The sequence below is a fragment of the Hypanus sabinus genome, unplaced genomic scaffold, assembly GCF_030144855.1.
Source record: "Hypanus sabinus isolate sHypSab1 unplaced genomic scaffold, sHypSab1.hap1 scaffold_93, whole genome shotgun sequence".
Taxonomy (NCBI): domain Eukaryota; kingdom Metazoa; phylum Chordata; class Chondrichthyes; order Myliobatiformes; family Dasyatidae; genus Hypanus; species Hypanus sabinus.
This window is the reverse complement of record NW_026781783.1, coordinates 953,824-1,025,912: the sequence shown is the minus strand read 5'-3', so window position 1 is coordinate 1,025,912 and position 72,089 is coordinate 953,824. Positions and strand designations below refer to the sequence as shown.

At 42.4% G+C, this 72,089-nt stretch overlaps 1 protein-coding gene and 1 long non-coding RNA gene across 2 annotated transcripts; both read right to left on the bottom strand.

Annotated features, from left to right (window-relative positions):
* Positions 1-27,194: 27,194 nt before the first annotated feature.
* Positions 27,195-64,657, bottom strand: LOC132390501 (deleted in malignant brain tumors 1 protein-like). Its single transcript, XM_059963115.1, has 13 exons — positions 64,447-64,657; positions 62,541-62,855; positions 47,657-47,971; positions 46,724-47,038; positions 37,553-37,867; positions 35,424-35,747; positions 35,270-35,344; positions 33,536-33,847; positions 33,371-33,406; positions 31,564-31,680; positions 30,632-30,739; positions 28,682-28,771; positions 27,195-27,409 (listed from the first exon to the last, which is right to left on the bottom strand). Exons 1-13 carry the CDS (start codon positions 64,655-64,657, stop codon positions 27,396-27,398), a joined length of 2,547 nt encoding a protein of 848 aa, XP_059819098.1. The 3' UTR covers positions 27,195-27,395.
* LOC132390499 (uncharacterized) lies at positions 64,655-68,103 on the bottom strand. Its single transcript, XR_009510925.1, has 3 exons — positions 67,929-68,103; positions 66,482-66,514; positions 64,655-64,761 (listed from the first exon to the last, which is right to left on the bottom strand). It is a non-coding gene; the product is annotated as an uncharacterized LOC132390499 (long non-coding RNA).
* Positions 68,104-72,089: the final 3,986 nt, after the last annotated feature.

Genomic DNA, 72,089 nt, shown 5'->3' with positions numbered 1-72,089 from the left:
TCACCCACCTTTCTTACAATGCTTCTGGCATTAAAATAAATGCATTTAAGAAATTCTCCAACTCTTCGTCTCTGTTTATCTCTACCAGTACAAAGAACATTACTGTCTTTTTTTTCCTTCTCCCATACAGCTGTTCCTACACTCTGGTTCCTCTCCCCCTCGTGTCTAGTTTAAATCCACTGCAGCCTCTCTATCAAATCTACCTGCAAGAATATTTGTCCCCCTCCAGTTTAGCTGTGTGAAATGAGCTTCCAGTAGAAGTGGCAGTGGCAGGTTCGGTATTGTCATTTAAAGTAAAATTGGTCAGGTATATGGACAGGAAAGGAATGGAGGGTGATGGGCTGAGTGCGGGCCACTGGGACTAGGTGAGTGTAAGCTTAGGCACGGACTAGAAGGGCGGAGATGGCCTGTTTCTGTGCTGTAATTGTTGTATGGTTTTCTGGTTATATATTTGTATGGTTATATGATTCAAATGTAAACTGCCCAGCCGGAACAGGTCCTACCTTCCTTCGAAAACTGAACAATTATCTATAAATTTGAAGCCCTCCCTCCTGCACCATGTCTTCAGCCACGTGTTGATCTGCACTGTCTTACTGTTTCTAAACCCACCTACACGTGGCACTTGTAGCAATCCTGAGATTGCTATCCTGGATGTACTGTCCTTTAACTTGGCAACTAGCTCCCTAAACTCAACTTTCAGGACTTCCTCACTCTTCCTAACCACGTCATTAGTCCCTACATGGACCAAGACATCCGACTGCTCTCCCTGCCTCTTAAGACACTTTCTCTCGGAACATTATCCAGAATGCCGCAAACAATTCTGTCTTTAACGAGAGAGTCCGTCAGCTCTGCTTTTACTGTGGTTTCTCAACTCCGGAACAAATTGATCAATCGTTTAACCAGCTTTCTGCTTGCATGTAAAGAATTTACACCTTTCATACGTCACACTGCACTTCAGTATACAAAATGCTTCAAAATTGTCGATTATCGCTTTTAGATTCAAATTATCTCCGATCTCAGATTTAAAATTATTTTCTAGCTCAACTACGTCATCCCGAATCACGTGGAAAAGAGTTGCTGCTTTGTTTTTTTTTCCCCATTTCATTTTCTACTCCGATCGGTCATAAATAAAATTCAAAACGCTGTTTGAATTGTCTCCTGTTATCAGCTACATTTCCAGTCAGCTGAAGCATTGATAGGGGTTGCAAAACTTCCATTCTTAAAACTGGTAGCAAACAATTAAAAGTTAGCATTCCTTTATTTCGGTTTCCTTCGCTTCTCCCGAGTGAGCGAATCGAATTATTCTTGCAGAATAACTTCTGACACCATATTGTGTCTTTATACGTACCGTGGGTTACATTCTGGAGGGACATAACGAGTACTTTAATGTACAGCAGCAAACAACAACCACCTCTGATATACAAGATTCGCGAACATTCTGTCAGTTCCGCCTGTTCTCCGAACTCTATCATGTGACATATGATATCTCCGCGAAGCCTAAATGATATCTATACAACAGTGTGTACCCCGTCTGATGACTATGTTTTTGGAATTATGAGAGACAAGCTTATTAGAGACAGGATTGTTTTTTGACTCCGGTTACATGGTAGTCTTATACTGGAGAATTTGTTACTGTGTTGCCTTTATGACATTTGTTTAGTTTATAATATTTTCGCTTTAGCAATTCGTTTGTTAGCATTTTTTAATTAAAATTAGAGTTGTTTAAAGTAAATTCGTTGTCTGTGATATATCGCGGCATGCGATGACGTCACACCCTGTTTCGCCGCGTCTTGTGGGAAAATACCGGTTTGGAGAAACGCGAAGGAGGGGGCTCACATGTGCAGGATCAGCGCAAGAAAAGTTGTCTTTCTACGCACTAGAAACATAGTGAAGCAACGCCGTAAGTTCATGAGATAATCGATATGTTGAATTAAAATGTTAACGCTGATTCTGTTAAAAGTAATGACGGTTGATAAGGTTTATGTTTTCGTTAGTTACAGAGTTGCGTATAGTTTGTGTTGAAGTGTATTTATAACAGTCAATCGCGTAGGTAGATTCTGACTGTATGCTGCATTTTAATGTAATGTAGTTGTAGTTTACTTTTGCAAGTTTTTACGATGTAAATGTGATATCAAGAAGGAAACAAATACTGTACAAATCTTGCATTGTTTTATCAACAGTTTTCAGCATACGTTAATGTGGAAGAGTGAACAATAAACGGTTAATCTATCCGGTTTTCATTGACGACGGTTTACCACGGTGTTTAGTTCAGCGTTCTTTTACACCTGACCGAGAACACTAAAATTAATATGGTATCTCACAGATACTAGCAAAGGACATAGCACATTCTCGTGAAAGTTCTGTTGCTGGAAGATAATTCAAGGTAGAGAGAAGGAGAACCAACAGCTAGAGAAAAAGAGCATGAAGGGAAAGACCGGTTATGCGGAGCAGCAATAAATGTCACGGGCGAAAATACAGTCAAGGATCAGACAGTTTCTCATTTAAGAACTGGGAAGCGGGGATAACAGGTTCGCCTGACGTTTCCATTTAATCCTAGCGGGAGATGAGGTCCCTGCGCTGCTGAGGCCAGTGATACAGTTGGGGTCAGCTGTAAACACCAGTTCTGTTGCTCTGAGAGATCTCATCAGACCAACAGTAAACAGGAGAAAGAGTAAACAGTCGGCGTTTCCGGCCGACAACATTCATCAGGATGATCAATTTGCGTGTGTTCTTCCGTATTTCGAGCATCTGCAGATTATCTAGAGCTTGATCTGTCATCACATTGTTTCCATTTACACACGTGGAGGAATAGAGAAGGGAGCATGAAGGCAGCTGAACCAAAATAACTTACAGCATTTATTTCTAACCTTTCTGGTGTTTCAAAACCGATTGATTACGTATTTCACCGCATTTTTAAGTTCTTCTCGGAATTTGGTCTGTGTCAGGGCGTAAATACACGTGTTGGTGCAGGAACTGAGAACCTGTAGCATCGCCGCTGTGTGCTCTGTGATGTAACGGGGATCTGTGACAGAATAATCAAAGCTCATTGAAATCCGTTGATAGATATCAAATATCACCTGTGTTATCCACAGCAATATGAAACTACCGGTTACGCTGAAGAGCAAAACGATGTACTTGCGTCGGTTCTCCCATCTCCTGATCCTTGTCATTCTCTCCACTCTTTTGTCCCCGGAGCCGCCTGCGGGCTCGACTGGCTGCTAGAATCCGCCTGACAATCAGAATATTCAACAGCAAAATCAGAAGGAATGGTACACAAGGGGTTAAAATGCGGTGAAACATTTTAAATGCTGCCCATGAGGGAGAGTGTTTGCAGCTCGATGTAATCACACAGTACCAGGGAACAACGTCAATTATTACAATATGCTCCAATGTAAAGCCCCAGGGGGCGTGCTGAACGTTCAAGGATATACTGTGTATAGGAAAGTTAATTAGGGTGTGGTCTGGCAATTTGTATAAGAATATTAATTCATTAGAAAGGGATGACATAGGGACAGGATGTGTAGAGAACCCTATGTGTTGATTTAACAAAGGACTAGGGTAAACCGACCCCAATGGCAGTTGTCATCAGGCATCCAAACAACAGCTGGGGTGTGGAGTACAAATTATAGCGGAAGACCAAAGTGACGATAATTGTTAGGGAGTTGAACATGAAGCTGGATTGGGAAAACCAGGCCAGTACTGCACCTCAAGACGGAGGACTTGCTGGATGTCTGAGAGTGGCATTTTAGAACAGCTTATTGTTAAGCCTACTCGGGGATCTGTTGTGGTAGATAGGGTGTTGTTCAACAATCCGAAGGTGATAAAGAGGTTAAGGTTAAGGAACACTTAAGTAGTATTCACAATATGTTCTTATTCACTTTGAAATTTGAATGGAAGAAGGAACTGAATTCCTATGTGTCGGTATTTCAGTGGAATACGTGAAATTACAATAACGTGAGAAGGGAACCGACCAAGGGTGACTGGGAAGAAAACCTAGTAGGAAGGACAGCAGAGCATCAATGGCTTATTCCAAATAAGATGAAATTTTCGAACGGAAGGAGGACAATACCATGGTTGACAAATGAAGTCAGAAACTGAAAGCAAAAGAGGCGGCTTACAAGCCCCTATTTTTCCAGAACCAGGAACCAGGGATAACAGGTTTGCTCAAAAATCAATGTAATCGATCCGGGAGGTGAGACGTAACGAGGATGGCTCTGGGATGCTGAGGCCAGTGAGTTGTGGGGAACAGCTGTAAGCAGCTGTTATGTTACTGTAAGAGAACAAACCCAAAATGCTGCAGGAACTCAGTGGACCAGGCAGCAACCAGGGAGAACACAATTCCGGCAGACACCATTCATCAGGCCTGATCTTGTTTTTTCCCACAAGTAAGAGAATAGAAAATTTAACATGAAAGCAGCTCAAAATGAAATACATCACAACATTTATTTATAACGATTACTGAGTTTCAAAATCCGAATCAGCGGGTATGTCACCCCTTTCTTCAGTTCCTCTCGAAATTTGCTCTGGGTCAGGGCGTAAATACACGTGTTGGTGCAGGAGCTGAGAACCTGTAGGATCCCCGCTGTCGTTTCTGTGATGTAACGGGGATCGGTGACAGAATACACAAAACTCATTGAAATCCGTTGATAGATATAAAATACCACCTGTGTTATCCACAGCAATATGAAACTACCGGTAATGCTGAAGAGTAGAACGATGGCCTTCCGTCGGTTCTCCATCTCCCTGTCTTTGTCATTCTGTCCGCTCTTTTGTCCCTTCAGCCCCCTGCGGGCACGACTGGCCGTTAAAATCCTTCTGACAGTCAGAACATCGAACAGCAAAATCAAAAAGAATGCGACACAAGGGTTAAAATCCGGTGTAACAACTCAAATGCTGCCCAGGAGGGAGAATTATCGAAGCTCGGACTGTGAGTACAATACCAGTGAACACCATTAATTATTAGAACATGCTCCAATGTAAAGCTCCAGGGGACACTCTCCAAACAGGCCAGCACACTCACTGTCCCGATAACCACAGCCGCCGTTCTCTCGGTGCAATATTTTGTTTTCAGCTTCTCACAGCAAATAGCCACAAATCGATCGACGGTGAAAGCGACAGTCAGCCAGACGGAGGACGGACGCAAAAATCAACCAAATATGGAGTCTGCACACAGGAGTGATGTCCAGGAATGAACCGGGAAAATAAGTTTTAGCAGTCCCCCTCAACAGTGGATCGGAGATAATCACAATGAGATCGGCCGCTGCCATTCCCACCATGTAGCGAGTGACACATTTGGAGAGTCCGCATTTCCCCCGGGACAGGATCACCATTGCCACCAGGTTCGCTGGAAGAGAGAGAGGGAACAGCAAGTTGTGAAAATACTGAGCAGAAGCCAATGCAGCTGTTTGATGCGATCCTGTCATATTTCCACCTCATAGATTCATTCAGCGGTTGAAGTATTGAGGGAGGAGCAGAGCTGCCGGAAACATGCATGGAATTTACACAATAAAATAGTCAATATGGTCTTCATACCCTTTTCTTACTGATGGCGGAATTGTGAAGTGTTAGCGGAAAACTAAAGACTCCTCAGAGTAAATACGATAATTTTCCACCGCCGCCTTCAGCATCTCGTATGGATGAAATGAATAAATCCGGATGCTGATGGCAATCATCAACGTCAATGTCGCTCCTTGTCAGTGACAAGGCAACCGAAGGCCGGACCGAAAACAGGAAATGCTGGAAACGCGCATACAGACAAAAGGGATATGTGTCATTTCTCAGAACTGTTCTCAGAGAGATCCCTGACTGGTTAACTGGTGTTAACTGGTTTCTCTTTCCATACAGTTCCTTGTATGACTTTCATATGAAGAAAGACTGGATCGTCGAGGCTTATACTCACTAGAATTTAGAATATTGAGGAGGGATCTTATTGAAACGTATAAAATTCTAAAAAGATTCGATAGGCTAGATGCAGGAAGATTGTTTCCGATATTGGGGAAGTCATAAACGAGGGGTCACAGTTTAAGGATAAAGGGGAAGCCTCTTAGGACCGAGATGCCGAAGAACTTCTTCTCACAGAGAGTGCTGAATCTGTGGAATTATCTGCCACAGGAGGCAGTTGAGGGCGGTTCATTGGCTATATTTAAGAGGAAGTTAGATATGGCCCTTGTGGCAAAAGGGATCGGGGGTATGGAGAGAAAGCAGGTACAGGGTTCTGAGTTGGATGATCACCAATGATCATACTGAATGGCGGTGCAGGCTCGAAGGGCCGAATGGCCTACTCCTGCACCTATTTTCTATGTTTCCATGTTTCTTGTGGCTTCGTGCTTCCAGTCCTTTCCATTTTTGTTTCCTATTCCAGGATTGCCAACTCACTCACGTTGCATCAGATCACTGACTGATTCCAACAGATAAAACGCAGTTCTGACACAACATCGCAAAGAAACATGATTCCTCCCACTGAATCCATCACAGGGAGGCAGGGCAGAGGGTTCCAAGGTCCAGCAGCAAGCTCGTTTCCATAGCCTGATGCCTATAACATAATTCAGATAACCGCTCACATACAAATGCAGACAATCAATTAATAAACACAATGTGTGTAAATGTAGAATAGCTATTACAAGACCAAAAGAACAGAAGCCCGAAATTCACATCATCGATGACAAACAGCTGGATCCTCTGAATTCCGCTGATGGTTGCCGATCCGCTGAACACCTGCAGCGTTTCATTTTTCAGATGCAGATCCCACAATCCACAGTCCCCGTGTTTTCTTTCCGGGCACTGGGAGTGGACTGTTGACAGTGGAAACAAGCGACAGAAACAATCACAACGTTCGATGTAAACTTCAATTCTCACGCACGGCAAATGACACTCCGACTTACTGGGAACTCCAAAGGCTGAAATAAAAGGATAGTAAATTTCTCTTATCCGCAAGATCACTGGATACACCATTTCAGTGAGAATCTGTTACTCTGTTCTTCCCGAATTCACAACTCCGGCAGACAGCTGATGCATTCAAAACGTCCCTATTTATGCAGAGGATCGGTCTCCAGAGATACCACTACCTGAAATGATTTGTTACAGTTACTTGAACATAGATATTAATACAACACCATTGTATCTCACGGAAATATTGGGCCGATTGTCAACAAGTAGATAAAAAAACCATGGGCATTGCATCAGCATTACTCATCTGGTGAAAATAATGTCGGTAATCGAATTGCAACGATTGAGCTTTGTAATCGATTTGCAGATTTCATGTATGTTTTCTTTTTCTGTCCATTACTGCTATCCCTGTGGTTACCCATTTTGAACTGTCCTTCAGTCCTTCAACTCCCTCAGCCACCAAACCGCTCGAAACAGAGAGAGTGCGAGAGGGAGAGGGGGGGGAGGGAGAGAGAGTACACAATAGAGAGTAGGTGCAGGAGTAGGTTATTAGGCCGTTCTAGCCAGTACCGCCATTCACTGTGATCATGGCTGATCATACACAATCAGTACCCCATATCCCTTGACCCCGCAATCTATAAGAGCTCTATCTAACTCTCTCTCTCGAATGCATCCAGAGACTTGGTCTCCACTGCCTTCTGGAGCAGAAGATTCCACATATCCACCACTCTCTGGGTGAAAAGTTTTCCCGCATCTCTGTTTTAAATGGCCTACCCCTTATTCTTAAACTGAGGCCTCTCGTTCTGGACTCACCCATCACCGGGAACATGGTTCCTGCCTCTAGCATGTCCAATCCCTTAATAATCTTATATGTCTCAATCAGGTCCCCTCTCATCCTTTTAAATTCCAGTGTATACAAGCCCAGTCGCTCCTATCTTTCAACATATGACAGACCCGCCAGTCTGGGAATTAACCTTGTGAACCTATGCTGCACTCCCTCAATAGCAAGAATGTCCTTCCTCAAATTTGGAGACCAAAACTGCGCACAATACTCCAGTTGGTGTCTCACCAGGGCCCTGGAGAGCTGCAGAAGTTCCTCTTTACTCCTATACTCTTGTTATAAAGGACAGAATGCCATTAGCTTTCGTCACTGCCTGCTGTACCTGCATGCTTGTTTTCATTGACCGTTCTACAAGAGCACTTCGATCTCCTTGTGCTTCCCCTTTTCCTAACTTGATTCCATTTAGATAGTAATCTGTCTTCCTGTTCTTGCCACCAAAGTGGATAACTTCTCATTTACCCACATTAAACTGCATCTGGCACACATTTACCTGCTCACCTAGTCTGTCCACGTCACCCTGCATTCTCATAACATCCACCTGATATTTCACATTGCCACCAGCTTTGAGTCATCGGCAAATTTGCTAATGTTACTTTTAATCCCTTAATCTAAATCATTAAAGTATATTGTAAACTGCTGCGGTCCCAGTACCGAATCTTGGGGTACCCCACTGTTCACAGACATTCCGAAAGGGACCCGTTAAATGCCACTCTTTGTTTCCTGTCAGCCAGCCAATTTCCAATTCATGACAGTACTCTACCCGCAAAACCATGTGCCCTTATTTTGCCCACTAATCTCCTATGTGGGACTTCATCAAATATTTCTGAAAGTCCAGGTACAGTACATCCACGGGTTCTCCCTTGTCCATTTTCATAGGTACATCCTCATAAAACTGCAGAGGATGAGAGCGAGAGCGAGAGAGAGAGAGAGAGAGAGAGAGAGAGAGAGAGAGAGAGAGAGAGAGAGAGAGAGAGAGAGAGAGAGAGAGAGGGGGAGAGGTGCGAACAGAGATAGAATAGCGAGAAGACGGTCGGGATGGCAGCGGTCAGACCACCACGTTGCTGATGTACAGGCGTAGGAAAATCTGCAGATCCTGGAAATTCAAGGCAACACACAGAAAGCGCTGAAAAAAACTCTGCTGAGATCCCCCTGAATAGTGCGGTTTAATTGATGTCACTGTATTTTAGCATCTCAGAACTGCCAGAGGTCTCATGAAATTTGAGAAGAAATGTTTCAATCTGCAAAGGAATAGACAGAGCGGTTAAATATCAAAAAACTACACTAAATTGAGAAATGAATGGATGCAGAATGCCTGGAAATGAATTAAAGAAAGACAGATATAGTGTTATTTGTGTGTGTGTGTGTGTGTGTGTGTGTGTGTGTGTGTGTGTGTGTGTGTGTGTGTTTGTGTGTGCGTGTGTGTCTGTCTGTCTGTGTGTGTGTGATTGTATCACTAAGCATAGTTCAAATGCAATTTATAATCCTACTTATGATCCAGCTATTGCTGGCAGAATAGACAATAGACAATAGGCAATAGGTGCAGAAGTAGACCATTCGGCCTCTCGAGTCTGCACCGCCATTCTGAGATCATGGCTGATCATTCACTATCAATACCCAGTCCCCATATCCCTTGATTCCCCTATCCATCAGATATCTATCTAGCTCCTTCTTGAAAGCATCCAGAGAATTGGCCTCCACAATCTTCCGAGGCAGTGCATTCCACACCTCCACAACTCTCTGGGAGAAGAAGCTCTTCCTCAACTCTGTTTTAAATAACTGACCTCTTATTCTCAATCCATGCCCTCTGGTACTGGACTCTCCCAACATCTGGAACATATTTCCTGCCTCAATCCTATCAAATCCTTTAATTATCTTAAACGTTTAAATCAGATCCCCTCTCAATCTCCTCAGTTCCAGCGTGTACAAGCCCAATCTCTCCAATCTCTCTGCGTAAGACAGCCCTGCCATGCCCGGAATCAACCTAGTGAACCTACGCTGCACTTCCTCAATTGCCAGAATGACCTTCCTTAAACCTGGAGACCAAAACTGTACCCAATATTCCAGGTGTGGTCTCACCAGGGCCCTGTACAAATGCAAAAGGACATCCTTGCTCTTGTACTCAATTCCCCTTGCAACAAAGGCCAACATTCCATTTGCCCTCTTCACTGCCTGTTGCACTTGCTCATTCACCTTCATTGACTGGTGAACTAGGACTCCTAGGTCTCTTTGCATTTCTCCCTTACCTAACTCTACACCTAGTTCAGACAATACTCTGCCCTCTTGTTCCTGTCCAAGTCACCCTGTATTCTCCTAACGTCCTCTTCGCATGTCACACTGCCACCCAGTTTAGTACCGTCAGCAAACTTGCTGATATAGTTTTCAATGCCCTCATCTAAATCGTTGACATAAATCGTAAAGAGCTGTGGTCCCAATACAGAGCCCTGTAGTACCCCACTAGTCACCTCCAGCCAGTCCGAGAAACACCCGTTCACTGCTACCCTTTGCTTTCTATCTGCCAACCAGTTTTCTATCCATGTTGAAACCCTGCCCCCAATGCCATGAGCTCTGATTTTAGGACGTACAGCAACGAGATATACCAGCTGGTGGAGTGGTGTCGCAGCAACCGCCTTACACGTAATGTTAGTTAGACCAAAGAACTCACTGTGGACTTCAAGATGGGTAGAAAAAGAGAACACAAAGCAATCCACATCGAGTGATCAGAAGTGGAGAGAGTGAACAATTTCAAGTTCCTCGGTGTCAATATCTCTGAGGAATAGCTTATTCTCCATGTAGCCATAAAGATGTCAAAATAACGGCTGCATCTCTTTCGGAGTTTGATGATATTTGGTTTTGTCACCTGCAGCTCACAACAGCCTCTACAGATGCACCGTCGAGAGCAGCTGACTGGCTGCATCCTGGTGTTGCACGGCGGGGGTTGGGGTGGGGCCGGCCACTACACAGGATCGAAATACGTTTCGTAAGTTTGAAAAGTAACTCAACTCAATCATTGACACGAACCTCCAAAACTTCATCATGAAGGACCCCCGCCCCCACCTAACATGCCCTTGTTCAACTACAACGTTGGGTATTCTCTCAGTAATTGATACAGTGCAGAGTTGTTCGTTATCTCCGTTTGGGTCGTGTCCCCCTTCGCAACCGCTGACTAAGTAGCACCGATGCCCGCTTGTCGCTGAAGAGTTGCCTTTTCCCTGGGTCTCAATTCCGCAATTGTTTTGCCTTCTGAGCAGACGGTTTTCAACAAGCTTGTGGAATGGCACGTCAGAAGCTCCGAAAAGATCTACCGTTCGATCCTGCAATTGCCTTTACACTGCCTTCACCGTAATGGAAATCTGTCACTCACCGTCCCTGTCCAGCTCTTGAGGAGGATGTCGGGACATCGCATCATTGTCAGTGTTCCTATTTCTCCTCCGGTAATACAGGCTGAAGACTTCAGCAATCATTGCCACCAATCGCTGGTGGCCTGTGGCATCCAATTCCTAAAAAGTCAGAATGTAAATGAAGGGATGAACTTCCGTCATTACCGCAACCTTGGCACCATAGAGGTAGTCACGTAACTTACCCACCACAGCGTATTACAGTGCCAGGACCTCCAACTTGCTTTTCTCAGAGAGTGGCAGACTCCAGCTGAGAAGCGTAACAGCTCTCAACCGTCAGCCCTAATCCTGATACAGAACGCCGATTACGCCCTGTCTGCTGCAATCCGTATGCAGTACGGATCTTCAAAAGCCAACACAGGCGGGCAAAGTGGTTCCGTGTTCAGGATAATGGATAATGAACCAGCTCCTTCAGCGACTGAAAGGCCTCTTCACCTGTCGCATCCCATCTCGCTCCAAAATGCTCCAGATGGCTAAAATAATCTTTGCCATTCTCTACTCTCGTCCTCCCCTCCATTCCCATTTAGTGCAGTCCTTCACGATCCTCCGATTGCACCCTCTGAATCCAAGGAAAGGGCGCAGTGCGCTCAGAGTATGAGGCCCTGGGCAGGTGGTCACCTCCTGTATCTTAGGCTGAGCCATCTACTCCATTCCCTGTGACTACGTGCCCAGCGTAGTTGACAGGTATCTCACAGAACTGGCACTTGTCCAGGAAACGTTTTAGCCCTTCAGCTTTCAGGCGGCCCAACACTTTCATTAGCCTCCTTTCATGTCCCTGCAACGTGGAACCAAACACTAGGAGGTCATCGGGATACACCAGCATCTCAACAAGTCCATATCCCCCACCATCTTTTTGTCTGTGACACACTCGAAAACCCGCAGCGGCTACCGCTATGCCCGGGGCATCTTCTCAAACTGGAGGAATCCCTGGAGATATATGAGTGCCGTGGCATCTTCAATCATGATAATGCCCGTTCCTTTATCCTGAACACGGAACCACTTTGCACCACTCAGCAAGGCTAATGCGTCCTCAATTCTCGAGAATGTATACTGTCGAGGGCTGTACATCTGTTCAAAGTCTGATACGCCATACATTTTCTTACCTTCTCATTCTCTTCCTGTCCACCACTACTGGAGCCATGTAGCAGTGGGTATTTGTTCTTAATGGTTATATGATTTAGGCTTCAGTAGTCGATGCAGGAACGGAGAGAGCCATCTTTCTTCTCCACAAAGAAAAGCCCTGCGCCCACCAGGGAGGATGAGTGTCGAATAATGCCCGCCGTGAGAGATTCACTCAGGGAACATTCCATTGACTGCTTCTCTGGCCTGGGCAAGTTAAATAGGCGACTGGTGTGCAGCGGGGCCCCAGGAGAAGGTCGATTGCACAATCGTATAGGCGGTGCTGGGGCAGGGAAAGGGCCCGCTGTTTACCGAACAACTGTCCTAAGTCACGGTACTCCTTGTGGATGCGGGACACGTCAAAGGGTTCCAAAACAGGTGTGGTTACGGTAGCTTCTCTGGGAGACAGGGACAACCGCAGACAGTTGGGATGGCTATCCTCCATTTGGCTATCCTCCCGGTAGACCTTTCAATATGCGGATTGTGTTGGTTCAGCCATTGGTATCCTAGGACTACCGGGGCTTGAGGTGATTGAATGAGGCGGAATCGTACTTCCTCCCGATGGTTGCCGGATAGAATCATGGTCAGGGGTGGCGTACTGTGGGTCACCCCAGCCAGCAGTTTTCCGTCCATGGCCCAGGCCTCCGAGGGGTGGTTAACGGTTTGCGGTGTATTCTGGCATGGGCGGCTATCTCTTCGTCCAGCAGGTTGCCCTCAGCACTGGAATCCACCAAAGCGGATAGGGATAGGGACAGTTGTTGGTAGCTCATGGTTGAGTGTCGGAACCTGCATACGAGTCAGGAGGCTGAGGGGAGTGTCTTCGGACCCACCAGAACAGTAGGAGCGGGAGCTCTGTGAGGAACGGCGGGGGGAGAGAGGTTAGGGCTGGTTGGAGAAGGTAAGTTGGACCGTGCGGTGGCTCGAGGAACAGGGTAACCGATCTTCTCTCTCAGACGTTGTCGAAGTCGATAATCTAATCAGATGGCTAGCAAGATCAAAGAGTCCAGACCGTCCGTGTCATCCCTCGTGGCCAACTCACCCTTTATCTGATCTGAGAGGCCCTGTCGTAGGGCCTCGTCATTCCACCGGGAGTCTGCGGCCAATGTCAATGGACTACTGGGCTGCACTTCGGGAAGCCCGGCGAAGAGTGAGCAGACGTGTTACTCTTTTTCCAATGGATTGTTGGAAAACCCTTCTCATTTCTCCGATAGAGGAGGAGTACACATTGTGTTTGCCCAAACCGAGGCAACCCCTCGTAGCAGCTCCATGATGTACGCAATCTTCGATTTGTCGGAAGTGTAGGTACGTGGCTGCAGCTCGAAAACCAGGGAACATTGTAGCAGGAAGGCCCGGCACCTGCCCAGGTCCTTGGCGTAGGTTTCAGGCTCGGGCACAGACGGTTCTCGAGGGAATGGGTTAGCGGACTCCGAGGGCGAAGCCATCCCAAGAGGTGCGGTTTGGGCAGCTGGGGTTCTTGGAGGAGTTGGGGAGGCAAAAGCGGAGACCCAGTCCATTCATTCAGTCACCTTCTGCACATTCATGACTAGCGTCCGAAGGTTGTCTGTAGTCTCCCGAAGTAGGTGGTCATAGGCGCCCAACAGGTAGTCCTGGCTGGTCAGGGCCTCTTGTACAGGATCCATGTCTGCTGCATTCATCGTGGCCAGTTCGTTCTGTTGCTGGACCTGGTGGTGGATTCAACCCAAGTGCTGAACACGGGCGCGGAGGCCGAGGACGGAGACGCTGCCGTCCTAGCGAGAGTGGGAAGGGTTCCAAGGGGGGTTTACCCGGAGTCTTGGTCTTGGTGGATAATTCAGGAACAAGGTTAGACGTCAAACTGATAGTCCTAAGCACCATAGAGCGAGGTTACTCGTACACGAGTCAACCAACGAACTGGCACCTTCTGGTAGTGGTCACAGGGTTCTTATACTACACTGGTTGATCGAATGTAGGTGTTCGTAATAATTGAAACCTGGGAATATATTGGAAACTAAACGAGGTTTTAAAGGCCCAATTCCTGAGTAAGACAGCCAGGTGCCAGGAGGGACCATGACAGTGATGGTATTAGAAAAGATATGATGAGCGTGGTTTGGGACCGGCTGTTTTCTGGCAAAGGAGTACTTGGTAAGTTGAAAGTTTTCAGAAGTGAAATTTTGAGGGTGCAGAGTTTGTATGTGCCTGTCACAATAAAAGTTGAAAGGTAACTGTTTCTGGGTACCTTCAATTTCAAGGGATATGGAGGCCCCAGCTATTTTGTTCTTCTACATGCCTCAGACTACTGGGTGCTACCAAGACTCATTAATGAGTACAATATCAGAATTCCATGCCATGTGCTCATCTGACTTTTTTTTTAGTCGTCTTCTATTGGTTTTTAACAGCTTCCCAATAGTTTTTGTTCTTTTGTTTATCCTCTCTTTTGCTTTTATGTTAGCTTTGGCTTCTCATTTTAGCTATGGTTGCGTCCTCCTGCCTTTCCAATGCTTTCACTTCTTTGGGATGTATCGATCACTCAGCTCTTGAATTGATCCCAGAAACTCCAGCTATTGCTGCTCCATTGTCACTCCTACCTTTTCCCTTCCAAACAAGCTTGGCCAGCTTCTTTGTCATAGAATCATGGACAAGTTCAGTTCGGAAACAGGCTATTTGGCCCATCTAGTCAATGCTGAAAAAAACACTTAAGCTGTCTAATGCAACTACCTGAACCGGGACCATCGCCCTCCATACCCCTCCCATCCAAACTTCTTTTAAATGGTGTGTTACGGATTCAGCAACAATAAATATATGAGTGAGGCAGGGTTTTTATAACAAACAAAATGTTTATTAAAACACTGAAAAACAACCCCCCAAAAGTAAACAAACAACTAATATAACCGGAAGTCAGCTGCTGTGAGGCAGCTTAAACAGTTCTTAAAGCAATGAAGCTTAAACAGTTCTTAAAGTGATGTTGCAAAAACAGTTCTTCAAAGTAGTATTGCAAAAGTTCAAAATGCTTTCAGTCCATTTAAGGAGAGATTTAGTAAGACGATTTAAATTCTCCTTCACGTTGTGTTGCTGCGATTTCCAGTCGAACTATACTTTTCCCACGAAGAATTTACGAAGATGGAAAATGAAACGGCTTAAAGGCACCGACCTTTCATTTACAAGACTGTTCCCAATCCTTTCTGCTATTTCACAGGGATTAACACGAGCAGAGTCAACGAATTCCTTACGAATGAGGATCAAACAAGGTCGAATCTGTTTCACTGTTGAAATCGACTATCCTCGATCTTTTAACTCCTGCACTCCAATCTTCACTCTCCACTGATTCTCAACTAGCAGTATTATGAAGAAACTGCTGGCAATGACCTTTTAAACTTTAGGCATTAAATAAAAGTCTACCTTTCAACTAAACTGCATCATAACATTAAATCACGCAGTGGCATGAAGTTAGCATGGCAAATTTAGCCACAAACTGCCCCTCCTCACAGGGAGAGGTCCTCCTTTTATACCCTGAAATAAAAAAACCTGTCACATGACCTCTTCTGGTGGGAAAATGACGTCACTCCACCATCACAAGTCCATTACCCGTGTCAAGGGTACGTAACAGGTGAAACCGAGCACATATTCACCACTGGTGCTGGCATCTCATTCTGCACATTCACAACCATTTCAGTGAAGATCTTTTCCAAATGTTCCCTTTAAGTTTTCACCTTCCCCACTTACCCATGTCCTCTGGTTGGCATCCCGCACAACCTCAGTGGAAAAAAAAAACTGCTTGCATGTACCTATCTATACCCTCATAATTTTGTATACTTCTAACAAATCCTCAAAGTGATGTATAATTTCCTTGTTTATGTTTGGATCCTTTTTGTGGTGTATAAGATGATAAGGGACATTGATAGCGTGGGTAGCCAGAGGAGATTTTTCCCCTCAGGGCTGAAATGGCTAACATGAAGGGGCATCGCTTTAAGGTGCTTGGAAATACATACCGAGGGGATGTCAGGGTTAAGCTTTTTTAGACAGAGAGTGGTTAGTGCGTCAAGAGTATTTCAGTTCCTGTGGGACCAGGCATCTATGCAGCTCAGTGGGAACAGGGAAAAATAACAATGGATAGAGTCAAACTGAGGCTGGTCACTGATTGGTGATGGCAGAAATGATCTCATCTAAAATGTTGACCTACACACATAGATGGATTTTGTAAATCTTTTTACAGGTTAAAATGACAAGGAAGTTGTCTCTGGGAATCTCGAAGACAACACGCCAGTTTTGCTGTCACTGTCCAGATATTTAAAAAGTGGAACAAGGGATTCACTCGATCATCCTTCCTTCTCAGACTGTGAGGAGGGATTCACTCATTCACCAGACTGACTGGCACGCCCGTAATTTTACAGAGGGGAAAGCCATTCACCTACTCAGACAGTGGGAATGGATTCACTCGGTCATCTCAACTGAGAGTACATCAGCACGTTCACACTGGGCAAGGCCATTGACCTATTTTGTGTTTGAGAAGGGATTCAGCCGGTCTTCCTACCTGTGGAAACACCAGTCAGTTCACACTGGGCAGAGGCTGGTCAGCCGCTGAATCTGTGGGGAAGGATTCACTCAGTCATCTGACTTAATGGCTCACCAGCGAGTTCGCAATGGGGAGAGGCCATTCACCTACTCGGACTGTGGGAAGGGATTCACTTGCTCATCCCAACTGAAGGTACATCAGAGAGTTCACACTGGCGAGAGACCGTTCACTTGCTCAGTCTGTGGGAAGGGATTCACTCAGTCATCCCAATTGAAGATACATCTGCGAGTTCACACTGGGGAGAGGCCATTCACCTGCTCAGACTGCGGGAAGGGATTCACACAGTCATCCCATCTATTAACACACCAGTCTGTTCACAGTGGGGAATGGCTATTCACCTGCTCAGACTGTGGGAAAGGATTCACTTTGTCAACTCAGTTATTGAGACACCAGTCAGTTCACACTGGAGAGAGGCCATTCACCTGCTCAGTCTGTGGGAAGGGATTCACTCAGTCATCTCATCTGAGGGTACATGAGCAAGTTCACACTGGAGAGAGGGCATTCACCTGCTCAGACTGTGGGAAGGAATTCACTCAATCATCTGATCTACAGATATACCAGCGAGTGCACACTGGGGAGAGGCCATTCACCTGCTCAGTGTGTGGGAAGGGGTTCACTCAGTCATCTGAACTGAAGGTACATCGGCGAGTTCACACTGGGGAGAGGCCATTCACCTGCTCAGACTGTGGGAATGGATTCACTCAGTCATGCCACCTAATGTCTCACCAGCGAGTTCACACTAGGGTGAGGCCAGTCACTTGCTCAGACTGTGGGAAGGGATTCACTCGCTCATCTGAACTGAAGGTACATCAGCGAGCTCACACTGGGGAGAGGCCGTTCAGCTGCTCAGACTTTGGGAAGGGATTCACTCAGTCATCCCAACTAAAGGTACATCAGCGAGTTCACACTAGGGGGAGGCCATTCACCTGCTCAGACTGTGGGAAGAGATTCACTTATTCATCCACCCTACTGAGACACCGGTCAGTTCACATTGGGTAGAGGCTATTCACCTGCTCAGTTTGTGGGAAGAGATATACTCAATCATCTAAACTAAAGGTACATCAGCGAGGTCACATTGGCGAGGGGTCGTTCACCTACTCAGACTGTTATGTAACTCTCGCTTCAGCTATCAGCTTAATAATGAGGGGTGATTGCCCCCACCCACTCCGAGCCTGGCCAAACTTAAGAAATCTCATTTCGGTGGATTCTGCGTGATGTGTCCCCTGCTACAAATCAGTACCCCGAAACAACAAACAGAGCACAATATGTGATTAAATGGTTGGGCTTTTAAATCTTACTTTGACTATAGGGTTAGTAAAGAAAATGAAAATAAAAGAAAAGGGGCCCACTCTCTCCATTCACATCTTCTTATCTCTCCCTGGCAAAAGACCACAAAAATCTCTCTTCCTAACTCACAAGAAAGTACAACATTTCTGTCGTTGGATAGCCATGCACTCCAAAACCCTGTTATCTCCAGTCGTAACTTAAACATTGCTGCTACTGAGAAACCATTACCTCAGCAGTGAAACATTACCGAGTGCCCAATACATTAGCAGTGAAACCTTACAGCATGTTACACTTGTGACACACTACCATGTTCACACTGGGAAGAAAGTTTCAATAAGCTTCATGCTAGATATTTGTCCATCACTGTTGCTGAATGCAATTTTGAGAGTAACTCAGTGCTGAACTCTGCAATTATTGCTGTTGCTCACCACACCCAATTCTGCACCCTGGTCACTGGGAATGCGTGGAGTTTCTTCTGCTGAAGATTCCAGTTTAATGTGACTGGAGTTTAATATTCTGGATCTGAAAAAAAAAAAATAAATCAGTTTAAACTGTCTCAGGTATTTGGTTAATTTATAACACACCTAGTGTATAGTAGAGAGTTAACTCAGGCCGGCCGTACTCTGCCAGTGATTCTGTTACTTGACAGTCCGTTTAAATACTCCCCTGGTGTTCCATTTCGCTCTCCCTGTTGTGATAGTTTCCAAACCGTCACCACTCTGTGGGTGAAGATGTTTCCCTTGATTTTTCTTTCTTTCTTTTTACTGTATTTTTATTCAAAAGAAATCAAGACATACAGAGTGCAACACATAGATACATCTCAACAGAAACTGTGTACATTCATATATTGTAATAAAACTAATCAAAATACTATAGCACATCACATAAAGGTATACCACTCCGTAATCATAAATTTAAAGATAAATCATACATCATAAAAGAAATTTTTATGTACAAAGGAATCAACCCCCTACCAACTACCGAAGGAAAAAAAAACTGATGGATGATAATGAATAATTAGATAAAAAACATACTTGCTTAAGAAGAAAATATACATAAAAGTCTGTGCACTGTTAAGCTTTATAAATTGAAAAAATAATTTAGGGAAGGTCCCCAGATATCATAAAAAGATTGTTTCGAATTTAAGGCTGAACAGTGGATCTTCTCTAAATTTAAATAAGACATAATGTCATTTAGCTATTGAAGATGTGTAGGAGGGGTAGACTCCTTCCATTGAAGCACGATTGCTCTCCTTGCTAAAACAGAGGTAAAAACTAAAACTTGTAGATTAAAAGTAATTCATTTGCAATAATACCAAGCAAGGCAGTATGGGATTTGGGTCAAATTGGGCCCTAAGAGGTTGTGAGAAGTTATGAAATGCTTTCTGCCAAAACCTTTCAATTTTAGAACAAAGCCAAAACATATGAATTAAAGAAGCATCAGCAGAGTTGCATTTATTACAAAGTGGAGAAACGTTCGGATAAAAACTGGACAGCTTCTGTTTAGAGATGCAAGCTCTATGAACTACTTTGAATTGTGTAGAAGAGAATGACGAGCACAGGAATATGATTTATTAATCCATTTCAGAATTTTATTCCATCTTTCATTAGAAATCTGATAATTGAGGTCATCCTCTCAAGCTTTTTTTTTCAATTTTATCTAAAAAATCTTGTATAGAAACAATCAACAAGTTATAAATGCTGGTAATAGAAGCATTAACAAAAGGTTTAAATTTAAAAGATAGTCAAGTAAATTTTTAACAGGACCTATAAGAAAAATAGTTAATCGGGAACATAAGAAATCTCTAATTTGAAGGTATCTGTAAAATTGTGTTTTGGCAGTGCAAATTTAGTTGACAATTGGTCAAATGAAGCAAAAGACCCTGAGATAAACAGGTCCCAAAAACACTTAATACCTAATTCATCCGAAATATTGTCAGTCAGGGAAGGGATAAAAAAATAATTAAGGAGAATGGGATATGATTGGGAGATGTTTTTTTCTGCAGACTGCAGAAGCCGATCTGCCTGCAGTTCTGTCTGAGATGTTCTTCGCCCCTCTAATCTCTGTGCTGAGGAAAAATGGAGTCAAGTTCGGAAAAGGGGAAGTACAAGAAGATCTAGGTGTTTTTCTAAATCAGGCAATGAAAGCAAGCATGCAGGTATAGCTGAAGGAAGCTTATGGCATGCTGACCTTTATAACGAGGAATTGAGTATAGGAGTAAAGTGGTCCTTCTGCAGCTGTCCAGGGCGCTGGTGAGACCCCACCTTGAGTATTGTGTCTAGTTTTGGTCTCCAAATTTGACGAAGGACATTCTTGCTATTGAGGGAGTGCAGCATTGGTTCAGAAGGTTAATTCCCGGAAAGGCGGGGCTGTCATATGTTGAAAGATTGGAGCGCCTGGGCTTGTATACACTGGAATTTAGAAGGACGAGAGAGGATCTGATTGAAACATGTAAGAAAATTAAGGGATTGGACGCGCTGGAGGCAGGAAACATGTTCCCGCTGATGGGTGAGTCCAGAACTAGAGGTCACAGTTTAAGTATAAGGGGTAGGCCATTTAGAACAGAGATGTGGAAAATCTATTTCACCCAGAGAGTGATAATATGCGGAATGCTCTGCCCCAGAGGGCAGTGGTGGCCGAGTCTCTGGATGTTTTCAAGAAAGAGTTGGTTAGAGCTCATATAGATAGCGGGGTCAAGGGATATGGGGAGAGGGGAAGAACGGTGTACTGATTGTGTATGATCAGCCGTGATCACAGTGAATGGCGGTGCTGGCTAGAAGGGCCGAATGGCCTACTCCTGCACCTACTGTCTATTGAATGACATTGGTATTACCCTCCTTATGCACAGCTCATTTCCACATTATGGGACATTTTCACTGCTTCTAAAGGGTTGTTAGAAACACACTGTCCTCGAAAGTCTGAACGCAGAATGGGAAACCATTAGTTAGATGTTCAACTGAGCAGGGTCAGACACCAGAGGTGGGTGTGCTCAGTTCAGAGTTTGGGGTTCTTGGGGTCGGGGTAAGAATGTATGATGAGGAGAAGGGAATCAGCCAAGGGGTATGACTACAAATGACAGAAAAGCAACATTTGGATGCTAATTGGCAGAGAAAATACTTTGCTTGTCTGACTGATGACACAAACAATGCCCGTAGTCAGGTGCCCCATTGGTCGAGGCACATGTATGTGTTGAGAATGGTTATATCTTTTGAGGCAGTTGTTCCTGCTTGTTTATACTGTAATATTACATCCGAATGTTTATTTCAGATTATCCTATCTGTAATAATGTATTGATCATCATATAAATTGTGAGATCCAGTCGCTTACTGCAGCAGGCTTGAATTTATGGTGCCGTAATGAAGTTACTGTGGTCATTCATGAATTTGTAATATAAAGCAAGATTTTGGTGAATGACATTTGCCATTTGATTGTACCTGCATAAGTAATCAGATTGAATTAAATTGCTGCAGGATCCCAGAATGTGCTGGATTGTGTCTGGTTTCTCTTTGCATTTTCTGTGTATTGCCTTGTTTGTTTATATTATATGTATTTTTTGTGTTTTCTTTTTCTTTTTTTAATCATCTTGTCCTGTATTTCTGCAGGAAACCCCTGTTTTTTTCTAGGAAGAGGTCTCCAAATCTCAGTCAGGTGCTCGATGTTTCCTTGTCAACATCTAGTCTGCTCAGATTGTTGGGATGTCTCCCATGGAGGGGCATACTCATTGTTAATGTTTACTTACCTATAAATAATTTATTTTTTCTTGATTAGCCTCTCATCAAAGTTTGCTGGTCTGTATCTCTTATCATAATTGCACTTACACACATGGAGCGTTGAATACTGCACACTTTGATGAAAATATAAACGTAGAAGTTTTATCTGACTTGTGTGATTTTTTTATGTGTGTTATTCAGCTTCCTCCTTCTGTCTAAGGTAGTGTTAATCTGTTTAAATAGAGTTTGAGTTTAAATAGGCTTTTCTAAAGTTGTCATTTCAGTTCTTATTTATCTTCCTAATTTTTTTTCTGACTGAAATGGGACCAAGATATTTTCATAAAAAAGAGTCAATGTCAGTAGTGATTAATTTCCTTTGTTGTATTAGTTAACTATTGAACTCTGTTTGGCAGATTTTTTTTAAGCCTTGAACTAAATTTTGTCAAAGTTTCTCCTGTTCTTTGCACTACATTTGCTTGTTGATTTTCCAGATATGTGGGTATCAAGAGTCCTGATGAAGGGTCTTGGCCCGAAATGTTGATTCCCATCCATAGATGCTACCTGACATGCTGAGCCCCTCCAGCAGTTTGTGTGTATTTCTCTAGATTTCTAGCATCTGCAGATCCTCTTGTTTCCCAGGTATTTAAAAGATTCTTGAAAGAAAAAGCCGGTAATGGGGTTGTGTGACTCTGTTTCTAAAATATTAAATAAAATCATTAGAAAGACGTTGCATAGGGTTGGCAGGTGTAGAATTTGTGGCTTGAATTAAGGAACAGCAAATGTAAAAATAAAGTCCCTGATGTGAATTGTATAGAGACCACCCAAGCAGTAGTAAATCACGTGGTCCACAAATTACAATGGGAGATAGAGGGTAATGTTACAACAGTCATGGGGGATTGTCATGGAGTTGATTAGGAAAATTAGTAAGATCCATCAAGAAGGCAGTATCCATTATTAAGGATTCCCACCACCAAGGATATGCCCTCTGTTCAATAACACCATCAGGGAGGTGGACGGGAGTGTGAGAACTCACATCAATATTTTAGTAGCAGCTGCTTCCTCTCCTCCATCTGAGGTGATTTACAGGGATGTTGCCTGGATTGGGGAGCAAGTCTTGTGAAAGCAGATTGAATGAACTCGGCCTTCTCTCCTTGGAGCGGCGAAGGATGAGAGGCGACCCGATGGTGTTGTACCCGATGGAGGTGTACAAGATGATAGAGGCATTGAAAGTGTGGCTTCTTTCCAGGGCTGAAATGGTTGCCACAAGAGGACACAGTTTAAAGGTGCTGGGGAGTTGGCACCGAGGAGATGTCTGGGGTACGTTTTTCACTCAGAGAGTGGTGAGTGCGTGGAATGGGCTGCCGGAAACGTTTGTGGAGGCAATACGATAGGGTATTTCAAGAGACTTTTAGATATGTACATGAAGCTTAGAAAAATAGAGGGCTACGGATAAGCGGCGAATCTAGTATAAAAAGAGAGCTTTGTGGACATTCCAGAGACCCAGTCAGTGTTGGAACAGAGCTCTTTGAATTAAATAAAAGTATGGAAGAGGCAAGCGGGACGGCATTGTCTTGTGTCGGCTCCCGGTGAGACTAGGGGCTTCATGCTTTGTCTCATGTGGCGTGGACGAAACGAAACAGAAGCCAAAGAAACACATTAGAGAACTTGGTCGAGGTTGCCCATCGTACAAAGCAGGCAGGATGGTGGAGGAATGCTCCTCCTGCAGGATGAGAAAAATCATGGAACCTCAGGATCCCCCCGATGACTACATACGCGAGAAGTGCAACTAACTCCAGCTCATGAAGTACCGCATTAATAAGCTGGAGCTTGTGTTGGGTGAGCTTAGGGGAGACAGAGCATTTAATAGATAGAACTATTGGGCAGGTGGTTAGAACCAGAGCAGAATTCGGGTAATCGATGTATGAACACCGAGAAAGGTAAAGGAAGTAAGTGCAGGGTCTTTCTGTAGACCTTCGGATGCTGCTGAGGGCGATGACATATCCGGACACTGTGGTCGGCTCTGATCCTCAGAACTGTCAGGTGAATTCAAGCGGAGTAATAGACATCGGGGATTAGATAATTAGGGGTCTGATAGAGATTCTGCGGCAGCAAAAGGGAAGCCGGAGTAATGTGTTGCCTCCAGGATGTCTCCGGAAGTTTGCAGAATATTCTGGAAAATGAGCGTGAGCAGCCAGAGGTCGCGGTACATGTTGGTATCAATGACAGAGGCAGGAGTGAGGTAGAGGCCCGGACAGTAAGTTTAGACAGTTAGGAGGGAGGCTGAAGAGCAGGACCTCTCCGGAATACACTCGGTGCCAGGAGCTAGCGAAGGTCACAACAGGAATATAGGCAGATGAATACGTGACTGAGGAGGTGGTGCAGGGTTTCATATTCTCAGATCATTGGAATCTTTTCTGGGAAGGGAGTGGCCTTTACAAGTGTGACGCGAGGCATGTGAACTGGAAGGGAATCAATATCCTGGAAGGGAAGTTTGCTAACGCTGAAGTGAAGAGGCAGAGGATGGGCGGTTGCCGCACAAGGAATGACAAATAAAGACGCACTGAGCCCGATGGTTGGAGATGTGACTATTTTAATGCAGGTCGAAACATAAACAAGGCAGGGCGGATGAACTGGGATCAATACGTTAAACTATGATATTTTGGCCATTACCGAATGTTGGATCTCTCCGGGCAGGAAGGACTGTTGAGTGTTCCGGGAGTCAGATGTTTTAAAAGGAGCAGGGAGGAAGGAGAAGAGGTGGGACAGTGGTACTACTAATCAGGGCTATTATCACGGCTACAGAAAAGGTGGAAGTCATGAAGGGACTGTACACTGAGTCATTCTGAATGGAAGTCAGAAACAGCAATGGGAAAATAACGTTACTAGTTGTTTTTGTAGTTAACACCCTAACCCCGCAATCGTAACAGAAGCATTGAGGAACGGATGGGGAGGTAGATTTTGATACGCTGCAATAATAATAGGGTTGTTTTGATGGGAGATCTTAACTTTCATAATATTGACCGTCATCTCCTCAGAGCAAGCAGTTTTGATACAGTGGAGTTTGCTAGGAGTATTCCGAAAGGTTTCCTGACACGATATGTAGGTAAACCAAATGCAGGAGGGGCTGTATCTGATCTGGTATTGGAAAATTAACGTCGTCTCGGTGGAAGAGCATTTTGGAGGTATTGATCGCAAATCTATCTCCCTTACCATGGTGCATGAGCGTAATAGAAGCAGACAATTTGCGAAAAGTTGTAGAAAATCTAGTTAAGAAGAGAAGAAATGCTTGTGAAAGTTTCAAGAAACTAGGTACTGCTTGAACTCTAGAAAATTATAAGGGTGCCAGGAAGCAGCCCAAAAATGAAATTAGAAGAGCTAGAAGGAGCCACGAGAAGGCCTTGGCGAGCAGGATTAAGGAAATCCCCAAGGCATTCTACAAGCATGTGAGGAGCAAGTCGATGAGCCCTGTGAGTGTAGGACCAAGCAGGTGTGAAAGTGGAAACATGCGCATGGAGCTGGAGGAACTAGCAGAGGCCCTTTAAGAATACTTTGCTTCAGTAGTTACCAGTGAAAACGACCTTGGCAATTGTGGGGAGGACTTACAGCGGACTGAAACGCTTGAGTGTATAAACGTTATGAAAGAGGATGCACTAGAGATGTTGAAGCTATTAAGTTTGATAAGTCGCCGTGACCGGATGAGTTGTACACCGGGCTGCTGTGGGAAGCGAGGGAAGGGATTGCTGAGACACTGGCGATGATTTATCGTCAGCAGGAACGGGACAGGAGCCATAGGATTGAATGCTTGTAAACGTTGTTCTTGTGTACAAGAAAGAGAGAAGAGATCATAAATTATAGACCAATGAGTCTTGCTTCAGTGGTGGGCAAGTTATTAAAGAGGATACAGAAAGGCAGGATTTATGAGCATTTGGAGAGACATAATCTGCTTTAGCATAGTCAGCATGCCCCTTTCAAGGGCAGGTGCCTAATGAAACTGTCTGAATTATTTTGATGATGTAACAAAGCACATTGATAAAGGTAGAGCAGTGGATACTCTAAGGATTATAACGATTTCAGTAAAGCACTTGGTATGGTACCCCATGCGAGGCTCATTCAGAAAGTAATGAGGCGTAGGATCAAGGAGACATTGCTTTGTGGATCCAGAATTTGCTTGCCAAAAAAGGGAAGGGACGGCTGTCCATGGTTCATATTCTGCATGGAGGACGGTGACCAGTAGGGTTCCACAGTGAACTGTTCAGGAACCTCTCCTCTTAGTAATTATTATAAATGACCTGGATGAGCAAGTCGAAGTGGGTAGCAAGTTTACTGATGATATAAAAGTTGGTGTTGTACTGGATAGTCTGGGGGTTTGTCAGAAGTTACAGCGGGGCATTGATAGGATGCAGAATTGGGATGGGAAGTGGAAGGTGGAGTTCAGCTCAAATGTGTGAAGCAGTTCATAATGGTAGGTCAGATTTTAAGAAAACGTTTTGTTAATAATAAGAGGCTTGGCAGCGTTGCGGATCAATGAGAGCTTGGGCTCCTTCCCCACCGGACAGGCAAAGCTGCTGCACATGTTGACAGTGTTGTAAAGAAGGCGCATAGAGTGATGGTCTTCATCAACCGTGGGACTGAGTGAATCCAAGAGCCTTGCTGTAATGTTACAGCAAGGGAAGACCATGGTTAGACCCCGCTTGGAGTACTACGTTCAGTTCTGATTACCTCACTGCAGGAAAGATGTGGGAGAGTGTAGAGGAAGTTAACAAGGAAGTTGCGGGAGTGGAGTGAATTCCTTATGGGAACAGGTTGAGTTAACTTGGACTTTTCTCCTTGAAGCGAGGGACGAGGAGAGGCGACCTGACGGAGGTTTAAAAGAAGGTGAGAGGAATTGATCGTGTGGATAGCCAGAGGCTTTTTCTCACCCTGAGCTGAAATGGCTACCATGAGTTGGCATAGTTTTAAGGTGCTTAGAAGATGGTAGACAGGAAATTGCAGAGGTATATTTTTCACAGAGAGAGTGGCGGGTGAGTAGAAAGCACTGCCAGCAAAGGTGGGAGATGCTGATTAAGTAAGTTCCTTTAAGAAAGATAAGTAGATGAAGCTCGGAAATTAGAGAGCCATGCGGTAGGGAAATTCTCGACAGTTTCCAGATAAGAATATTGATTTCGTGAAAATATTATAGTGCCTGGATTTTAAATGTGCAATGTAATTGCACTGACAGTGACATTCACTTTAAAATGGATTACAAGCATCGCTAAAGTATGCTACCTCAATAGAAATGTGCAACTTAATTCAAAACGATCATATGGAATACTTCCTTCATTTATTATGTTAGTTCCATAGCCTGTCACTAATATTTGATTATGGCAACTTTTATTGTGCCTGTATTGAACAATTCTACAACAGCGTACTTCACAGACAATAACGTATAGAAAGTGCAAGCAAGAGGGGGCACAGTTTGTTTTTCGGTCTTCATCGGGCTGATGTGAAGGATGGGAATTAACCGTTGACCATTCGAGCAGCAAGTGACTTGGAATTCCTGAACTGTTGTCGCTCATTTCATCGTTACTGTCAGTCGAAGAGAAAACACGGAAAGCCAGATGCAAGCGAATCTAGGACTTGGGCTCTGCACGAGAGAAAATGACTGGCGTCAAATTGATCACAGATACACAGTTTCACCAAGCAAACAACACACACAAACTGCTGGTGGAACGCAGGCAGCATCTATAGGGAGAAGCACTGTCGACGTTTCGGGCCAAGACCCTTCGTCAGGACTAACTAAAAGGAATGATAGTAAGAGATTCGAATGTAGGAGGGGAAGGAGGAAATGCGAAATGATAGAAGAAGACCCGAGCGGGTGGGGTGAAGCTGAGAGCCGGAAAGGTAATTTGCAAAAGGTATACAGAGCTGGAAAAGGGGAAGGATCATGGGACGGGAGGTACACCAGAGGGAGATGGAGAACAGGAAGAGTGATGGGCAGAATGAGAGAAAAAAAGCGGGTGGGGAAATCTAAATATATTAGGAATGGGGAACGAAGTGGAGGAGGGGCATTAACTGAAGTTAGAGAAGTCAATGTTCATGCCATCAGTTTGGAAGCTACCCAGCGGTATATAAGGAGTTGTTTCTCTAACCTGAGTGTGCGTCAGTAGAGGACAGTAGAGGAGGCCATGGATAGATATATCAGATATCAGATAGTCAAATCTCAATTTTTTTATTTCTATCCATGGCCTCCTGTACTGTCGATTCCCATTCTGATATGTCGATCCATGGCCTCCTCTACTGTCAAAATGCAGCCACACTCAGCTTGGAAGAACAACACCTTATATACCGGCTGGGTATCCTCCAACCTAATGGCGTGAACATTGCCTTCTCTAGCTTCCGTTAATGCCCCTCCTCCTCTTCTTACCCCATCCCTGACATATTTAGTTTTTCCCCGCCTAGCTGAATATCAGGACAACCACTGTCCGTCATGTTCAAACAGTTTAAGGAATAAATTATGGCACTCACAACATTATTGCTATCGTCAGGAACCAGATCAGGGAGCGATTATATATAAGACATTATTTCTGACGATTGCCGCTGTGCAGCAGATTACTTGTGATGATGACCTATTTTGTTATACTCCAAACATGCTCGTTTATTTCGTATTTAACGGACTATAATTCAAACAGATTTAAAAGGGGTAAATCAGTCCTTTATTAAATTGAATGCTGACTACAGGCTTTAACAACACGCTTCTTGTAACGGAAGACCCTCACAAAACCACGAGATTGTTCAATCACATAAATACGCACATGTTACGACAATTTTCTTTTCCGGTTTAGGATCACAGACAGATTGAACTAAAGTACAGCAAAATGGAAATAAGTGTACCGACCGTGAATCTTGGAAAACAAACCTTCAGGGTCTTGTGGAGCATGACATGTACTATATATATAGTCGTTGGTGTAATATTCGACTTCATTGACGGAATGAGTGGATCCAGTAACTAGAATTCAAAGAAATAGATATTCAAGATATTTATTTGGTATTTTTCTTGTTTTTGTAATGAACACATCATTCAATCATTACATCAATGACAGGATAATCTTTACCATGCATGGCATAATCCTTGAATACTATTCAATTGAAGATAAAAGGAAGATGTGTGTTCCACCTTGAATTGATAATAAAATAATCTAAATGTGTACATGGAATCGATTTTATTGCTAAATCGTGTGCGTATTGCTTTTGGAAACGCTATCATTGACGAATGAACATAACTACGGCAATCCTGCAGGAGGTGAAGGATAACAATATATAGAAAGAAAGATAGATAGACTGATAAAGTAATACGATGAAAGGGTAATTATCAAGGCTTTTCTTTAAGTGGGGACAGTTTATGTTCGGTTACAGTTCAGTCGATATATTAAGTAGAAGTAAAACAAGCTAATGTGACTGAAGTCGTCATCCAGTTAGCAGAACATGTTCCGAGGGAGAATGAGTTCACGTTTCTAGTTAATGCCTTCGAACTGGAATGTGAGTAGGTATGTCCCTGGAAAGTTTGGAAGAGTGAGCCATAGTTTGTGGTGGGTAAATTCTTCGAGAGGATAGTCTGTGAAATAATTTACCAGCTTAAATCACGCTTAGAATATCACGCTCACTTCTGCTCAGCTCATTTTTGAACGGCATGAATACTCCGTGCAGAAGAGATTTAACAGAATGATGCCCGAAGTAGGAGGCGCAAATTTTAATTATAGATTGCTCGATGTAGACTGCTCCTCCTCAGAGCTTTTTCCAAGATCGGAAATGGCTCATATGAGGGAGTTACCTTCAAGCTGATTCGAAGAAATAATGCAGTGTTGTCAGTGGTAATTTTGTTAGGGGTGAAAGCGGGGAACGCCCTTTCGAGGCTGATATTGGAGATAGATATATTAGGGCCATTTAGTAAACTTTTTACGTGGCCACATGTGGTCAATTGCTTTCTATGAAAGCAACTAAAGAATGTGTAGGATGGGAGAGCAAAATTGTTCTCGTGTAAGTTAACAGGTCGGCACAACATCGTGAGCGTAATGAACGGCACTGTGCCATGTTGCTCCATGTTCAGTGTTCTCTGTTCTACATTCTATTGTTGAACAGCGAAAAGTTTCGAACGAAGGCTCTTCGAAATTGCTGAAAAAAATCCTAGTTGTTTCAGGAAAGAGGAAAGGAAATGCCTCTAATACTCTGGGGACTATATCAGCAGATGCTGGCAGTGTATGCTTCAGATTTGTATTATTAATTGAGGTTCCGTTCAATGATCATGAGTGATATCATACCACTCCAGACTGCAGACTGAGATAGTTGAAACCGTGTTCTCAGCATCCCTCACAATTCATATCTATTGTGCTACGGAACAAAAGATATGCATTTTCGTCGTCTATTTACCACATGTATTTATGCCCTCGAAGGTTCTGACTTAATTTCCCACGTTCTATTAGGGGTCCTTACCTCTCGTCGGATCTTGCCTGTCACCAACCAGGCTACCCTCCTTTCCCATGCTCCAGCTCCTTATTTTAGCTTCTGTAACTCCTTTACAGAGCCAATAAAATGATTTGGTTCTAAACGTTGACGGTTCATTCTCTACCATAGATGCACCTAGATCTGCTGAGTTCCAGTAGAATACTGTGTGCTTTGCTCAAGATTTTCAGCATCCGCAGAATCTCTTTTGTTTATTGTATGATACCCCGTTATTATTTTTGTTACAATTTCATTTCTGAAGTACCTACAGAGCAGTGAGTTTTTGTTGTTTCTTGATTTTGATAACAATATTGGATGTATTTAGACGGTATCAATTTGTACATCGCGGATTCTGTGTCATAATACAGACCTGAATCTTGCATCTCAGAAAAATTCTTGAATGGTGGAATATTTTCAATTTCCTCATAAATTGCTTGGTAAAAGTCAACAGGTAATCCTTGGCCACTCATTAGTGTACCTAATGAAGAGGGAGTTGAGATGAACATCGGCATCAACGAACTTGTACACGAATATTATGATTAAACTAAAATAAATTAAAATGATCTAAGTCAAGATGAAGAGTCAGGGAACGTGATCTTTGAATCGGACAGATGTGTGCATCATGTCCCTGACCAATTAACCGAATAAATTTGACATCAGAAAGACAAAGGGAAAGGTACAGAAGAACGAGTATATTTCCGATCATTGTTTCATAATGAATACACATCACATTTGAATCGATGACGAGTTTAATATTATTATTAGATAGATGTAGATGCCATCAGTATGGCAGCGGATGAAGTCAGGATGGAAATTCACACGTCACTCCAGCACCTAACAGAGAAAGTTTGGCTGTGTCAAAGAAATTTAAAAGCATCGTGAATATTCAATGATAAAATGCTAAGAAGAAAAAGAATGGGGTAAATGCATTCTCTTACTTCGATTGGGAGAACCGAATCAGAATATTCGAGGATACACAGCAGATTCTTAAAACTTATACTTCCAGATTTTCAGCGCATGGAAGTATTACAGTGAAATAAACAGTGAAGCAGCCGCTTACCAAATCAGATTTAACCTTCAATTTCCATTACTGCATAATGAAAATTTATCATAAATCCATGAACTGTAAGGGACAGTGAAAGCCACTATTATAAATGTCTCACAGAAGTCAAATTAATTTTGAACTAAAGCGGTAAAAAACATATTTAATTTAGTCTTTTCTGCACAAAAATATTTTTTTGTGAATACACCAACAAACTGAAAGCGTCACAATAAAAAGTCGATGTAAAAATTGGCCCTCACCACTGATTGCTGATCGTCTCCACGTTATCGTGAACAGTATTAAAAACTCAATGATGAATATAATTCCAAGAGTTATGCAGACAGTAACCATGATAGATGGGGTCCAGTTTCCTAAAGCTTTAAACGAAACGCAAAAACATATATTTCAATAAACAGAAAACAAACACTATAGATCCAATGCCACGAAATTTTGAGCGATGTTTAATGAATTTAATCATATATTCAGTTATCACGATTTTTGAAAGTTATATCCCTATACATTTAATGAGAGAAAGAGCGGGGCGGAGACACAAGGACTATTTCACAATAAAGCCTGATATGTCAGAAGTATTTCCCAGAGCAATAAATGTTTCTCTAGCCACCTGGTATCAAATCATGATAAACACACCAAGCAACGTCGTGTTCAAATTCCATTTTCCTGCACATTGCTGGATTGGAACAGCAAGAAGGGAAGTGAGTTTAATTTTATGAAAACAGTTCCAGGAAGAAATTATTTCAACATACTTATCCATGTTTTTTTTTTTCTCTTATCCGCCTTTAATCAGCAAACAGAGATTTAGCTAATAATTATAAAGATAGTGTTACTCTTGGACCTCCATACCTCTCCTTTCTTCCACCACCCTCCACATTCCCCTCAGCTGTGGCGAGGAGGGAGGGCCACAAGGGTTAGGAGGGAACTGTGGAAGGGGAGTGAGGTAGGACATTGAGGGAGTGCTGAGGAGAGAATGCTGTGGGAGTGGAGTGAGCTAACTCGATTAAGTCAACCCATACGACATGCAATGGATCCAGAAAATGTTGGTCAGCTGCTGATTATTACTGCTAGCGGTCTGTATGTAACTAGGAGTAGTGCAATTGATTTCATTCCAAATATGCATTTATAGGCCAGGTCCACATAGCGATGTTGGTCTTTATGAAGTCAGAGCAATACAGAGGAAATGGGACCTCATAGCCTTGATACTTCTTCCTCAACGCGTGCATTAAGGGTTCAAAAATAAGTCTGAGCACTTGCACTCTTACATAACGTCACCAAATCTCGAATATTATTTAGGGTCCAAAATATTAATCAATTATACTGCCGTTGAGCACTCATTTCATGCTGTGCTGTCGCGGGATGACTAAATACTATTCAGGCCATGCATTCTTAGCGCTGATGTCATCAGGAAGAATATACCGGAGCCTTGGGTCCACACAACTGGGCTCAGGAATAGTCATTATCTATCAACAGCCATGATCCTGCTAGGGTGCGTAACTTCAATTATTCTAGTGGTGAACAGATTCCACAACCTATATTTTCTTTCAAGCGTTACACAACTCTTGTTCTCAGTATTAATTTTTACTGATCCATTTGCTGACATTGTTTCTGGTTTTCCATTTGCGTACTTCGTTGCCCTTTGGTGTTTGTTATTTTTCCGCACTTGTTTTTGAGAATTTCTTTAGAATTTCTTTTATGTTTCTTTGTATGTACACTGAATGCCGTAAGAAAATGAATCTCAAGGCAGTGAATGACGATATATGGATATCTGATAACAAATTTCCTTTTAACTTTAATTTTTACTATCTGCAAACATCAAAACTTTCTCAAGACGATCGAATGTGCTACAAGTTGAGTCACAAAAAACGTTTGAACGGGAGTGGAGTTCATGTTATTAAGAATTCTGCATATTCCTGCTTAAAATAATGGGCGAGACAATCAGGGTCCCATACAGTTTCCAAATCATCCATTGTGAACTTAGCAGTGAGGCAATACGAATGATCAATTCTTGATATCTGCAGCATAAAAGCGATACTTAAGCGTCAAAATCCATACCTGAATTGTCGCGTTCAGTAGGAGACACTCTGGAACCTGTGTACAGATTGAAAAGAAGTTTCAACAAACGCATCTCTGTTGGCGTTTATATTTGATATTTCTAACTACGAAAATCACAAATCAGTTGGAGAGAAATTGAAATGTCAGACAAAGCCCAAAGCATACCAGAACAAAGAACGATGACATCTTCTTTGTGATCACAGTCGTGTTGACCAAATGGTGAGGAACGACAGCTGGACAGAAACGATTCACTTCCGGTGCATTTTACTTCATCAAGCCAGACATCAGCGGCTCCCTGGGTCATGTTAACATCTTCGGGAGGCCAGAGAGCAAGGCCACATCCTAGTTGTCTGCAGACTACATTGGCATCGGCCAGATCCCAAGAGTCGTCACACACCGTGCCCCAACTTTTATTAACTTGTACCTCAAGCCTTCCGGAGCAGCTGTGACTGCCGCCAACAAGTTGCAATGGAACATCTAGGTATGAAAGAATAAAATGAAAATTTATTTAATCATTAGCCTGGGAATCTGATGTTTGTCAGAGGAAAAATAGAACTAATTATAGAACGCAAGGACAGGCACCTCGGCCCACCAGTTCTTAATCCAAAACTCTGAAAGTTATGCTACCTCTCTTCTGCCTCATATAATCGATATCGCTCAAATATTTACACTTGCCTACTCCAGTGGAAAGCCTATCAAAAACGATAATTGTAAACATTTCTATATCACTCCTCCAAGCCCGTTCCAAGCACAATCATGGTTAATTTACGAATAAAGCTTTTCCTCTAACACTTCATTTAAGCCATCGTCTGTCACCTTAAATGCCTCCGTTAATATTTGGTATTTTTATTACAATGATTCAGACTCTCTAATTGACCTGTCTCACCTAATGTTATGCATCTGTTAGGACTAATTTTAGGTCCGCAGAATGAGTCTGAAGTGTTTCCGTCCTTTCTTATCCAGGCAGACTCTGAGTACGTCTCTTTTATAGCCCCCACACGGTTCTTGAAATGCGACTAATGGCAATATAAATAATGTGAAACCATTGCCTTACATAACCAGAAACACTTTATGCAGTCAATTCATCGTTGAATGACCACGCAACATATCTTATTCCTACCATCAGTGTCCGATTAATGAAGGCAAGTCACAGACCTTCCTCTTCAACTCATACCTCATCACGAAATACTCAAACACATGACGAAGACACTATCAGCCACCGTTTTTCTGTCTTTAGTTCATACCAGCGAAGAAAATAGTCGAATACAGCTCATGCATATCTTTCAATCCAACCATAAATTGCGGGCTTTGAACATACGTCGTCCTATGTTCTGTCTAGTTAACCACTTGTGTTATTTTGGTAATGTAACACAGGATGGCTTGAAGTTTCCTTTTCTCATATTTCCAACCCAGTAGGTATCTTTATCTATTAATCGCAGCCTTTATTCAGCTCTCTATATTGCCCAGTAGCCCAACAGCATTTATGTATGCCTCTGTTTACATATATTTGCTTCATTTATTTTGATCAAACCAGCAATGTATCTCGCCTTTGAATATCCCCATTACTTCCATCGTTCACTTCCCTCCTTCCCAGGTAATACCGATTCCCAAGTCCGTCCAGCTGGTCATAAGACAATTCCTGCATATCATTTATAATCTTGCCAGATAACAAATTCTCCCAATTATTTCCAGTTAACTCCAGTTATCTTCCGTCTGGGCATGGAATTTTTCCCAAGACACTCCCATTTGGCAGTGCTCAACAGGGTCACGGGAAACCAGGATTTTAGTCAATGGGGGTACAATTTCTTTGAGAGGAAAAAGGAACGAAATTATTTTTTTCTAATAGCGACGTTTATACAAGGTTTTCTGATTTCAACAAAGGCGTTTCGAATTCGTTACCTTCTGAAGGGAAAGAGGAGAATGTGTTTTCTTGCAAGCAGGCTTTTTCAGTGAATCCTTCCGTCATGTTGGATTCTGTTGGCAAAATAAATATTTTGACGATTTTATACAAAAATATGTAAAAGGTAAATAGATATAAGACTCTCTTATTTACCCTCACATACAACTCCTCCGTCATGCGAATGGTCACACTGGTGTTTTCCCCACGGTTGTGACTCACACTGCCAAAGGGTCGATTCGTGTGCTGTACATTCAATCTCATCCAACCATATAGGTCCAAGTCCTTTTCCAAATTGATATGAGCCAGGATAAATATATTTTATTGGTCCACATTTCATTTGTTTGCAAATCACTTCTCCAGATTTGGCATCAAGATCCGTGGAGCACACTGTTCCCCACGTCCCGTTGTACCACACTTCAATTCTTCCTCTGCATCGACTTCCTCCGTCCTGGTCCTGTAGGCGCAGCTTTTTGTGCTCTGATAAGGATGCATTTGAAACAAGGGTATTCGCAAAAGTAGAATACAATGGTATTCGAGTTTGTAGTTCTTCTGCAAAAGAAATTATCCGTGTGTGTGTGTGAGTGTGTGTGTGTGTGTGTGTGTGTGTGTGTGTGTGTGTATACGTGCTGTGTAGAGCTAGGACAATCAAATAAAATGTGCATATTCAGTAGGAAGTGATGGATTAGCAAAATTAAGCGAAGCCAGGAAGCACGGAGTGATATATTGTGCTGAAATACTTAAAAGAGAGAAGGGGTTAGTGACGGAATATTGAGGAATAGCGGACTGATACTGGAATCTCATCGGATTCACCAACAATTGAGAAAGGTAAATATTTCAAATCCTTTCGGGAAGAAGTTGAAGAGCGAGGAGAAACTGTCCATCCTCTGTCCTTAACGAAAAGTGTGAATTGAGTCTTTGGAAATAAGTGGACCGAGACAAACCGTCACTTGCTCTTCGGGGCAAAAGCGGGACGTGGTTAAATGTGTTGACTGTACCTCAGTACCTTATTCTTAAGACCGCACCAACTAAACCCAGACTAATAGCAGACTGTGATGAAATAAAGGCGAAATTACAATATTATTTTCATTTATTCTATCCTCCGATTCAATAACAGTATTTGAAACAGATTTTAGGATTGATTTAAAAAAAACATTTTATATGTATTCCAGGCATTATCTTTAGAGATTCTAATGTGATCACCTGCACTATTTTGAAAAGAAAATAGTGTTTTGAGTTCAGAAAAGCTGACCTCACATGAGCTTCTGGCTTTTTGAAACTTTACTTCATTATGCCACAACTACACAGATCCTGTTATCTTACGTTTATTCTTCTCTGCTACATTAAATCTCAATAGAAAATTTGTCTTCTCTGGACACATTACAACCTTCCAGTCTCAGTATCAAATTTCTACCGTTGGCTCCTCTAGTTGATTTTGTTTCGTGAGGTACTTTTACTTCAGATTTTCTTTACCAATTGCTTTAATAAGTGAGAAGCAGAGGTAAAGAAACATGGGGGGAAAGAAGCAGTGGAAATTGAAAAAAAAACAACAACGGCATGTTTTTGAATTCAATTAGTTGTTTTTTTTTGGATTTTATTACTTGGAATTTGCATCTGCCAGTTTGATAAATTGTATTATTCAGTCTCTCCTGGTTTGGATTGCTATGTTACTTCTCGTCACCAGCTGGCTCTGCTTACTTGTATGTTCACAGCCACTTACTACTGCATGGCTAAGTAATTGAATTTCCTCAGGAGATCGGAAATTTAAGAATCGCTTGCATATTTTAGTCAGGCGCACTTTTCTATGGGTCGAAGGAATTTGAATCAACATCTGGATTCAACATTTGAATCTATCCTTTGTAAGAACGACTCACGGTGCTTTTTTTTTACACAGCTCCTTGAGTAGTGTAAAGAGTTGGTGAATAATCAGTCGACCATCAAACTGCATCTATGCATAGACTGGTGATTCTTTACTTGCCTAGTTTGTGTAAAGAAAACGGGTAAACACTGGAGCGAGGGCAGAAGAGTTATTAGGCAGAATCAATACTGAACTCAGGGTGATTAACGTTCTGACATTAGTCATGGGAAATATGACCATTCCAGATACGTAGGGAATAAGTTGATTGTTTCTGCGTAGGTGTGCTCTCACGCATTATCAACATTTTGACAGTTCATCCTGGCCCAATGGCGTCCTTTCCTGCTTTATTTATTTATTACATCTCCGTAGTCGCTGCGTGCTGCAAAAACAATAAAAATAAATTTTAACAAATTGAAATTTTCTTTACCAGAGCATGTTAATGTCAGAGCTTCTTTTTGACTGCAGTCATGTTCGCCCCATGGTGCTGATGGACATTCCCAGAGAAATGTTTCGTTACCCGAGCATCTCACTTCATCTAACAAAACTGGGAGAGAGCGTCTTCCGCAGTAATCGTGAGTTTTATCCTCCAAAGAATGTCCACAACCCAGTTGTCTGCAGACCACGTTAGCGTCAACCAGATCCCAGGAGTCATCACAAACCAGGCCCCAAGATCCACGGTAATAAACCTCTAGCTGACCAGCACATGAATCTTCACTTCCGGAGAGACGTAACTGCAAGTGGCCTATCGAACGGAAACATGGAAAATAAATCAGTATATTAGAAATTATAAACATCACCAGTTTGTCGTTTCGAAAGATGATTCTGGAATTATTATTATTACTCTTAAAAAGTATTGTGCCGTGATGTAACAATAATTCTGGAATTTAAAAACGTTTAAAATCTAAACATAAAATGTAAGTATGGAAGAATAGAACATATCGAGAAGCGAGAATTGCTTCTGTCATTAAGGACGGAACTCAGCGGCTGGCATTTGGACGTTTTATCACATCTGCTGCCTTTCCATTTCCCTGCCTTTTGCAAAAACGAGGAAACTATAAGCCAGTAAGCCTGATCTCAGTGTTTGGAAATATATTGAAGTCTATTATCAATGAGAATGCAGAAGATAAACAAATGTCTGACAAATCTGGTGAAATTATTGTGAAGAAATAATAAGCAGGATAGTCAGAGGAGAAGGGGTTGATTTTGTGGTACTTGGATCTTCAAACGGCCAACGTCAACTTGCCACACATGTGACTGCTTAATGAGTTAAAGCCCATTGTATTAAAGGAAATATTCTAGGATGGATAGAGCTGTCGCTAATTGGCAGTAGGCAACGATCGGGAATGAAGGGACTCTTTTCTCGGTGGCCGCCGGCGACTCGTGGTGATTTTAGTGATTTTGGACCAATTCATTTTACGTTCTGTGTCAATGATTCGGATGATTCTGTTGGTGACTTCGTTGAGAGGTTTTCAGACAATACGAAGGTAGCTGGAGGGTCAGTTAGATTTGAGGAGGTGATAGGCCGCAGAATTACAATTTTTTCTTAAGAGAGTGGACAAAAATTATAGCTACAGTACATTTTCGGGTAGTGTATGGTCATGCCCTTTCGTAGAAAAAAAAGGAAAGGTTTGACTGTTTCCTAACTGGAGAGAAAATACAAAAAAAAACGAAGCGCCAAGTTGCTTAGTAGCCCTTGTGCAGGATTCTCCAAACGTTAGTGAGCTTGTGGATATTAAGGCAAGTGCAATGGATGCAATTTTGAGATTATTTGAAGCTCTGGTTAGACCTCACTAGCAATATTCTGTGCCGTTTTGCGCCACTTATCTCAGAATGGATCTGTGGAAAATGGAGTGGGCCAAAGGAGGTTCACTAGAATGTCTTTTCATAAGAAGAGCGTTTGATGGCTCTGGGTTGTGTTCACCAGAATTCAGAAGAATGAGGGGTGACCTCATTGAACCCTATCGGATGACGAAAGACTTTGACAGAGTGGATATGCAGAGCATGTTTCCAATGTTGTTCGTGTCTGAGACCAAAGGACACTGCCTGAGAATATAGGACAATACAGTTGTGTCATTGTTGATTTTGTTTTCGATCCTAACTGTGGTCCCCGATGAGGAAGTCAATAAGCCATTTGCAGAGGGAGGAACAGAGACCCAGGTTATTGATCTTGTTTATTAGTTCTGGGTTTTTAGTACAAAATAAATCTATTATCAAGGTACGTATATGTCACCAAAAACGATGCCGAAATTCGCAAAATTAGTAAATTGATTTCCACTTCCTTTTGTAGTATTTCCCTTCAGTGGTATTGTTTCTATACCTAGCTGTGATATAGCTTGTTAATATACTTTCTACTACAAACCTTTCGATGTTTTCTTTTTGTTTTTTTTTTAATACCATGCCGAGTCTTCGAAATCTTCCAAGAAACTCGGGACTCTGTGTGCTATCGCTGTAATTGCAGTTATGTGTTGCGTCACGGACAGGGCCTCCGAAATAATAACAGGGGTTAATTGAAATTTCTGACCATCTCCGCATCTGATGCTCCGTTGAGGCCTGACTCATGGACTGCTGGTTTCCTCCTCCTGAACTGAATACCTCCAATATGTCATGCTGAATTTAAGGAGGAGGTTGGTGCTGTGACACCACTACTCCTGCTTTTTTAATATCCATTCAAAATGCTGTTGTGTCATCAACTTTGATCCGGTGTACGTCAGTAGGGTCGTCAGCAAATTTGAGAATGGCAGAGGTGTAGTTTAAAGCGAATGAAACACGAAGCTGTTCTCACAAACTTTTGGATCACCAGTGCTGATGGAGATTTTAGACTAGACGTAGTTGTCATTCGGAACATATTGTCTGGGTCTGCAGTGGAGGATACAATTGTACAAGTAGTTATTGGGATACCGACTTCGATTTTTTGATCAGTTGTAAGGGGATGGTGGCATTTTATGCTGAGCTGCGGTGAAGAAGCAACCCTGTAATGTGTGTATCTTTTCTATCCAGATGTTCCTGGATAGTATGAAGAGCCAATAAGATGGCAATTTTAGTGAACCTATTGCTCTAATAGGCAAATATGGGATGTCATGGTCCTTTCTGTCAAACAGTACCTTGCTATTTACCTCCGGAATTGGGCCTCAGGCCCCTCGTTTAACTCCCCATCATTCCCAGATTCCACTAACTACACACTCCTGCTTTCCATCAGAAAATGCTGGATAAAGACAACAAAGAGCTGCCAGTTTCTTGGTGGAGTCCGGTGTGAGTAACCTCGTTTCATTGTTCTAAGGACTGTCAGTCCTAAGTCTAACATCGGTCCTGGATTCTCTCCAAACCCAGTTCTCCGGGTAAAGACTCTCTTGGATAACGATACCGACTCTCCTCGATACGTCAATAACGCCTCCCAAATCTACCACCGCGCCCGTGTTCTGCACTTGGTTTCGTCCACCGACAGGCTTGTGTAACACGGACATGTCTCCTCTGAGGCAGAGGTTGATATGTTCCATCAACAAATTCTCAAAACACTTCCTCATTGTTGCTGCCATTTTAACTGACCGATAGTTCTTCAGGCAGATCACCAGACTCTCATAAGAAATCGGTATGTGAAGTTTACTTGTGGCTCTATCAGACTGCCGAAGCAAGGTGCTGACGATCTCCCTGAGCACGCCAGGCAGTTGATCAGCTCAGATCTGAACTACATGGCCGGATATCCCTTCTGTGCCGGATGCTTTTGGTGACTTTGCCCTCATGAACGCTAATTGCATGTCAGCCTCACAGACTTAAATCACAGAATTATCGGTGGCTTCGGGAATTCTTAATGTCTCGTCACGTTTTGACACTCAAAGCGGGCATAAAAGGATTGAGCCCATCTGGAAGCGAAGCTTTTTGCCCACTACATCGCTTGATTTTACTTTTTTCAATCCCTGCCAAAATTGTCAAGTTTCCTTCGTGGGTTTCAGCAAGGCATTTAGAAAGGTACAATAAGCAAGGCTTAATGAGAAAATAAGGAGACAGGAGATCCAAGGGGACATTGCTTTGTAGAATCAGAACTGGTTTGCCCACAGAAGCCAAAGACTGGTTGTGGACGAGTCCTATTCTGCGTGGAAGTCAGTGAACAGTGGTGTAGCTATGGGACCTGTTCTTGCACCAATACCCTTCTTGATTTTTATAAATGCTCTGGAGGAGGAAGTGGAGAGATGGGTTAGTAGTTTGCTGATGAGTCAAAGGTTGGCCGTGTTGTGGATAGTCTGGAGGGCTGTCAGAGGGCACAGCGGGACACCGATAGGATGCAAAACTGGGCTGAGTGGTTGCGGATGGGGTTCAACCTAGATAAATGTGAGATGGTTCATTTTGTTACGTAGATCAGATACCACAGCAGAATATAGTTTTAATGGGAAGACTCCTGACAGGGTGAAGGATCACAGGGATCTTGGGGTCCGGGTCCATTCGACAATCAAGATGCTGGACAGTTTGACTCTGTGGTTAAGTAAGTTTGCGGAGCATTGGCGTTCATAAATCGCGGGACTGAATTTCGGAAACGACAGGTAATGTTCCAGTTACATTGGAAGCTGTTCATACCCCACTTGGAGTATTTTCCTAAGTTATGGTCGCCTTACCACAGGAAGGATGTGAAAGCGTTGGAAAGTGTTGAGAAAAGATTTACAAAGATGTTGCCTGGACCAGGGAGCATCCCTTATGCGAATAGGTAGAGTGATCTCGGCCTTTTACCCTTGGTGCGCTGGAGGATGAGTGGTGACATGATTGAGATGTATAAGATTAAGAGATATTTTCTTTTTATCCAGGGTTTTATGGTGCTTGGATGTAGGTACAGAGATGACATGTTTTTTTTAATGTAGGGAGTGGCGTTTGTGTGGAATGGGCTGCCGGCGACGATGGTGAAAGAGGATACATTAGCATCTTACAACAGACTCCTTGACAGGTGCATGGAGCTCAGAAAAATAGAGAGCTACCCAGTTAACCCTAGGTAATTTCTAGGATAAGGACATGTTCGGCATTTCAGAAGAGATAACAGATGCATTGGTCGTGACCTTACAAGAATCACTTGATTCTGGCATGATGGTAAATATCACTCTAAGAAAGGAGGAAGGGAAAGGAGAGAGAGAATTATAGTCCAGTTCACCGATCCACAGTGGTTTGGAAACTGTTGGATTCTATTATAAATGATGATCCGCCGAGGTACTTGGAAAACAATGATAACGTAAGTCAATGTCAGCATGTATTCTGCTGAGGGAAATCTTGTCTGATATATATGTTAGAGTTAGTTCTTCGAGGAAGCAATAAGTAAAGTGGAAAAAGGTGAGGCAGTGGATATTTACTTGGACTTTCGATGTCATTTAATAAGGTGCCACAAATAAAGTTACTTAACAGGATTAAATTCCATGGCGTTTAGGAAAGGAAAGGAGACGGATAACGGAATGGCTGATAGGTACGATGCATCGAGTGAGAATGAAAGCTGCCCTTTCTGATTAGTTGCCAGTGACGCACGCTGTTCCTCAAGGGTCAGTATTGGGACCGCTGCTTTTCACATTGCTTTTAGTGATTCAGATAATGGATTTGATGGTCAAAGCTTGCTGATATTAAGAAAGAGGTGTGTCGTGGTAGGTAGTGCTGAGAGTCCAAATGTATGATAACGCATTTCGAAAAAAAGGAGCAATATGCTGACTATTATCTAATTGGGGAGAAGTTTCAATCATCAGAGGTGCAGAGGGACTTAAGAGTACACGTGAAAGATTACCAGAGGTTAATTTAGAGGTTCAGTCTGTGGGAGCAAAAGACGAATGTAATGTTGACATTTCTCTGAAGTGGAATAGAATATAAAAGCAAGGAGATAATATTGTACCTTTATAAGACACTAGACAGACCGCACTTGAAATATCCCCAGCAGTTTTAGCCCTATCTCTCTGAAAGGGTGTGCCCCTATTGTAGAGAATGCAGATGAGATCGACAATGATGATTCCGGGAAGGAAGGTGCTAACATAAGAGGTGTGTCCGGCAGCTGGATCTATACTCACAGGTATCACATTGAAATCTACTGAGTGTTGACGGGACAAGATAGGGTGGGTGTGGAGAGGATTTTCCTATGGTGTGGGTATACAGAAGTAGATGACGCAGCCTCAGTTTTGAGGGGCGCCAGTTTAAAAGAAGGGTACAGAGGAATATGTTCAGCCATCTAGTAGTAAATATTTGTAATGATATGCCACAGACGGCGGCGGAGGCCGAGTCGGTACGGAGAGTTCGGGCGGAAGCTCATCGTTACTTGATCAGACAGAATATTAAACGATACGGCCAGAAGGCAGGTGTGTGGTGGAGACTGGAATCCCAGATCAACCCTAATAGATGCGTAGCAGATTCCATAGAACCACAGAACACTGCAGAACAGTACAGGCTCTTCTGTGCTCCATGTTGTGCCGGCAATATAATCCTTAAAAAAAAATACTAAACCCACCCTACCCCATAACCCTCCATTTCTTCTTTCATCCATGTGCCTGTCGAAGAGGCTCTTAAATACCCCTAATGTTTTAGACTCCACCACCATCCCTGGCAACTCATTCCAGGCACTCCAACCCCCTGTGTAAAAAATCTAACCCTGATGTCTCCACTAAACTTCCTCCCTTAATTTTGTACATTTGCCCTGGATGTACAGTGTCCTGAATGGCCTAATTCTGTTGCTATGTCTTATTTTCTTATGCGATAGCATCGAATTTACCCACAACCTGCTGCAACTTTCAGGACGAAGCTATCAAAACACAAAGTGCAGCAAAATATCACTGATAGAACAAATATTACATTCCCAAGTCATCGTAGTGACGGCGAAAGTCAGTCAAACAGGAAGAAATCTATCGATCACTCTACATGAAAATCAACTAGAAGGTACGACTCACTTTTGCTAGATTCATCTCATGATGACGTAAAACGACACCATTTTAACTGGACGACAGCCTGAGACCGGAATCAAGCCAGAAGAAAAAACACAGTGAGATCTTTTCGAAGCGTGGTTTTCTACAGACGGATCCATCAACAGACACATCGCCATGGATCCGATATATGAAAGCTTAGGAAAAAATGATCACCCACGACGTCAACAATCAGCAAATCGCTAGTGACCTCGAGACAAATATTTTTAACGGACCCCCCCCCCCCGTAAGATAGCCAATTAGAATCTTCTGTTGGTAAATGCTCATAGTTTTGAATTAGACAATCAGATTAAGATGTGTAGTCAAAATCCATTCGGACCCCGAAGGAATACATATAAGCCCGTATTCTGAAGATACAACACTCCCAAGGTCGCACTGATTATGGCTTCTCTGTTGGAGCCGAAATGTCTGCAAACCATATAGAACCATAAAACATTACAGCACAGAAACAGGCCTTTTGGCCCTTCTTGGCTGTGCCGAACCATTTCTCTGCCTAGACGCACTGAGCAGAAAAGTTTGCCAAGCACTGTGATCAACTGAACATCCAGGCATCTTATATCTCACTGTCACAGTGATCTGTGGTGCTGAAATCTCTGTTGCTGCAGATTAAATGATGATGGTAATTAGTTCGTGTTTTCTTTAAATAATCGTATTTGAAGTCGGCAATTTGAAGATGCTTGTGGAATGGAAGGTATACTGAATAATGCACTGATTCGAGCGCTTGACTATAATCAGCCGCTGGCATTATACGGTCAGGATTGTGGCAGAATGGAGCTCCCTAGGAGGTAAATGGAATGAACGGCATTTGACTGTTAGTTGTTTAAGTACCGGGAACAGGATTTTGACACTAGTGCAACATGGGACCGCTACCTAGAGGTATTCTGAAACATACACTTCCACCGTTTTCTTTTTTCGAATCAGCAAGTTCAGATCACCCCTAAATTGAAAAGCCTTCCGGTCTTATCGCCAGCATAGGGGATTGATACGATTAATATGCATCGCATTTATGCCCACGAGCATGTGTCAATTTATACAAAATATAACTGAATGCACCAGTATATAGACAACCAATCTCATCCCATACATTGAAACATCAAGACTAGAGTTTCAGAGAAACTCTATGGAATATAACAAACGATTAATGTTGGTTCAGAATTAATAGCACAAAATTGATCTCTCCTGGTAACTAGACATACTGATGCACAAATATAAAAATTCCATGGAAAACGGTATTAGTGCACGAACAAAAATATCACCAAATTATTTCATTAAAAGATGTAGCGAAAATTATTTGAAATAAAAGTCAATTATTTCCGTCGTATTTGAACGTTTATTTAAGTCCTTATCCCTAATGGTTCCGATCAGAAATAATGCCAGGCGTCAGTACCATCGCTTCGTTTTTTCACTTACTTGCAAATTTCTTGTTTCAAATTCCCCCTACAGAATCCCTTCCTTGAGCAACTCAATTTCCTTTTTTTCACAGCATACAACAAAGAACATAGATGTGCCCAGCATGTAACCCACTCTTTACACTGCATATAAATTCCCCAATACATCGCACTCAATTTTTCTAAGCTAGAAGTATCTATTTAAGAGTGTCTTAAAAGACCCTATTGTGTCCGCATCCAACACTGACAGTGCATTCCATGCACCCATCTCTCTTTGTAAGAATCTTATCCCTTACATCCCCTCTGTATCCACTTCCAATAAACTTAAAACATTTCACTCCTAAGAAATGACCCAAAATATAATGTCTATAAACTTTGTATGCACCTCAATCAGGTCACCTCTCACCCTCCGTCGTTCCAAGAAGAAACAGACGAGTTCAGTCAACCCACTCTCATAACGCGCACTCTCCAATCTAGGCAAAATCCTCGTCAATCTCCTTTGCACACCATCAACAGCATCCGCATTTACTCTGTAGTAAGCTGACCAGAACATAACAGAGTACTCCAAGTGGGGTCTGACCAAGCTGTAACATTAACTCACGGTTCTCGATTGTGCCATTGCTTTAACCTAAAACATCATATATTGAGATCTGAATGGATGTCTGATTTTGGAAAGTTGGAAAGGATTAACAATACTAGCAATAACATAGAGGGAAAAAGTGATGGGTGTGGGTGGGGTTGTGGCAAGAGAGAGAGAGAGAGTGAGAGAGAGAGAGAGAGAGAGAGAGTGAGAGAGAAAGCAGGTAGAACCCTTGGTACTTAATTGTAATCAATTGGAAAATGGTCTAACTGCCAGGACGATCCTGTTCTGTACATATCCCAAATTATCGATAAATCGTTGAAAACATTGCAGCAATTTCGTAGTTCTAGCGAAGCAGAATTACTGCTGAACTTCTCTGCGATGTTTGCACATTTAGTCCAGATAATTACGTTTTTATTCATTCGTGCTCAGTTTTCTTTGCACCTTCCCAACTTGTACTAGCTACTAAGTTAATTGAGTGCAATAAATTCGCTCGTATGCTTTAGGAGCGGAGATGCCGGAGGTGCTGTGGTGGGTATATAAATTGGAAACACTGCAAGAGGGGATATGATTATCAACATCTATTTGATTAAACAACTGGAGATATAAATAATTTAGCAAGTCTCAGTGTGTCTAAATGTATCTGTATATAATTAATAACCACACAATATTACAAATTAAAATTTCCAGTTTTCCAAGCTATTCACCTGAACACAGGACGCCGACGCCAATGATGTCGGAGGAAGTCCGATTCAATATGGATCTCCTGCAATTTTGGAGATGCGATTCGCTTCCTTCACACTGAAGGTCGGTCACCCAGACGGGCCCTTCTTTCCCTCTGTGCCCCGAGGCGATGTAGGAGGATGTGGCCACACCGCAACGCAGTTGCTTACAGACAACGTTGGCTTCATTGTTATTCCAGAAGTTATCCTGGATTCTGCTCCATCTGCCGTTATCATAAACCTCCACCTGGCCGTCGCAGCGGCTTCCCCCTTCGGTCAGCCGCAGAGACCAAATGTCATCTACAATATGGATGGGATTGTGTAAAACAGTTAATAATTAGCCAATGTATCCCAGATACGTTCAGCTATTAGCGGCAAAAATTAGTATATACACTGATTTCCTACAAGGCAGTCATCCCAGAAGCCATTAAACCTCTTTTCTCAATCCGCAGGATAAAAAAAAAGACACGCACAGAACTGTCTCAGGTGTCAGTACACTCGCCGAAAATAAAGGAAGCCATTTATTTTTTTATTATCAGTCATTGTTTTTTTTTCAATGGTTTATAATGAGTTAACTCTCCTGCAAATATTACATCTTTATTTTTTCAGATTTTAAAATGGTACTAAAAAATACTATCTTAAAACAGTAATTGACATAATTCTCTGCACTTTCAAATATTTCTCCTCACATTTTGGTTTTATTCGCCGTGTACTCAAGATCTGGATATCCACAATAAAACAGTCAAAATTGCAAACAGCGATTGTTGCCACCAAAAAAATTAGATTCGTGACATGGTTTTGCAGGAAATTTTTGGATACACCTGAATGAAAATTTGTTTATTTATTTTTTTGTCTCTGTTATGGATATCTCTACGACCAAAGAAAGGTTTCATTCAGACAAATGCTTCAACAACTCACCGGTGCAGATCAAGCTGGCGTCATCTCCATGCGAACAGCTGATCTGACTCCACGCTGAGACTTGACAATCAGCTAATCGGGACTCATTGCCTAAACAAATGTAGTCATCCTTCCACATTGGCCCGTTTCCTGTGCCAAAGTATGCATCTCTGGGAGTTGCATTTACTGCACCACACTGTAGCTGTTCACAGACCACGGCAGCATCTTCCAAGCTGAAGTACTCATCACAAAGTGTTCCCCACTGGTCCCCGTGCTGAACTTCCACCCGGCCGGAACATCTGTTGTCCCCATCAACGAGCCGTGCTACATCATTCCCTGTTTTATTAATAAAAGAAGTCAGTTAATTAATGGCGACATAAACTAATTAAAAAAAAAAATTGCACAGGATAGGACCGCCATCCAGTGCGTCTGCTCGGCAGAGACTTGCGAAAATAACAGAGTACAGCACAATGCAGACATGTTATTTTTTTTTAATCTGATTGACCCGCAATCATTTTTCAAATGCATTTTTAAGTGTTGTGAATAATCTGCTTATACCACGACAGGAATCTCGCGTTTTTGAAGGTTTTTTTGAACAGAATGAATACCATTGTTTCAAACATTGGGTCATGCAGATGAAGAAGGGTTTCCTTGCCTGATTTCTATACTATACTGCTGATTCTGTTGATCGTTCAGTTTGATGCCCATCACTCTAAATGTTATATTCTGTCGAAGTTGAAAATACCATTATTCAGCACCATATTCGACCCATGAAGTTGTTGCCCACTCAATGGCTGATATGAATATGTATTATATTTATTTATTTTCGTATTTATATGTAATATTTGAGGATGGATCATGCATTCAAATATTGAGCACTCTCACAGGACATTTTCGAATTTCTTTTTCGTTATTGACGATTAAATTGATGTTTGTCTTTGCCTGTGGTGTATATTTTCTTTGCACTTTTCCATTATCTGTTTCCATGTTTGCTAATTTCACTGACGACTCATTTATTAGGTTCATAAGCAACTTTCAAGCTGTTAATCACGTTAAGTCTCAACAAATGACCGCTGATGATTAAAAACTATGTGAATTCACAAACTATCTGTCGTTCAACTAACAGCTGTATAGCTCATATTTTATTTATCTTTCTGCTATTTTTTTTATCATGTTACAGTCATTATTTCTAAATTTCTAGCAGTAAAATCCGACGCTATTGCAACAAGTTACCTCGCTATAATCATTTATTTTCAATACTAGTGCATATGCATGCTTCGAATTTGTGCGGCAAAAAGAAAGGTTTGTATTTATCTACAGTTCCACAACAATTTATCTGCGTGATTCCGTTCAGAAGAAAGGAGAATTGTTTCGGGCAATATTCAATAATCCATCAACGTATCACTACTGAAATAAATCATATTTAATTGACGTGTTATTAGAGATAGCCGTTATAGAGCTACAAAACCTGCTTTGCATTTTAATTTTTAATCAGTTTTATGTCTGTATTCAGACATGTGACAAAATCCGGCATCATTAAATTTATTCGAATTATTAACTTGCACGTTAAGGTGTATGGTATAATTTGAAAGGCGTGCTGAGTCAATTTGCGACATGTATTTCACAGTCAATTTCTAAAGGAATATACTAGTTCGCATATTTTATATATTTTCCACTGCAATAATATATTGCTTAATTTATAATAACGATGCGTGACCAACTATTTTCCTACAAACATAGAAATGCGTATGTCTCTGCATGTTTTGTGAACTTAACGCAACTTAACATGCACGTTTTTGTGAGCGTGTATCATCGTGTATAACGCCGGCCATTAAGTTCCCCGCTGAACCAAATTTCACGTCATTAAGGGCAGTCAGTGTCTTGATGCAGAAGTAAATTTGCCAAACTACAAACTTCCAGGCTATATGATTTTAACAGCGTAATTGTTACGCTTTTGTTTGTGATTTTTGTTTCAACTTATTGAAGTCTTCAAATATCCTGATTTTTTTTCGTCGAAACCAAATTGAAGTCAAATTTTATTTTATTCTTCCGGCACTTTCACCCTCTTAATCTGTCAGTCAATATCATGAAAATCATATCGAACAGTGCACCGCTGATGCAATTTGCAAATCGCTAATGGGAGAATTGTCGATACCAGACACCTGGATCCCAGGTACTCACCAGAGCAGATCACACCAACATCATTCTCATGGGTGCAACGATGAGTTCCTGAGGAAAATGGACAGTCCCATATACTCGACTCATTACCCTGACATTCAAAGGCATGAGTCGAAACAATTCCTGTTCCTTCTCCAAAATAAGCTCCTCCCCGCACAGCAACAACGACTCCGCATTGAAGCTGACTGCACACCACGTTGGCATCATTCATATCCCAGTGCAGATCACACACCGTTTTCCATGTTTCCCCAAATTGCACTTCCAGTCTTCCCGAGCATTCATCATTTCCGGACACCAATCTTGGAGCTCGGTGGTCTGAGGAAAAAGAACATTTAAACAATATGCAGGGAATTCCTATTGTGTTCATTGTATATAAATTCCCAATTGGTTCTAAAACAGATGGCATGTTTTTTCCCATGTCCAAATTTCATAATGGGATATCGGAACTACCTTATTTACCTTCTCTCTTTGTCATTAATTAAGGCTAGATAATAGATTCTTAACACGTTTAATAGTTTTTTATATCTTTTACTATAAGAAATTATATTATATTTCTTATGGTATGATACCAAAGGCATGAAAATATCATTATAATTAAGGGAAAAAGTTATTATTATTATTGCTATTATTATTATTATTATTATTATTATTATTATTATTATTATTATTATTATTATTATTATTATTATTATTATTATTATTATTATTATTATTATTATTATTATTATTATTATTATCATCATCATCATCATAATCATCATTATTTTTCCAGATACGGTGACGTCTGTATCGGAATTCCAAAGGCATCCTTCATTTTTTCTCAAAGAGAAAAATGGAATTGTAAAAAAAATATATACTGTAACCTCCCCCATCGTCGCCCTATGGTGGTATTAAGTATTCACTGAAAAACGTGTGTACAAAAAAATGAAGTAAGCGTTATATATAGGGGATAAATATTTCAAACATGAAATAAATCTGATGAAACTATGTTACTTTTTTCGACGAAGAGATCATGGTAAAGTTATAAGTCCACATTCATTATTTCTCATTCGGAATTCTATAAAGGCGAGCAATGCAAACACGGTAATTAAGTTCAGTCAAGACTGACTGCATATTGTTCTGGGCTTGATGGGAAGAAGAATCGCCTGTTTAACCGACTGCACTGACATTCAAAGAAATAATGGTTGGCGAATTTTGTCAATATGGTTATATTCAATCCACCTTCATCAACCTTTTGCCTCACAGGTAGATAGGGTACTTAAGAAAGCTTATGGGGTGTTAGCTCTCATAAGTCGAGGGATAGAGTTTAAGAGACGCGATGAAATGGTTGCAGCTGTATAAAACTCTGGTTAGGCCAAACTTCGAATTCGATGTCCCGCTCTGGTCGCCTCACTATAGGAAGGATGTGGAAGCATTGGAAAGGGTACAGAGGAGATTTACCAGGATGTTGCCTGGTTCAGAGAGAGAGTGATCAAAGATTAAGGAAGCTAGGGCTTTACTCTTTGGAGAGAAGGAGGATGAGAGGAGACATAATAGAAATACACAAGGTATGAAGCGGTATAGGCAGAGTGGCAGCCAGCGCCTCTTCCCCAGGGCAACACTGCTCAGTACAAGAGAACATGGCTTTAAGGAAAGGGGAGGGAAGTTCAAGGGGGTTATTAGAGGAAGGTTTTTCATACAGAGAGTGGTTGGAGCGTGGAATGGATTGCCTGAGTCAGTGGTGGAGAAAGATACACTAGTGAAACTTAAGAGACTACTGCACAAGTATATGGAGGAATATTGGATCAGGTTTTGAGGATCAGAGGGACGAAAGGCCTGTAATGTGCTGTACTAGTCTATGTTTCTATGTTTTCTACAAAAGCGCAATTCCAAAAGATTTTCGAACATCTTCCATCTGTACATTTTTACTAGTCCCTCTGTCATCTTATATGTTGGGTTCATACCTACGGCGGCCCCTACATTGGACAACAATGCAGTGCTGCTGTTCCCTACCGTTGAAATTAGGGAGCGCTGAGGCTTCATTTCCAACATATGACTTTCGTAACTTCTTGAATCTCAAAAGGGACGCTACGCAAAATTAATTTTTATGCCTCCCGTCCTAAGTATGCACACGACGCTTTCCACAGACATCGCTCCCTCCGTAGTTCCTTTCTCCAATTATGCCTCCCCTCTAATCACTCACCGGGCATTTATCCCTGCAAGCAGTCAAAGTTCTGCACTTGTTCATTCACTTCCTTCCTCCCCTCCATAATAGGTTAGACCGAGTCCTTCCAGGTAAGGTAACATTTTCCGTACGAAATGCTAAGTTCGTCTAATGTAACTATTGTTTCTATGCTGCCCCCACTACATCAGTGAGACCTCATCAATCTGCAGCTCATTTTTCTCTCTCACAAGCGGAACTTCCCCATAGGCCAACAGTTTAATTTCGACTCCCCATGCAATATGACGGTCCATAGCTCCACTTGTGCCACGATGTGGACACACTCGGGTTGAAGTAACAAAACCTCATTTACCGTTCTTGTAGATTTTATGCCGATGGCATAAATATGGTTTCATCCTTGGAGTTAAGAAGTCGCTTCCCCTCCCCTCGTCTTCAATTCCCCACTCTAGCGTCTTATGGCGTCTCACCTACACAGCCCTTTCCCTTGCTATCCCTCCTCTTTCATTTCTCTGAACTGACACTACCTTCTTGTGACAGATTCCTTCTACGCATCTCTATAGTTTTCCCACACACCTGCTTTCACCTACCAACTTCAAGTTATATTTCCTCACCACCTCCCATCTTTTCATTCAGGTGACTGCCCCTTTCCAAACTGTTCTAAGAAGTGTTCTCCGAATCGTTTACTCATTTGCATGGATGCTGAGACCCTGTGCTGTGTTCCAGCAGCGTTTTTGTTGGCTACTGTAGATTTCCGGTGTCTCAATAGTTACATTTAATGCCACGGAAATGTGGACAATATACTTCTTGAAATTATCGTTCTTCGCAAAAATCGACGAAAACAGAGGAGTGTCCTAAAGTCTAAATAACAGTTAAAACGTTGAAACCCCGAAACACATCCAGCTCCCCCTCCCCCGCACAAGCAGCTGCAACGCAGCGATAACCCCACCCACCAACAGAAAAAAACATCAGCAACCTCTATCGACCACTCAACCGTGCAGCAAACTATCAATAAAGACCCCAGACATGCAGTTTCCCAAAAACGACGTACAGCCGATAATGTGTCATATCACAGGCTCGCTCTCTCCCTAATTAGGGAACAAAAGGTGTCGGCGTTTCACAGTGAGAGGGTGACATAACAAACAACTCGCTGACTTACGGTTTTAGAAGTTTGTTGTTTCGCTTTTCCCGAGCACTCCGGCTAGCGAGTCGGCAGCAGAAAGGCGCTGCTTTCCGGACAGACAATCCACGGCAGTTAACCCGCTGCCGAACTTGTTGACTATGCAACATGTTTTTAATATGCGCTATAAGGTAATATCTCAGTCTGCTTTAGTAAAAATTAGCTTTATCTATTGTCCAAAGAGTGAGGGAGACAATGACGAGGGGGTAGATAGACCCTCACCTGATGGTGAGACACTGGGAGTTTATTCCTGGAGTGATGGAGATCGAGGGGAGAGTGAGGGAGAACATGACGAGGGGGTATATCGATCCTCACCTGATGGTGAGACACTGGGAGTTTATTCCCTGGAGTGAGGGAGATCGAGGGGAGAGTGAGGGAGACCATGACGAGGGGGTAGATAGACCCAGACCTGATGGTGAGACACTGGGAGTTTATTCCTGGAGTGAGGGAGATCGAGGGGAGAGTGAGGAAGACAATGACGAGGGGGTATATAGACCCTCACCTGATGGTAAGACACTGGGAGTTTATTCCCTGGAGTGAGGGAGATCGAGGGGAGAGTGAGGGAGACAATGACGAGGGGGTAGATAGACCCTCACCCGATGTACAGACACTGGGAGTTTATTCCTGGAGTGAGGGAGTTCGAGGGGAGAGTGAGGGAGACAATGACGAGGGGGTAGATAGACCCTGACCTGATGGTGGGATACTGGGAGTTTATTCCCTGGAGTGAGGGAGATCGAGGGGAGAGTGAGGGAGACAATGACGAGGGGGTATATAGACCCTCACCTGATGGTGAGACACTGGGAGTTTATTCCCTGGATCGAGGGGAGAGTGAGGGAGACAATGACGAGGGGGTAGATAGACCCTCACCTGATGGTGAGACACTGGGAGTTTATTCCTGGTGTGAGGGAGATCGAGGGGAGAGTGAGGGAGACAATGACGAGGGGGTATATAGACCCTCACCTGATGGTGAGACACTGGGAGTTTATTCCCTGGAGTGAGGGAGATCGCTGAGAGAGTGACGGAGAACATGACGAGGGGGTAGATAGACCCTCAACTGATGTTGAGACACCGAGAGTTTATTCCCTGGAGTGAGGGAGATCGAGTGGAGAGTGAGGGAGACAATGACGAGGGGGTAGATAGACCCTCACCTGATGGTGAGACACTGGGAGTTTATTCCCTGGAGTGAGGGAGATCGAGAGGAGAGTGAGGGAAACCATGACGAGGGGGTAGATAGACCCTGGTGAGGAGTGTCCGTGGAATATCATTCTGATGCTTTTCTACATCCTGTCAAGATTAATAGTAACATTCACATATCACGTCCATTATAATTGAAATAAAATTTTAGAAGTGCATTGGCATGAAGATAGCGTACTCAACAGAATCACGCTCGAATCCTCGGCCAACGATGCAAGTATACTATACCAATTTCTAATTGGCATGTCATTGCCGGTAAGCAGAGTACTCACCCCGGGTTCTCTATGTTCAGCAAAAGACCTCAAGACCTATATATTAACCCGATATGTTCGGATGTCTTCTTATTTCGTAAAACTTAACACAATGCATTTGAGTTAAATTCTTAAAGGCATTCATTTCCGCACATTACCATTTGATCTAATTCCAGCTGTAACTGCAGGCAATATTCTTAACAAACCAAATGATCAGTAATAGGATGTCATCAACAGAGCTATTAATCATGAAATTTGGATTGTAAAGCAGTTCGTTCAGCGATACGACAGACGCATGGAAAATAATTTTCCTCGGTCGCAAAACTGAAAGACAAAAACAATACCTCAGTATGACTCTCTGTGTTCTATCAACAACAAAGTTTAGTGTTGAAATAGCTACCCCAGCAGCGATACCACATGAGTTAACTTTATGGACCAAACTTCCATAACTTTAATGCAGGAAGCATATACCGCCTTGCCTCGTCGATTCTTTTGTTTAACTTTTCGGAAACCTCAGTTTCATGATAGATGACACCTCGAGGAAAAACGTCAAAGCGCATAATACGAAATTCATACAAACACTCACATAAAATCCACTTCCAATATTGCACATGTAGCACGCTGTACGACTTCACTACTAAGGCTAATGAAATGGCTTCAGCGTAATGTTCTGCTGTTAAGGTAATGGCTTGTCTGTAGCAGCAATGTTTATGTTATGACTGGAGATAAGGGGACTTTGGAATTCAGTGGCAGCTAATAAGAGATTGTTGCTGCGTCTTCTGATTGTGGAGGCAGTTGTTCTCGCGGGCTTTTGCCAGAGGGCAAGAAAGGGATGAATAGAGGAGACGCGATTGGGGAGATTCGTTTGGCCGCCAGACGGAGTGGACTCCGAGCGGGCGTCCGTAGGTGGGCGGCGCTCGGAGAAGATCGGATGGTTGAAGGAAGACTACTGACTGAGCTCCAACGATTGTGCACAGATTGTTTAATAGGATTGGCACTCTTATTCTTCTATATATTGCCCCTCTACTAACCACAGAGTCAACGTAAGAGTTATAAACTTATCATTTAATCGCATATTGGGTACTGTTTGTCATTCGGAGTACTGATTTGTAACAGGGGACACATCACGTCACATCCTCCCAAACGAAATTTACTAAGTTTGGATGGACTGTGGGGGTGGGGGGAGTTATCACCCCCGAGATCAAACCGCTCGGCGAAGCGAGTGTTACACACCTTTCATAGAGTTTACTGTTCTCAATACTTGGTTGTCATTGCAGTCAAAATAAGTAAACGTATTAAACTCCAAGGATCTTCACCCGCATCTCCTGTAGCTAACGAAAATGCATTTATCTCGGCCAGGGTTTAATATTTCTGCATTTGTTTACCACGACCTTTAGGGATAGCATTCCGAAATTGACAAAAAAATAGTTTGCAAGATATAACCAGATCAGAAGAGGTAGATTTTGTTGTTGTTTTTTTTTAATTTTGCAGAGAATAGAGGTTATCTGGAAGAAGCTTTCACATGTTGACATTTTCCCTTTTGCAGTGCATTCAAGATGACATTCAGAGTCTGCCAGGCCAAACATGTCCACATATTCACATAAGATGAAATATCTGTCGCTGTGTATTCTATAGCATTGTTAAGTCCGACCATTTTGCCCTCTTATAATATATATACATTATTCAAACCACGGTTCATCTTGGGTCACACGTTGGCGTAGCATTTACTGTAACACTGTACAGCGCCAGTGATCAAGATCCAATTCCCTCCCGGTCTGTAAGGTGTTTCTCTGTCCTGCCAAAGACCGTGCAGGCTTCTTCAGGATGTTCCGGCGTACTCGCATTCAAAATATGTTCAAGTTATTCAGGGTTGGTGAGTGGTGAACATGCTGCTTTGCATCATGGCCGATGTTCATCTTCGACTTATAAGACGCGTTTCACTGAATGTCCCTATGATAGAATGTACAGATGACCAACAGAGAAACTCTGTATTCTATTTTTTACCTAATTTATTGAATATAACGTTTTTCCAGGTTATCCAATCTGTCTCCTTCACTAAACTGCTCATTTCCTAGCAATATTTCTGTATCACAAGTGTGGATTAACCACAACTGTATGAAGTTCTGATTAGAGACAATATTCTCTTTGTATCCATATCCTGTTGTATTATATATGAGATATCTATCAATTTCGCTTCCTCCATACAGTTGATAATCTTACGACAAACATTTATTTCCTAGTTATTGATACACATCGTACACAACAGAAGTTCAAGCACCACCCTCTGGATGCAACATTGCTCACAGATTAACAATAAGACAAACATTGCTCTATCATTGGATTCTGTCTCCTGCAGCACAGCGCAATATCAAAATGATTCAGCTTGCCTTGCAACCCGTGTGCCTCACCTTTACGAAACCATGTTATGCAAATCCCTGTGCAAAATGTGTTTAATGTGCACTGCTGTGTCATGAACAATATTCCCTATTACTTGAACAATTAATCAGGTATATTGGAAACACGGGGTTACCCCATCACAACGTTATACAGAATACGCAGAATCAGACCCTGCCTTTCCAACAATCTTTTTTCCCTAGTGAATACCAATATCGTCCTGCGAAGTATCTGGCAGTTGACGACGTTAAGAGAAGGCAGAAATGGTTCCAGACGATGGAAGCCCATCAAGCCAATGCAATTACCAGTTTTAGAAAAAGTTATTTAAAAATTAAGCACTGTTAAAATTAACTAAATAGTGGTTAGTAAAATCGAAGAATTATATTGAAAAAAAAATATCGCTAGGCGGTATATTACTATATATTAGGTATGCTGTCCGGATTTTATGAGAACAGATTCCCTTGTCAAAGGCGGAGAAATCACTGAGTATGTAAACCATAGTAGGGCTCAGTTGTACAATTTGCTACCGTGTAAACCGAGCTTGCTTCATGGGATTTGATGGAGAGATAATTGCTTGACCCCTGTCATGAAGAATTGATTTGAATAACTGTCCAACCATTAAGTCTTTCTCACCGTCTACTGCAGCGAGACAACTGCAAGGATCTTGTAAGCTGAAAAAGTTCTAACATCAAGAAGCGGGTACAGCAGCCTGAAGGCTCTCACTCAGCGATTCAAGAGCAGCTTCTTTCCATCTGAATGGTCAATGAGCCCATGACCACGACCTCACTATTCATTTTCTGCTTTTGCACTCTTTATTGAAATTAACTATTTCATACACACACACACACACACACACACATATATATGTTTTATATATACATATATATAACTCCCGGTGAATCCCTTGTTTACTGTTTCCTGTTCAGGCTATCCACAGCATTGTCCCGAAATGGAACGATGTTGTTCATATTTTTTCTCTATACAGGACTGGTGATTAATTCAACTCATCCGCCGGTTTAATTTTGTTCAAGTTTCCTGAACTTCCGATAGCTTTTGATCCTCTCAAGTGTGACAATATCTGGGAATAATATTCTATGAAAAAGTTATTTCTGAATTGCATTAACGCTATTTTTTTAAGTTTTCATACACTGTAGTTTCAATTACTGGTTGTGCGAGAACATGGCAGTTACACAACAGCAAAACTTGCTTGCATTTGAAATTTAAAATGCAACGCTGCAGTTTACACAAATCTGAACCGAATAGAAAAGAACACAGAAGCACACAGATGGCATCATCAACGCAAAGGGGAGTACACGCACGTTCTGAGGTCGAAGGTACTTCGTTATAACTAAAAAGACAAACTTTGTAATGATACCAAGCAATAGCGATGGTCTGAAATCATGTTCATATTTTCTCACTGAATGAATGTGGAATCTAATCCGGAGGAACGTTGGCATCCAAAATGCCGTGAGTGTGATCATAAGACCATAAGATATAGAAGCAGAAGTAGGCCATTCTGTCCATCAGTCATGACTGATCCAGTTTTTCCAGTCATCCCCACTCCCCTGCCTTCCCCTCAAACCCTCTGATGTCCTGACTAATCAAGAACCTACCTACCTCTGCCTTTAATGCACTCAATGACTTGGTGTCCACAGCCGCTCGGAGTAACAAATTCCACAGACTTACCATCCAGTGTATCCGTATCTCCGTTTGAAATCGCCCTTCAATCTGCTCAGGACTTATAACATTCCGAATGTTTCTATAAGAACATCCCTCATTCTCTGGAACTCCAGGGAGCACAGCCCAGGAGCTGCCTTTCAATTCCTGGAATCATTCTCACGAATCCTCTCTGAAACCTCTCTATAGTCAGAATATCGTTTCTAAAATACGGAGGCCGAAACTGCGCACAGTGTACTGTGTGGTCTGCAACCAACTTATAGATCCTCAACATCACATCCCAGCTCTTATATTCTGTACCTCTGGAAACGAATGGCAAAATTGCATTTGCCGTCTTCAGCACCATCTCAGCCTGAAGGTTACCCTTATGGTATCCAGCACAAGGCCTTCCAAGTCCCTTTGCATTGATGCATTTTGAATTCTCTCCCCATCTAAATAATAGTCTGCCCGTTTATTTCTTCCCCATACACTCTCCAACATTGTATTTCATTTGTCACGTATTTGCCCTAAGTCTGTAAGCTATCTAAGGCTCTAAGCACTACACGCTCCTCCACCTATCTTTGTATTAGCGGCAAATTTAGCCAAAAGTCCAGTAATTCCATCGTCCAAATCATTGACATACATCGTAAAATACAGCCGTCCCAATACCGACCACTGTGGAACTCCACTGCTAATCGGCAGCCATAAGATCTGTTTTCTGACGAACAGCCATGCTAGTAACTCCAATGTAATTCTATGGCTCTTATCTTGCTAAACACCATCACGTGCGGCGCCTTGTCAAAGACCTTCTAAAACATTTCTACTACATCTCCTATGTCTACCCTGTTTCTAAGTTCCTCAAATAATTGCAATATTTTAGTCATGCAGGATTATTTTACTTTCAATAAACCATGCTGGCTTTGGCCTATCTTCTGCTTCCAGGTATTCCGTAATCTTATCCCTATCAATCAATTCCAACAGCTTCCCAACTACTGAGATCGGCTAACTAGTCTCCGATTTTCTGTCTGCTGCCACCCACCGTTCTTAAATTGTGACGTAGCATTTGCAATTTTCCAGTCGTGCGATACAATGCCCGAACCTTTCGATTCTTGAAAGATCATTGTCAAAGGCACCGCAATCTCCCCAACTAATTCCTTCAGAACCAGAGGGTGCATTATATCAGGTCCAGAAGATTTATCCTCAGCCATTAAGCTTCCTGAGCACCTTTCAGTTGTAATTTTCACTGCACATACTTCACTTCCCCGACACTCTTGAACACCTGATATACTGCAGATGTCTTCCACTGTGAAGAACAATGCAAAATACGCATTTAGTTCCTCTGCCAACTGTGTGTCTCTCAGGACAATATCTCCAGCGACATTTTCTATTGGTTCGATATCTACCTACAACTGTCTATACTTTTCAATTCTTAATAATGTTTTAGTATATTTTTTTGATATTAGTTGCCACCGTCCTTCCATACTTCATCTTTTCGTTCCTAATGACCTTTTATTGTTTCCTTCTGCAATCTTGATCTTCGCTATAGCTTTGACCGTTGACCTCTTTTGGTTTTACTTCGGCTCCCACTTCACTTGGCAGCCAGGATACTGTCCTTCTTCCATTCGTTTTTTTTTTCTTTTTTGCCATATGTCTGTCCTGTCCATCTCTCATTTTTCGCAGAAACTCCAGCCATTGCTGTTCTGCTGCCCTTCCTGCTGGTGCCCATTTCCAGTCACCTTGTTCTGTTCTTTTCTCAAACCATTGTAAATTTAATTACTCCACTCACATACACAACACATTGGGATTTGGTTATCCTTACCAAATTGCAAAGTGAACTCCATCATATTCTGAACTCCTTTCCCTAAGGGTTCCTGAACCATAAGCTCTCTTATCACCGCCAGATCATTGTGCAACACCCGATTCAGCACAGCCGATCCCACAGTGCGCTCATCAACAAGCTGTTCTGAAAAGCTATCCTTTAGGCATTTCACAAATTCCCTCTCTGGAGGTCCAGTACTGATCTGGTTTTACCAATCCACTTTCATGTTAAAGTCCCCAAGCAACATCACGACATTACTCTTGTGACACTGCCTTCAGAAATCTTTTGCTGCAATTTGTAGTCCACATTCTGGATGTGGTTTGGAAGTCTTTGTAAAACTGCCAGTAGGTTCTGTCATACGGGAGGCGTCGGGAACGGACACAGATTTAAGACACAGACACTGGGGTACCAGGGGGAGGACTAGGTGTATCAGGAAAGCAAGGGAAGTGGGGTAGAAACGACGCTGGACAAGACAAAGGCTCTGGACGAGACTAGGATGCAGGGCCTGGGCTAAAACTAGAAGAGAAAAGTGGGACCTGGGCGAGGATCCAGGAACTGGGAAGCTGGACAAGGACTCCGAGCCAGAGACGCGGGACCCCCGGGCTGGACGACTACATGAAGCTCAGACTAGGTCTTGGTCGAGGGAGAGCAAAGCAGAAGCGGGGAGCGGCGTAGCTGGACACGGACCCCGGCTGGACGAGTCCAGGACTCAGGGCCTGGGCCACGACTTGGACACGGACTGGAACTTCCTCGGAGCCTTAGACACTGACGGGAAACTCCTCAGAGCCTTGAACACGGGCTGGGAATCTCCACGGAGCCTTGGTCACGGAGCACAGGAAAACCGTGCCTTGGACTGGAGCACAGGAACACAGAATACAGAGCCAATATCCCTCATTAGGAACAGGGGGTTTGGCAGGGCTTTACACAGAGTAAGGACCCCTCCTTGGAGAGAGGACGCAGGGACGGGACTCATACACGGACACTAAACACAGCGACACAAAGGGACAATGCAAAGTTCAACGATAGGTAGTTCTTTCTGTTGGTGTGACAAGGCTCCAGTCTCACTCCGACGGCTGAACTTGACAGCGATACAGGCGATAACGCAGGCGAGTTTGCCGGCAGGTCTTCAGGCAAGGGTAGCCGGCAGGGCTACAGACGTAGGAAACTTTTCAGCCTCAGGGTAACGGCAAAGACGGCCTGACTTACCCCACGGAGGCAAGGGCAGGAAGGGTCACATTACACCATAGGGTAACGTCAAGAATATCCTGACTTACTCCACAGAGGCAAGGACGGGATACCGACAAGCCGAACCAGCAAACATACTCGAGACCAGGATCACTTTTATTCCAGCCACAATATGACAATCCGGTGCCTGATTAAGCACCGCTGAAACAACAGACAGCCAGAGGAGTCCACGGACCGGACCGTAAACTGGAATGCGAACTTTAGGGAACGGACCATGACAGGTTCCTTTTACCCTTACCATTTCTTAACTCACCCCAGAGAGACGATGCACCTTTCGAAACTGTATCATCCCTTTCTAATGATTTAATATTATTTCATATACACAGGACAACTGCACCTGCTCTGTCCACTATCCAATCCTCCCGCCACACCATAGATCCTTCAGAGATGTCAGGGCAGTTTCCTAATCCCTTACTTCCTACAGGACTCATCACATTGTATTCATATTTCGCAATTTGCTGAAGTTTACTGACAGCTTCGAAACAAGACGGAACGCAGGGGGGACCAGCAACAGCTGTGGTGCAAGAGAAATTGCCAAAATATCGAGTTTGGTCTATGTTAGTCCTGACGACAACATTTTGTATTTTCTTACCCACAGATGTCGCTTGATCCGTTCAATCGTTCTGGTGACTGTGCCGACTGTCGCGCATTTACGTTTTCATGTGTGTGTTTGAAATCAGAATGCTATCCCAACATGACAGTAATAATCTCTGCAGACAGATTTAATACCAGATCTGTCGCAGCGAGCGGTAAGCTTGTGTTATTTTGATTCTCGGACAGCCCGGATCAATAAAGACAGGGTGTACCCAGAGAAAAGGGGCTCGATTTACCTGCGCAGATAACTCCGGCATAGTCAGGCCGAGGATGGGTGTAGAAATTCCATTCTGCTGATTCACATTCCCGCAGTGCAGCCTCAGTGCCGTCGCAGTTAACATTATAGGTTATAACTCTGTCAAAAACCTTTCCAAAGTGATATTCGTTTGGGGCTTTCAGCGCGGCGCCGCAGCTCAACTCTCTGCACACCACAGTTGCATCCTTCATATCCCAGCCCAAAGCATAGACAGGTCTCCAGTATCCCTCATGGTTCACTTCCAGTCTTCCGGTGCATGGACTGCCTCCTTTTTCCAGTCTCACCTTCCTACTTTCTGGAATACAGCAAAGATTAAACGTTAACACAAGAGTTTTAAAATAGGCTAGAAATGTTGAGAACAGGCACAAAATGCTGACGGATCTTTGCACATCAGTCAGCATCCACCGAGAGGAGCAAAGCACACAAAATACGACCATTGATTGTTCACGCTGAGGAATGGCCCCAGCCCGAAGCATCGATTGTTTGTTGATTTCCATATATGTTTTATTTAGATACTGGGTAACTGAGATCACTGCTGGGGGAAATATGACTTGTACCAAAGTGCTGGGTTGCCCCTGAACCCGAAGGGTGCCGATATACTCGCGGTGAGATCATTGGCTGACTGCTAGGAGGCAGCGAGTGGGAAAAGCCGGTTCAGTTGTCTGCCATTGTCCAGTGGTGTTTCACAGGGTTGGGTTTCTGGAATTGCTCCTGTTTACGCTGCAGGTCAATGATTTAGATGATGAAATAGATGGCTTTGTTGTCAGGTTTGCAGATGATATCAAGATTGGTGGAAGGACAGGTACTGTGGAGGAAACGTGCAGGCGCAGAAGGACGTCGACACATTTGGAGAATGGAAGAAAGTGGGAAATGAAATACAATGATGGAAAATGTATGTTCATGATTCTGGTAACAGAAATAAAGTTGCGAACTATTATGTAAACGGGGAGAAATTCAAAACAAAATCTGAGCTGTCAAGGGACCTGGAGGTCCTGGTGCAAAGCACCCGGAAAGGTTAACTTGCAGGCTGAGTCGGTGGTGATTAAGACAAATGTATTATTTTGCTCTAGCATCTTCATTTCCAGACGACTAGAAAATAAAAGAGCAGGGATGTGATGCTGAGGCTTTATACACGCTGGTGAGGCTTAACCTTGAGCACGGTTAACAGTTGTCTGCTCGCATTCTGTGAAAAAGATACGCTGGTTTTGAAAAAGATTCAGAAGAAGCTGTGACGATGAGTCCTCGAATGGAAGGAATCTCACAGAAGAAGGTTTAATCCCACGGATCTGTACGCGTTGTGATTTGGAACGATGGGGAGGGGATCTCAGTGAAAATTTCGGATATTGAAAGCCTAGTCGGAAAACATGTGAAAAGGACGTTTCTCAAGTCGGAGGATTCTTGGACAGGAGGGAACAGCCTCACGAAAGGGGGACGTCCATATAGAACAGAGATGTTGAGAGGCAGGTAAATCTGTGAATTTATTACGAAAGACAGCGCTGAAAGCCAGTTCGTTGGGGATATTTAACACAGAACTTGATCAGCTCTTGATGGACACGGCAAGAGAATTTACAGAGAGAAGTTGGGGGGTGGGGTGTAGCTGAGGAAGGGAAATGATCAGCGGTGACTGAATGTGCAGCAGACTCATTGGATCAAATAGTCTAATTCTGCACCTGTGTCTCATGGTATTACAGAGAATTTCTCTCCAACCACAGATGCTGTTCGACCTGGTTATATGATCGTGTAGTTGTGCAGACTGACAAGTATGTTTACGCTGTTTAACATCAGTACAGGATACGCCGAGTACGTTTTGTTCGAGTATTGACAGTAGTGATTTGCCGGAGGACAGTAAAATCGCGGGACCGTTGATATAAAAAGATGACTTTTACCTTTACAAACAACAGCAGCGTCACGACTGTGTGAATAGCCCGTGTCACCCCATGGATCTGATTTACACTCCTGAAGAGCGGCCTCGCTCCCACTGCACTGAAAGTTTGTCGTGAAAACAGGTCCGGATCCTTCCCCATAGCGACTACCAGCATAGGCTTTCAGTGCAGCGCCGCAGCTCAGCTGCCGACACACCACACTCGCGTCCGGCATATCCCAGGAGTTACCATCCACCGTCCCCCAGTTTCCTTTGTACTGAATCTCCAATCTCCCATCACATCGAGTGCCGCCATTCACCAACCTCAGCTTCACGCTTTCTGGAAAATATCAGAAAATAACCACCGACGGTAAACAAAGGTTGAAGCTGGGGGCAATTGGCGCTTAGCGCATCGCGTTCGCTACTAAACGACGCCTTTAATTTCCAAATTCTGCATGCAAAACGTGGGATCAAGCGGGAGGTCAGGTTAGGGAAACCCCTTTTGAGCTCCTGAACGTGACAGAAAGAAAAGAAACTAGTTGACGACTGAGAGCTGGAGGCAGTCTGTCGTCACAGGAGCAGATTCGGGTCGCTCCCCAAAAGACAAGGTCAAATGCATCCTTCGGAGAGCGACAGATCTGCTATTCTGTCATTGTCCTACTGAACACAGTCCACATTTATTGTGTGATAGAAACCAAAATTTGTTGGAAAGAGTAGAACTGAGACTTGGCGTGTCGTCAGCATCAGCAGTAAGAGGATGATTTTAACAATGAAAGCTTATTTAAGCCTGGGGAAAAATAAGGTCAGGGAAAGTACTTTCTCTGTTATCTGCACTGCCTGGAGATGACTGATTATCGTTCCAAGTAAAATAAAATCCTATTTCCTGACAGGAAAGACACTGGCAGGCGCAGAGGAATGACTGACAGGCAGCAGGTAGCGTCTTGGAATAAAGGGTGACTTTTATTTTGGCTGCCAGTGGTGATCCTCGTGGACCAGTATTGGATCCGCTACTTTTTACATTGTTTGGCAATGAATTAGATAATAGAACTTATGACTTTGCGGCAAAGTCTCACGATGATACGAGGATAGTATGAGGAGCAGTTAGTGCCGAGAAAGCAATGTGATTGCAGAAGAACGTAGACAAATTGGAAAATCGGGCAAAGAAGTGGCTGATGAGACATTATGTTAGGAATTGTATGAGAATGCATTTTGGTAAAATGAACAATGGTGCAAATTATTATCTAACTGGTGTGATAACTTAAAACTCAGTGTTTTTTGCAAGACTCGTGCAAGGTTCCCAGAAGCTTAATTTACAGATTCAGTCTGTGGGACAGAATGAAAATAGGCCTTTATTTCAAGGGCATTAGAATATAAAAACAATGAGGTAATACTGAGCTTGTACAAGACACTAGTGAGGTCGCACTAGTTCTGAGGTCGCACTAGTTTTGGGCCACATATCTCAGAAAATATGTGTTTCCATTAGGGAGATTTCATATGAGGTTCACGAAGGTGAATCCTCGCGAAAAATGGGGTAAACCTGTGAGGTGTGTTTGGTTGGTTTCAATCTGTATTAACTTAAATTGAGAGGAATGCGGAGGAGCAGAATCTCTTTGACTCCAACTATATGTTTAACGGACTAAGGTGAACGAGGAGAGGATGGTTACTGTAGCGATGTATCTAGTACTATAGCGTAAAGCCTCAAAATTGAGGTGTGATGTTTTGAAAGAGAGGTAAGAGGGGATCGTTTTAGCCAGACGGTAGTAAATCTCTGTCCATGCTCTGCCACAGGCTTCGGCAGAGGACGTTCTTGGTTATATTTAAAGCGGAAGTTGATAGTTTTCTGATTAGTCAGGGCATCAATGGTTATGGCGAGAAGGCAGGTGTATGGGTTCGAGTGTGATCCAGAATCAGATATGATGGAACGGCAGAGCAGACTCGATGGGTGGAATGAACTAATTCTGCTCTTATGTCTAATGATGTAGTCACCTATCAACTGGAGTTTCAATAGAAATTAGCTGAATCACCCAGCCCTCCGCGCAGTGAAAAGTTAGCAAAGTTACCTGACGGTTCTGGCTGACAATCCCCGACGCGGCCTGAAATGAGAAATGCAGAATTAAATTTGTTTGTGAAGTAGTGGGATTAGGTTGTGTGGTCGCAGGATGTTAGGCGGGATATTCAACAGAAGAAAAATAAAGTCAAAAACACAAGACAGATTAAGATGCATCTGCGGACGAGTTTATTTGTACTTCATTTTTTTTCATAGATGTTGCGCATTCTGCCTGAATGCTATGTGGATTTCCCAATTATTTGTTGCCCCAGTTTCCTTGGGTGTTTCCATTTGATACGGCAGTCAAGTATTAAACATTTTATACAAAGTACTTGAAACGAGGTAAGAAAAAAATAGTCACATTTTACACGAGAATCTAAATCAGGGAATAAGAATATAAATTTCAACTTGTCCCTAACTCTGAACCGTCGCACCCATGCACTAATCACAGGAATATGAACTGCAAAACAAAATGTTTAGTTGCATTTTTCCTGATACGCGATAAAAGGGAAAGCTAAATATAAAATGTGATACATAATGTAATATAAGATCATAGATAACGAATCATATTCCATCACTGTATGGTGGATTAAAACTACAAATCTTCGAATGATTGAAGAATAAACCAAAATTATTCGTAAATGTTCACTGTATTGCAGAATGATTTCAAGGATGTAAAACATTTCGAAAATTTAAGTCTATATACATTTTTCAAATTCTTTTACTTGAATATGACAGGTGGTGGCAGAAAGGGCTTAACTAAGAAGTAACAGTAACACGGTTGTGCACAAGCCTTCATCCAGGAACAACGGCAGCTTTGGGTTCTACGCACATTCACTGAGTTAATCATTCCAGACGCCGATGAGTAGATTCCTAACATCAACTTATCTCCAGTTCTAATCAACTCCTATTTATAATCGGTTTGGAATATCATTTCCAAACAGCCGCTGGTTTGCAGAGGGAAATTTCGGAGACGATACATCTCCCTTAGTGTAGGTGCTACACTACACTGTTTCAGAGTGACCGTTTCAAAAAAAAACCTCATTAGGAGGTAAGTCCATGTAATTAATGAAAACAGTTCTCTAACGTAGGCGATTCCAACGAGAACTTGCTCAAACAATGGAATTTAAAAAAAAAACATTTTCATTGAAGCTGAAAGTAAATAAATCTCACTGTTCTATTTTCATCGTCACGAATTCGGACAAATCTGCCTGATTCCAGATCCATTCAGCCATTATACTCTAATCATACAAACAAATTAAGCTTTCCTTTACACGGGAAATTCGTTGGGGAAATATATGTTTCAATGTATCAACATTGCGTAATCATACAGTTATTTCTGTGTTTTCCTTTCCATTCCACTCAATATTCATTAAGATTGCTATAAACGTGCGCATGTGAACGGTTTATTAATAATAAACTTCATTGCCCAATAACATCCATATTCTTAATATACTCACTATTCCAGATATGCATCATCGTCAGTGCCACAGCAGTGTGCAGCATTACTGCGGTGGCCATTTGGAAAGGTATCTCCAGAATGTTAAATGAGCCGGTACTGCAGACAGCGAAGAATCTCTCCAAAACCTTTTCACGCTCCACTTGATCTGAACTTTTTCATCCCCGAGTACTCGGTATTTCTCTCTGAACTGTCAAATTTCACACAGTGAGTTGTGAACTGCAATTTGCTGAAACGCACCAATGAGATAAATCTTGCCCTTTAATGGACATGATGGGGCCATCTTCTTTCATTGGCTGTGAGAAACCAATAAGCTGTGAAAAACTGAAAAGGCCATGAATCACCGACCCGATGTGTGGATCGAAACATATCCTATCCTGTAACTTTGTTGGAGAACTGGTGAGCTTTCTCTGAGACCAGATTACCCAACTCACATTTTCCTAACACCCTGTTGTTGGGCACATTGACAATTTGCTCAACGATCCGGTCCCGACTCATACTATCGTTATTTGCATGACAATACGACCTTGTTGAATGCTCCTTTAATTTATGTTCCCTGCTGATCAACTTCCGGTGCGGAGATCGGGGTGGGGGTTGCAATAGAAAAATACTGCATTCTGTCGTCAATTTGTCCATCAGTGTCTCAAGATTTCAGGCGGAATATTTTATGTTATCTCCATGCAAAATCACCAAAGAAGTGATAAAACAGTGTTATATACCATTCTCTGATGACACATCGAATTATCTGAAGCGTATCTCTCCAAAACGGAGATTGTTCTGCAGAAATTCATAAATCTCTGGGAATAGTAGAACGCACTCCAGAACTTATTATGTTTTTTTTCGCGTCTTAAAATGATTTTAAGTCCCATAACATTGAGTTCTCATTTTCCTTGTTTTTTTTTTTTGCAAGATGCTTTATTTCCCGGTAGTTTATTCCATGGAGATGCTCTCGCTCAATCAGTTACTCACCCGATTCAAGTTTCTCATATGCCCCAGTTCGCTGACGTAGTCCTTCTCCATAGTTCTTGTTTTTTTTTTTTTGTGAGCGGAAAGCTGATGCATAGAAGAATTTGGAAACAGGCTGATGACAGGCATTTTTTTTTCAGGGAGAAAAATCAGAAAACGAGGAGACAAAGAGGCACCAATGTGATTGCAAATGACGGCTAATTGAGCAATTGCAACAGGTATAATTAAATTATATAATTATAATGTAAATAAGGACTTGCTTGTAATAAAAAAAAGGAAGGTCCGTGGTATAGTGGCAGCTATTTTGATGAATTTGTGATAGATATGCGGCTGGAAGGTTAAACTGCGGGACCAAATACCAGGAATCACTAATGACATCAAGGTGCAACTGATTTCATTTCAATTACATCATAATGCCTCTGAACAGCTGCGGCTGGGCATAGTTGATCAGGCATCATCTGCAGCGATAACAGAAAACCAGATATCTGTTATCAGATACAAGGCTTCATTGTGAAGGAAAAGGTCTGAGAAACTAAGACTTCAGGAAAGTCCGGGAAAATTGGAAGTATTTTGGGCAGAATGGAAGATGAATGTCCAACTCGATTAGACGCTGCCTCGAGCTGTGTTTTCCCAATGCCAAAGTTCCTTTGATATTGATTTGATCTTATTTATTTTTGGATTGTATGCAATGCATCGATATACAGAACAGCGCTAATACAATGAAGCCTATTGATATACCGATAGCCACGATGATACTATATCATAACATAACCCTGAGAAATAAGGACACACAACATATGACAATGGCCTCATCTTCGACTCATTTGGAAAACTAAACTTCCGCACATATTATCTATCTGTAACAGGTCACCACTGATTCCAATGAATATTGTTTTGCTACTCCAAACCCAGATCACCAAATGCTTTTTGCCCCATTTCAAAATATTATTGGTGTTATATGCTTAATCATACTCTTGGTATTTCTCGCACCAGTCATTCCTGAGGACAGCTTTGAGACAGCAACAAGCTATAAAAAAATAAATTAATGCAGCAGCTGTTTATGTTTTCTATCATATCTTTAATGTTTTACTGTTTACAATAGCAATTTGGAAAATTCTACTACATTTGTCCATTCAGGTTGAGCTAGTTATTTATTGTCAGATCCTGCACTCGAGTTATTTTCTACTCTGGCTGGTAGCAGAGATTGCATTGATTCCAAATTAGCCAATGGAATCAATTTCTCCTCTCCTTTCCCTAACACTGTTGACACTAAGAACATCTGTGTTTTCTTTTAGTTTTCGTGGCATCTTTCCACAACTTTAAGGCAATGTAGTCACTCCTACTTTGAAATAACATTTCAAAATGTGTCTTGCACGTCCAGAAATAATATTTGCTCGGTACTAATTGAATATTGTGCCTAATATTCATTCCTACTCTGTATATATGAACTGTCCTGTCACATTCTGCAGCAATGTCTCTGAAAAGTGCATTTCTGTTGAGCTCACAGGAAACACCTGTTGTTGCATATCTCTCTAATACATCTTCTCCTCTGAAACACTGATCTGCGGTTTCTACATTTATTCTGCAATTACATTCTGTCAAATGTTTATGGGCCTAATTTTTGTTCCAGTCTTTTTATCCAAGTCGTAACTGTGTGAAAGTTTAATTTGAGCTTCTGAATGGTTATAGAGGATCTGCCCGAGCAGCAACATGACAATTACGGACAATTCAATTCTGAAATGATTAGAATCTTGGAATGAAAGTCATTGGCAGCCATATTGTTTCAAGAGTTAAATTATACGGCTATGTGTCCAAAGGCCTGGAAAATTGTTCTATTGGTGCAACTAGGCAATGTTAATCCACAAAATCACATAATTATTGAATGAAAACTCATGTGAATATTGATACAAATATACTGTTGATGAAAAAAAACACAATACAGAAAAGGATCTTGGCGATTGTAGGAATGACTTAATGCGGACTGAAATGCCTGAGCATATGGATATTAGGGATATAAAGAAAAAGGATATGCTGGAACTTTTGGAAAACATCTATTTGTTGTGGACTCAGACTTGGCCACTTTAGGACGTTAATTCTCGTATTTTAAGCTAGTTATGTACAGCTTTGGCTTTATGCTTAATGATGGGGTGATAAATTGGATTAGTAAGTATGCAGATTATACTAAGATAGGTGGCGTTGTGTATTATGAAGTAGGTTTTCAAAGCTTGAGGAGAGTTTAAGGCCAGTTAGAAGAGTGGGTTGAAAGATGGCAGATGGAGTTTAATGCTGATAAGTGTGAAGTGCTATATTTTGGTAGGACTAATCAAAATAAGACATACATGGTAAATGGTAGGGCATTGAGGAATACAATAGAACAGAGTGATCTATGAATAATGGTGCATAGTTCCCTGAAGGTGGAATCTCATGTGGATAGGATGATGAAGAAAGTTTTTGGTATGCTGGCCTTTATAGATCAGAGCATTGAGTAAAGGAGTTGGGATGTAGTGTTAAAATTTTACAAAGCTTTAGTGAGGCCAAATTTGTAGTATTGTTTACAGTTCTGGTCACCGAATTATAGGAAGTATGTCAACAAAATAAAGAGAGTACAGTGTCGATTTACTTCAATGTTACCTGCGTTTCAGCACCTAAGTTACAGAGAAAGTTTGAACAAGTTAGTTCTTTATTCTTTAGAGCGTAGAAGTTTGAAGGGGAACTTGATAGAGGTATTTAAAATAATGTAAGGGATAGATAGAGTTGACGTGGATAGGCTTTTCCATCGAGAGTATGGGAGATTCGAACAAGAGGACATGAGTTGAGAGTTAGGGGTCAAAAGTTTAGGGATAACACGAAGGGGAACACTCAGAGATTGGTAGCTGTGTGGAACGAGCTTCCAATAGACGTGGTAGAGGCAGTTTCGATATTGTGATTTTCAAAATTGTATAGGCATATGGACAGGAAAGGAATGGAGGGGTATGGGCTGAGTGCAGGTCGGTGGTTCTAGGAGAGAGTAAGCGTTCGGCACGGACTAGAAGGGCTGAAATGGCCTGTTTCCGTGCTGTAATTGTTATATGTTATATTTCATTGCCCAGCTGGAAGACATATCTTCTCCCAAGTTAGATTTCTCTTGCAGACCTCGTCAGGTTTTCCTGCAGGATTCCCCTGTATTTGTTAGCAATCATTTTACCCTCTACACTCA

What these genes read in the sequence shown, in the direction of transcription:
- LOC132390501 (XM_059963115.1), bottom strand. Translation starts at nt 64,657, where the DNA reads ATGCCGGACGCGAGTGTGGTGTGTCGGCAGCTGAGCTGCGGCGCTGCA. An exon ending in TCTGACATTAACATGCTCTG is followed by an intron (nt 35,748 to 37,552) that starts GTAAAGAAAATT and finishes CATCCTTATCAG; the next exon opens with AGCACAAAAAGCTGCGCCTA. An exon ending in TACTGAACGCGACAATTCAG is followed by an intron (nt 31,681 to 33,370) that starts GTATGGATTTTG and finishes TTTCGTTTAAAG; the next exon opens with CTTTAGGAAACTGGACCCCA.